The sequence below is a fragment of the Lactuca virosa genome, chromosome 7 (assembly GCF_052849685.1).
Source record: "Lactuca virosa cultivar CGN04683 chromosome 7, Lactuca_virosa_CGN04683_v6, whole genome shotgun sequence".
Taxonomy (NCBI): Eukaryota; Viridiplantae; Streptophyta; class Magnoliopsida; order Asterales; family Asteraceae; genus Lactuca; species Lactuca virosa.
In genome coordinates this window covers 20770360-20842448 of record NC_136432.1, presented here as the reverse complement: position 1 = coordinate 20842448, position 72089 = coordinate 20770360, and the positions used below count along the sequence as shown (strand labels likewise).

Genomic DNA, 72089 nt, shown 5'->3' with positions numbered 1-72089 from the left:
TGATTGCTAAACTTTGCGACTCCTGCATTGTCCAACTTTCAAAAATCTCTCAAATTCCCCTTTCTTCCAGTCATGTGACGTGAGCATCCACTATCAATGTACCAATTCTCATCATATTGCTCGTCACATTGTACCTGCGATCAATTAGAAGAATTTAGGTCCCCAAGACCTTTTGGGTCCTTGGACATCAGCTTGAAATACATTATGAAAGGATGAACCTATGACCCAACTTCAAACTTTAGATTTGAAAGTGTCAATTAAGTCGATTTCATTGGCTTTAGGCATCGAAATGTAATCATTCAATGGAAAAGGTTCAACTTTGATTTTCACTTTTTTGTCCTTTTTCTGAATTCCCTCATCTTTCTTCTTAGGAATTTCTTTCCACTTTTTCACAGCCGGATTAGACTCCTGTGACGAAGAACTTCCACACATCGAATCATTCAAGTATGTCTCGTAAGTAGATTTAATTTTCTCTTGACAGTACTTTCCAGATGGATATCTTTTTCCCTTTCCTTCTATCCAATGATTGATGTTCTTCACATCACTTTTCCCTTTAGCAAATGATGCTTTCACCTTCTGCTTTGAATCAGAGTTTCGAAAGTGTGGATTTTTGGGTTTAAAAGGTTCATTTTTCTTTTCTTAAACATCCAATTTCTCAAATTTTCGTTTGGAAAAGTCCTTTTTAGGTGAATTTTGAAAACGATTTTGGAATTGGTTACGATAAACTAACAACATTTCGATGAAAAACATGCTGAGTTTGTTAAAAATGTCTTTGATCATGAGTTGGACCAAATTTTTTTCGTTCATTATTTTGCACAATATTCCTTTTATTCTTGTTTCGAACAAAACTTCCATTTTCATGATTTGAATCATAATTTCTTTGACGTTGATTTTGAACAAAGTGTCCAGTTCTTTCAGTTTGAACATTATGAGATCGAACTTGATTTTGAACATTAGTTCGACGTTTTGGAAAATTATTTTGCTTTTGAGATGGCTTGTTTTGAACAGACGTCCTAGTTTGACAAAATGTCTGAACATGGTCAGTTGAGTTTTGCTTAAAAACTTTTTGTTTTTGAAAGGCTTTTACATTTTTCCAATAAACTTTGTTTCAAGCTTTTGTATTCGAAACATCTTCCTCACAAACCAATTTTTCAACATTTTCCTTGAAAACTTGTGCTTTTGTCTTTTGAGATTTCAAAACATTTTCTTTGTTTTGATTAACAACACTTGATTTTTCCGTTTTTACTTCCCAAACACATTTTGGTTTTCGTCGTTGAAAAGTTGTTGAGTTTTTGTTGAAACCATTTTCGACTGTGCTTTGATTCGAATAACAACGATCATTTGGAAATACAACATCATCTGTACACTTGAGTCTTTGATAGACTACTGAGTTTGATTCCAGATAATGTTGTCCTTTGTCTTTCAACACCTTTGAGTATTCCTTTGATTCTTCATAGATTTGTTCGACTACAACTCTAGGAATAGGTGTTTCATTTGAAACATCATCCTCATCGCTTACATAGTCTTATACCACAACATGGTTTAAAGGATCACAAGCTTTGGACATAGAAGGTTGATCACTGTTAAACTTCGCCATTGAATCATGACATATTTCTTTGCCTTTTGCCATCGAACTGACATTAATAAAAGATAATTGAGAACAATTTACACTTTCCTCAGCTTCAATTTCACTGATATTATCATAATCATCTTCAATATTAGCATAAATTTGTTGAGAATAAAATGTCGACTTCTCAGTCATGTTCAAAATTTTAACTTGTTCATTTTTAATGACAGTTTCATTAACAATATGCACAAGATCATAAACATTTAAGCATTCATCAATCTTAACTATTCCATATTCATATGAATCATTAGGTACTTTATCATACTCATATATTTTCTTTTCACAATCATATGAAGTTACATCTACCTTTTCTCTCTCATAGGCTAATAAAGGAATTAACTTTCGATGATGTTCTTTGCAAATGTCAGATGATTGATGCAATTCAGTTAGTTTAGCAAAGAAACGTTTGGCAGAATTACAGTAAATATTCCTCTGTTTAACTAACAACATGTTATCAGTTCTAACATAATCTCTATCTACTGTAACGTTCCTTAATTGAAGCTCTAAACTCTCAATCACACTCTTCTTAACTTCCATTTTGTTTCGAACATCATATAGTAACGATTTCGATTGTTCAGCTTCTCTACTCATGGAAATCAACATATCATTAAGATAAGAAAGGGTATCATCAAATCTATTAAAACTGCATGATAAGTATTCGAAGGAATATTAAGAGATTTAATAAGATTACGTACCTCCGGTGTCGTTGGAGATTTGTCAGCACCTGTTGAGATAAAGCATCTTCCTAAGATCTTCTCATCATCCGAACCACCTTCTTCGTACTGAGCATTCATAGCTCCATGTGTGGGATTCCTCATCTCCTCATCATCGCACCCTGAAGACCAGATCTGATATGTCTCATCATTCTCATCTCCTCCTTTAGCTATAAAGGAGAGTCCTTTGGTTCGAGCCTTTAACTCCTCAATCTTTCCTGCGTAGTATGCTTCATATTTCACTTTAAATCAAAATCTATTTGGAAAAATCAATAACATTAATCTGTTTATTGAGTGTAATCATCAATGATTAAAGGACCATATTTGAAAGAAAAGCCATTTTCCAATCTGATTTGTAGGTTGTTACAGTAGGGAAAAAATTATGCCATAGCTCTCCTTCAATCGATTACCAGTAGGTGTATACTCATTTTTTATGGCCTAGATCATCGGAAATCAGAAGGGACCGCAAGACTACTCATGACTGAAAAAAAAAGAGGGAAAGATTTAAAAAATATGGAATTTAGCTTGCTCGAATCCAAGAACACAGAATCAGGAAGAACTATTGGAACCCTTGTAGTCGGCTCCGAAACTCTCTCGCTCACACACACACACACACACACACATCTCCCTGATTTCTCGTGCACTTAGTGAAGCCCTAGTTTTATGAAAAAAGTAGAAGTTCTAATCGTCACCTGCCATCATCATCATGACATGTTGACAACCTCAACCCTTAATCACCAGGTGATATGTGCATATGTACATATATATTTTACATCATATCTTAATATTTTATGCTATATTTATGCTTATTATAGAACAAAAGGTACTTATTATGCTTAATATCTGTTATTTAGGACAAAAACATTCTCAGGAGCAATATGGAAGCTGCAAGCAGGAAAATACGAGCTTAGACAAGAAGAAGACACAAGAAAGATGTTGTTGGACAGCTTGACCCCTCGTTAGTATTTTGACCATATCTCATGACTCGTAACTCCGATTAAGATGATTAAAATGATCTGAAAACTAAACACAATTTCAGACGACTTTCATGTTTTGAGAAAAGTAGGATTTCCAACCACCACGACGTGGTGAATGGAATCTTCACGATTTTTGACGCTGGCTTGGAGAATACGGGATAAACACGAGGAGCACGACGTGGTGGCCAGATTTTAGGAAAGTATATATATCCGAACATAGGGTCAAAATAAGGGACATGGAGGTGACTTTCTGGAGAAGCATTACGAAAAATAACCTCTGGAAAACCCTTAGAAGAGGAGGAAACGATTGGAGCTCAAGATTTGAAGAGATCTAGACGAAAACATCAATTTATTCGGTTTGATCATGTTTAGATTTTTTTTATATTGAGTTTTTGTGTTTGATTTCTACCATGAGTAGCTAAATTTAGCTACTCCTGTTTAGCTAGATGAAGCTTCAACTTATGGATTAGTTTAATTAAATATGGATTTGACTTGTTGGTATTGTGCTTGTGTTTGATTGTTAATACCTAGCATGCTAATATTTGGTTGTTTAGTTGCTTGAATTCATATTCTGTGTAGCTTAGTGATTATTAAATTACATGAACTTGACACCTAGTGATTCAGTGAATATTGAATTGCTAGAGCTAGGATTGACCCAATCATAGATAAGTGATTGAAGTAATTGAATTTAGCTGTGCTGGAGAACATAAATTATAACCATAATTATGTTTGCATAATAAATCTTACATAGCCTATTCATAATCCATAACTGATTTTGTGTTTAATTGTGTGTGACAATGCATAGTTTTACATGAATTAGTTAAATATTAGTAAATTTGGATTTAAATTACTAATAATATAATATTAGGTAACCAACTTTGATAAACCATAATTGTTAGCTAACCATAAAGAATAAGTGGATTCGAACTAAACGGGAGTGTTTTTAGTAATTGATTGAACCTTTGTTTAGTAATTAAGTTTATCTAGACTTGCAAACTTAGATAAAAACCTTTTTAATTATTGTTTGATTTTAGATTAATTTAGAGTAATTATTTTAGCTAATTAAATTCGTTCCCTGTGTTCGACCCCAACTAACTTAAACTACACTACAATCCGACTAGGTACACTGCCTAGATGCATATTAGTTAGCTAAGTTAGTTAGGATATAAATTTAAAACTAGTAGGTACTTTTGTGCACATCACCAGGTAACCACCATCGACATAGTACCCATCATCGACCTTTATCTTCAAAGTAACGCATTCAAGAAAAATCGATAAACAAAGAAAGAGTTGTAGGAGTTCGAATGAAGATCGATTTGGAGGTCTTAAAACCGAGTTGCAGGTTTTGTAGATTTGCTGAACGAAAAAAGATGAAGGCTTTCATGATGGTGTTGGTAGCATATGGTGGTGGCGACTGGTAGATATTAGGGTTCAAAGCTTTGAAATTGGTGTGTGTGTGTGTGTGTGTATATATATATATATATATATATATATATATATATATATATATATATATATATTGATAGCTTATTTTATTTCCTTATTTTTATTAGTTTATTTTAGTATTTTTAGCTCTTTTTATTAGTATTGCATTGTATATTCTTTATTTTCTTTATCATTGATCGTATCGGGGACTTTCTATTTTGCATGAGGTATTTTGTAGGGTTTTGGAGCTTGTTACGGTTATGGATTAGCTTGGAAATGGGATTTGTGGGCTTTCGGGGCATTATTGGGCTTTGCGGATCCATAAAAGGAGATTTGGGCTTGAAAATCTAAAGACTTGGATGAAGTGGGCTTGTGAAGATGGATCATGGATTGTTATTTTGGGCTTGGAGCATCCATATTTGAAGCTAGAAGATGATTGGTTAATTTGAATCATGTCGGATATGGAGGGGACCAAGGGAATCTTTGGTAGTGGAATGGTTAGTGGAGGAAAAATAAGCCAATAACATTCCAACAATATTTGCGAGGGTAGATTTTCACGCGCGCGGCTACCTGCGCAACTGCCCATTTTTGGGCATTTTGGTCATTTGGCTTACCATTTACTTTGGGGGTGAGATCTTTCAGCTATCACTTCGATTTTCCACCATTAGAGACCAGAGGAGGCGATTTTTGGAGCTTGGATACACATTCTTCTTATCTTCCAAAGTAATTGTTAGTTTCTGGATGCAATTAGACTTTTGTGATTGTTATTCTATTGCCATGAGTGGCTAAATTCACTATTTTGGTTAACTTTGGCTAAAACCTTTGAATGTTTGTGGGTTTTTGAAGGATTCATTCTTATTTATCATTTATCTTATGTTTATGATTCTAGTTCATATTTCTTATGCTTGTTTAATACTTTGATCATGAGCTTGGTACTTGAATGAGCAATTGTTGGTTTATTTCTTTGGTTTAGCATTGAATCATTGAATTTACTTAGAACAAGAGCTTTATGATGGTATAAATCATCTCTAGCTTATGAATCATAGCTCCTTTATGGATGTGTAAGCATTGACATCCTCTAGGAATTGAGGATTCCTTCATTCTTAAGGCTAACCAACTTCTTGGGTTCAATTGCTTCTATTGGATCTTTGGTTTTGATTAAGAAGGTGTGTTGTGGGCTTTCCCAACCTCCATACTACCTATGAGGAATCTTGACATATCATGCTTCATGATTGCTATAACCAATCTGGGATGAATGATAAGCTTCATGTTGAATCCTAATGATAAACACACAAATCTTCATTGTGTTGAATTGCCTTGGTTAACCAATTTTCTCAAATATTTGAGAATCTCACTATCTTGTTTAATTGCAAGCTTTTTAGTTATTCAAGTCTTTTAGTTTTCAAGCAATCACAACACCCCCCTTTTAGTTTAAATGTAGTTAGTTAGTTTATTTACACCAGTTCTATTGGATTGCATTGGTTATTGAATACAACCATTTTCCCGAGGATCGATACCCCTTTTTACCATTATATTACGTTTTATTTGCAAACAAAGGGTGTAATTTGCTTGGTAGACTTAACATCCAACCAAGTTTTGGCGCTGTTGCAGGGGAAATTGGTTACTGTTATATGATTGTTTATGCCTAGGTCTACAAGAACCAGAGAACTACTCTACAATCCGAAAATTGAAAAAAAAGCAAAAAGGTTGAAAAAGTTAGCCAAACAAGCAAAGCAACAACTCATTCAAGCTTCTTCATCTTCTCCACTAATCAACATAGAAGACCAAGTTCATACTTCAAGTGATACCGACACCGAACCGAGTTCTCCAATTGTTGGTCATTCCTTTTAAGAGATTCCGTTAGAAAACTACATAGCCACGAATCACACTCCACCACACAATCCCAACCCAAACCCAAACAATCAAGATGCCAATACCCCATCCTAACAACCAAGACAACAACAACACCACCAAGAACCTCTCATTGATATGCCACCTTGGAATCAACCCCCTCATTAACCAAATCAACCCAATTATCAACAACCACAACCACAAAACCAAAACTTCCATCAAAACAACCAACCTCAAAACAATGCTTTTCAAGTTCAACAACCACAAGCTCATCAACCAAATCAACCTCATTACCCACAACCTCTAATGTACCAACAACCAATGTACCCCCAACAACAACCTCCCTACAACCAATACCCTAACTACCAACCTTATCTACCACAAATGTACAATCACCAACAATACCCATACCCACCTTACCAGCAACATCCCAATTACATGCAACAATATCCCAATAACCCCAATTCACCCAATCCCCCTCAAGAGTTGAAACTTAGACAAATGATGGAGACGGATGTTACTCACACGCCTCTTGGTATTGTTTATCCCGCAAACCGCCGAGGAATTGAATTGAAGTCAAGTTTCATACATCAACTAACCAAGTTCATGGTTTGGATAGAGAAGATCCTCAAAGGAATTTGAAGTCCTTTCATATGATATGTGTTAGCATGTTGCCCGAACATGTGACATTCGATGATTTCAAGTTAACCGCCTTCCTTCTCACCTTGGAAGATAAATCTAGAGAGTGGTTATTCAACTTACTACCGAGATCTATTCACACATGGGAAGAGTTAGTCAAAGCCTTTAATAGCAAGTTCTATCCCACCTCCCGGATATCAAGTCAAAGAAGTAACATTTTGGGGATTCATCAAGGGGGGGAATGAGACTTTTCATGATTTTTGGGAGCGATTCAACAACTTGTGTACAAGTTTTCCTCAACACAACATTCCCGAACAATTAATTCTTCAACAATTTTATGAGGATATGAATGAAAAAGATCGGAGGATGATTGATGCTTCAAGCGGTGGTGACATATTCAACAAGACACCTCACGAGATACGCTCACTTTTTGGTACCATTTCTCAAAATCAAAGAAACTTCGGGAGTCAAAATGAAATGAAGAGAAATTCCCCACAAGTGGTAGGTGAAGTTAGCAACACCCAACACTTGGAATCAAAGCTCTTGGATTTGACTAATGTGTTAAGTCAAATGGTGGTGGGAAGTGGTCAACAATTAATGGTGTGCGGTATTTGTGCAATGACAGGGCATTATACGGATAAGTGTTCCTCACTTGGTAGTGAACTGGAGGATGTTAATGCAATGGGAGGATATCAAGGTCAACCAAGACCTATGGGCTTTCAAAACACTTACAACCCAAATTGGAGGAACAACCCAACCAACCCGTACCCATCAAAGCAAAACCCACCACATGTTATGATGAGACCCCAATTTTCTCAATACCCATCACAAAAACCTCCATATCCCCAAACATCTCATCCCACTCCAAATTTCCAACAACCTCCACAACAAGGCCAATCAAGTGGTAACCACCAAATGAGCCTTCAAGAACTTGTCACTTCTCTTGCTCAAATCCAAACCCAATTTCAACAAGAGACCAAGAACACTTTCTCCAACATTCAAGCACAAATTGGAGACTTGGCCACCGTTCTCAACAAGATGGAACAAAGGGGTAAACTTCCTTCTCAAACCGAGAAGAACCCTAATGTGAGTGCAATAACCTTGAGAAGTTGGAAAACACTTGGAGAAAGCAATCCTAAAAGAGTTTCAAGAGAAGAAGAAGATGAAGTTATTATTGTTGAACCTCCGAAAGTTGTAGCTACTCCAAAGGACCCGATTGTGCCAAACATTGATCAACCCGAATCTTCCAACAAGAACATCAAACCATTGGTCATACCACCACCTTTCCCTCCCGGTTGGCTCCCTCAAAGAAACAAGAGGAAGAGAAAGAGTTTCTTGAGACTTTCTGCAAGGTCCAAATCAACATTCCACTATTGGATGCCATAAAGCAAATTCCGCGCTATGCCAAGTTTCTTAAGGATTTGTGCACCAATAAGAGGAAATTTAAGGCGAATGAAAAGATTCAAGTCAATGCAAATGTGTCTGCGGTCATCCAAAAGAAGTTACCACCCAAATTCAAGGACCCGAGAATGTTTGCTATCCCTTGCACTATTAGTGATTTGCATGTTGAAAGTGTCATGCTAGATCTTGGAGCCTCGATCAATGTGATGCCATACTCGGTTTTTCAATCTCTCAATGTTGGACCTTTGGAAGAAACCGGAGTAATCTTTCAATTAGCAGACAAGTCAAATGTATTTCTAAGAGGCGTGTTGGAGGATGTACTAGTGCAAGTCAATCAACTAGTATTTATCGCGGACTTCTATGTCATTGACCTTGAAGAGAAGACTCCTTCCAAGTCATCTATGATCCTTCTTGGAAGACCCTTCATGAATACCACTCACAAGATTATTGATGTTCATAATTGGAAGATCACCATGGAGTTTGATGGAGAGACCATTCACTTCAACATCTTTGAAGCAATGAGATACCCTAGCAACATTTCTCCATTGTATTGGGTTGATGTGATTGAGCCAATCACCCAAGAACTATTCGAGTTATCACATGGTGACATTTTGAAAATGGTGCTCAACATGAGTCTTGATTGTGAGAGTTTGAAGAAAACATTGGATATGTATACATTGGACTCCGAAGTTGAAGAGATTGTGAAGACGTTAGAAGTTAACAATTCAACAAAGAAGGATGTTTCTCAAGTTTCCTTATCTTATTCTCCAAACAAGATGCCCCCTTCCATAATCCAACCACCCACACTTGAATTAAAAGTCTTACCTAGCCATTTGAAGTATGCTTATCAAGGTAAAGACGAAACTCTCCCAGTGATCTCTCCTCTCAAATGAAAGACTTTGAAGAAAACCAATTGGTTGAAGTTTTGAAAGATCATAAAGAGGCCATGGGGTGGATGTAACGTCCATAAAATTTAAGCCAATTTAAAACATTTTAATCCATTCAAAAACCATTAAGTTAATACAACTTGTTTTCAAAACAGTTTCAAACATCAGAGTATCCCCAGAACCCAATCACAAAATCATGAAATATGAGGAGCGGTACGATCACTCCTTTGCCTTGCCACGATCACCTGATGTACCTGAAACAATAAACTGAAACCGTAAGCTCGAAAGCTTAGTGAGTTCCTCCAAAATACTCATACACACATAACCATACACATACAACAATAAACAGCATACAATGGGTCCGGTCAACCATCAGGTTGGAATACCCCTGGCCCTCAACCGTCGGGTTGGAATACCAACATACCACGAGTCCAATCATCCTACCAGGATGGCATACTCTCGGCCCACAACCATCGGGTTGGAATGCCCATACTCCTACACATACAACAATCACTACTATGGGTCCAATCATCCCTCGGGATGGAATACCTCAGGCCCTCAACCATCGGGTTGGAATGCCAACCTACTATGAGTCCAATCATCCTACCGGGATGGAATACTCCTGGCCCACAACCATCGAGTTGGAATGCCAACATACTATGAGTCCAATCATCCTACCTGGATGGAATACTCCTGGCCTACAACCATCGGGTTGGAATGCCCACATACTAACAAACATGTGCACTTACCAGATAATCACATAATAGTCCACATAAACTACGTACTAGGGCCCTATCATCCTACCGGGATGGAATGCCCTCTACAACTACTCAAAATATGCGCACATATCACAAGTAATCTCCTACCAGCATACAGACAGTCCGACCAACTATAGGTCACTAAGCATAGCCACATCCAGTCTACCAGGATGCCGATCTAACCAACCATACTAGCATATAATCATCCATTCTAGCAGAATACCAAACTAACATATCACAACAGCAATTACTCAAATAACCATTCAAAGGGCCGGCCTTGGTGCCTTAGACCCTTGGTATAGTGAGGATAACTCACCTTGCAACTGCCGAAATCCTGCAAATCTCTAACCGCTGACTTACCGGAACTCCCAACTATCACATGATAATCACCAAGTTAGAATCCAAAATGACTTTCTAGGCCAAGTGCCCACACCACTCCTTAAATCCATTTTCCTTTTATTGAGCCAAGTCCCAAAACCAAGTCCTTATGCAAAGCCCAATATTGGCCCAATTAACTAAATTGGGCCCATCTTTCTAATCGGGCCTAGATCCAAGGTCCATAATAATTATTGGGCCCAAATCACTCCATCTATACTGTTCAGTCACGGCCCAAGCCCAGCTAGCCCATAAACAGCCCAATACTTCACGGCCCAAATTCGAAAACCCAACAGAGGGCGTACGCTGGGCGTACTCCTCTGGTACGCGGGGCGTACGCGCGTCTGTACGAAAATCTTTCCATGTGCTTAATGGCTTAAGCACTTAAGCCCATATGCCAGATCTAGTGACAAAAATGGCCTAGAACTCATAAAGTCTCAAACTTTATCCTGTTTGATGTCCATAAAGCTCTTAACTCAAGGTCTTAACCCATTAAGACCTTCCTACTTCATACATGGGACAACCAAAGCCATTGGGACCTCATTTTTCTCACTCAAGACCTCTCCTATGGTCTGAAAGGACAGCTTAACTTAACCAAAACACATCATGCATCATATTGGGGATTTTTGGGACAAGAATGATGTCAAAACTTCACAACACTTAGATCTACACAAAATAGATGTCAAGCAAGAAGCTTTATACCTTTAAATAGTTGCAAAAGGTGATGCTATCTCAAATCTACAAGCTCCAGCCACCAAGGTTCCTTCTTTGCCAACCTCTTCTTTCTTCCTCTAAGCTTTTCTTTGCCAAACTAAGCTCCACAAAGCCAAACACACTCAAAAATGGAGGTGGAACGGCTACCTAGGGTTTTTCTGAGGATAAGGGAACAGATAAGGAGGCTGGGGTTGATCCTTTATGTTCTTTATATAGTGGCTGGCCCTAAAATTAGGGTTTAATAACTCTGAGCGTACGCTGGGAATACCTCTAGTACGCTGGGCGTACGCGTCCTTGCACCCGCGATCATTTACTCTATTACGCTGGGCGTAACCCAGCCTACGTTGGGCGTACCCACGCGTGTCCCAATTGTTGGGTTTTGAGCATTCTAACACTCTTATGGTGTACATGCGACCCTATAAACCTTGGATCTCTGTTTTCTCTATTATACATGCAAATATTAACTATTCCAAGGTTTCATCCTAACTAGCATATTATGAAGCACCTATACTACAAAGTTCTAGTTAGATGACATACCTTTTGATGTAGCTTGATGTTTTCAAGCTTTAAGAGCTTAGCCCCAATAGTGTGGAAGCCTCAAATGGAATCACAAATCACCAAAACACCTTGGAAGAACTTGAAAGAATATGTATGCACACTAAAATCGGCCCACTCTTATTTTCACACACTTGTCTCAATTTTGTGAGCCAAGGACCCCTTTATATATTATGGAGGATTAGGGTTACATCCATGTAAACCCTAATACCCATGACCTTTCATTTACATAGGATTCATGGGTTAAAAGCTCCATGGATCATCCATGAAAGCTTAGCCCAACCTAAATGAACTTGGCCCATTCCATATATATAAGAGTCCATATTTAATTAGTCCTTTTTGATCACTTAATTAATTCTAAATTAATTCTTGATCAATACTAATTAAATAATATGATTCCATATTAATATATTAGAACTTATAATATATTAATATAAATCATAAATATACTATTCTCAAAAGACTATCCATATAAATTGTGCCGGTGAAGTGCAACCCAAATGGACCATGCCGGGTCGGGTCAAGTACATACCAAATATAGTTATGGACTTAGACATTAATCCAACACCAATCGCATGCATGGCCTACCTCGACAACTTTTTCCATTAAGGGCCATAAATGTCACTTTCTTTAAAATGTCATAACTCCTTTATTCTAAATCCGTTCCCGACGAACTTTATATCCACGCAAAGGTGGCGAGAAGCCCTACGCTTCTAGCAACTCACCCCGGTCCAAAACCTTCTCGAATGAAACCCATTGCCCACAAAAGACCGAAACGCCCTTACTCTTGATCTCGGAAATCCATAAATAAATACTTTTAGAACGGGGCGTTACAACTCTCCCCCACTTAGATCTGATTTCGCCCTCGAAATCGCCAATTGTCAATTCTGGCTACTCAAAATCCCGAAAGGCACATTCACGCCCCTAACGCGTGACGACCACCAAGGGAGGCTGACCCCACTGGAACTCCAACTCGAAGAGATACAAACTCATTCTCATGCAGTATCAAATACCTACTTCTCCGGAATGCCCTTTACTTGGAAAGTTAGATTGGATCTGTCTCCCTGACAGTCCGCCCAAACTAACTATCACCTGACCTCTTCCCATTGCTATAAAATGACTACTCAACCCTGGGAACCTGAGTTTCCGACCCGAAAACAGAACCACGGGTCATAATCTGTTGCCGACAACACTTCCTCTCTTTCAAATCATACCCAAACGTACATACAACAATACCCTCACATAAACCAACACTCACACCTGGCCCAACCAGCCTCGGGCTGGAATACCAGGCATGCCTACGACGGGTCCGCTCATCCCTAGGATGGAATACCCTCGTATCCCTACACATGTTTGGCCCAATCAACCCTCGGGTTGGAATACCAAACACACCAGGTCCAATCACTCGTAGGGTCATGTCATCCTCATGATGGAATACCCTAGATTTGCATACCACTACACACATACCCCAAGTCTACAATCATACTTGAAGCCCAAGGATCCAACCTTGCAGCTTCCTCAAAACTACTCTGATTCGACTCAACCGAGTGCAACTCACCCAAATCTCGTCATCACGTTTACTCCAAACGTACCACGACAGGGAACATTACTATCGCGATCTCTAGGTCCACAACCTACGACTGAAATATCCTCACACGGTCCTCCGCACCGGTCTAGACTGCTCCCGAGTCTATCAACTTCGCTATCTCTAGTTCTTCTGTCCAAATCTCCAATCTGGAGCTACTCACCTTCTCCTCCTCCAAGGAGACCTAAACCATGACTTCGCATCATCAGTCGGTGCCGAAATGTCGGAACCTCACTCTACATCATCCACTTGTGGAGCACGTCGCTATCCCATAACACGTATATATACTCAGAAACTGATTACATAACTTACAATCCATAAAGAGTCTTCTGCATGCCCCTCATCATTTTCGACACTTGGGAACAATCCCACTGATTGCTATAACATAGCAGTATCCCCACTGCTCGCTCAAAGATCCATAACTGGACCGCCTCATCGCACCACTCCCGAACCGACATCCAAACTGCGTCAGGCGACATCCTTCAAAACAACGCCCCATCCGAGAATTTCCAATTCTCCCCCACTTAGAGCACTAACTACTGTCTACCGTCGGCGAAGCTGGTACGCGACTCAATCGCCCCAATCCGAGACAACGAACTTCAAGGAATCCGAGTTCCTGCTGATGATCCCAGATCCCTGAATCATGACCTCTTCTTCTCCGGAGTGCATCACCGGATACTACCCCTCTATAATCTCTCAATAATAACTTTTCACAAGCATCTACTATACTCTAATAACTAATGCAGGGAACAAACAATCCCATAATAATAACATGATCAAGATATAAAAGAAAAGACATACCGGCTGTCATCTCTGGCGCTGTCCCGACCTCCTCGGTCACAAGCTGATAGGTACGCCCTGGAGCCTTTGGAGGCTCTGCTCGACCCTGACCCCCGTCAGTAAGTCTCAAAGTGGCTGGTGATGGGACCTGCACTGGCCTGGCAGCCAGTAGAGGACACTGGGCCTTCATATGGCCCACCTGATCACAATGATAACAAAGTCGAACTCCGGCAACTGGAGCCTGCTGCCTGCAATCCCTGGCTATGTGGCCCTCCTTGCCACACTTGTGGCACCCAGAAGAAGAACGACAACTTCCCTAATGCACCTTGCCGCACTTCCCATAAGTGCGACTCCTCTGACCTCCCTGTCGATAATCAGCGGCCCTCAACCGTTTCGGCACAGGCTGCGACTGCACCGGGGCCTGTCTCTGCTCTCTCAACTGGAGCTCAATCTCTAACTCGCGCCGCCTGGCGGCCTCCTGCAACTCCAACAAAGTATCACATCTCTGCGTAGACACGAACTGTCAAATATCTGTCTTGAGCATGCTCATATACCGGTTCATCTGAGCCTTCTCCGAAGCAAACTCGGGGCAAAACATCGCCCTTTCCATAAACATCCTGGTGATCTCCGTCACCGACTCAGAATCCTGCTTCAACTCCAGAAACTCCTGAGTCAATCTCTCCCGCTCAACCCGCGGAACATAACGAGTACTGAACATGTCTCGGAACTGATCCCAAGTAACCGCAGCCCGCTGTGCATCTGAATATGATCCCGTAGTCAACCTCCACCAATCCTTTGCCCGGAGCCTCAACAGGTTCAGAGCACACCTCACCCTCTGATCAGTTGGGCATGAACACGTGAAGAAATATCCCTCCACGTCTGACAACCATCTCATAGCAACGATCGGATCCTGAACCCCATCGAAAGTAGGGGGCTTCGTATTATCGAAGTCCCGATACTGAAAGCCCCGACCGGCTCCTCCTCCTGTCGCTGCTACAGCCGCTGCGTCTGCTGCGGCAGCCGTCTCTGCAAGAGCTGTATAGCGCTCATCGAAGTACTCAACCATGGCGGTCTTGATCGACCCAAACAACTCTGGCAACTCAGCTCGGAACATAGCAGCAACCTCATCATGCAGGATATCACGAATCCTAGCATCCAAATCATCCGTCCTCATCTGACCAATGACCTCGGGTGGTACAGATCCATCCTGATCACCCTCTCCTGATCCTGATCCTGGACCGGATCCTGCCCCGAAGCGTCTCGTAATCGCCATACTGCAGCACACCAATAAGATCCCCAGATACACCTCCTAACAGCCTGGGAACTAACTGCTAATCAACACCCCAGGGGGTTGTGACTTCCTTGATACGCGTATGGGTCCTGTGCTTTCAGTAGTACGGGCCCATACTACCTTCCACACCTACCCATATTTGTCTCAAGTATCACCACAACGCCCTAAACATATACACACATAGCAAGCGCTCAATCCTCACTCCTAGAGGAATACTGAGTATCTCACATAAGGAAACCCTAGGCTAGCAGGCATCACATAATCAGGCAATTCTATCATACAATTCCTGAAGATCCCTAGCCTAGTACTAGCATGCTGTTCTAACATATCACATAATCAAATAACTTGTATGGTATTTTGGGGTCTACTTACTGGCTCCGGCTGATCGTACCCTCTGCATCCTCCTTTACTTATTTTGAAAACCATTTTAAAAATCTTTCCTTGATTTGAGACTGGAGTCACACGAATGTTCCTCCAATTCACTCAAACCAAGGCTCTGATACCAACTTGTAACATCCATAAAATTTAAGCCAATTTAAAACATTTTAATCCATTCAAAAACCATTAAGTTAATACAACTTGTTTTCAAAACAGTTTCAAACATCAGAGTATCCCCAGAACCCAATCACAAAATCATGAAATATGAGGAGCGGTACGATCACTCCTTTGCCTTGCCACGATCACCTGATGTACCTGAAACAATAAACTGAAACCGTAAGCTCGAAAGCTTAGTGAGTTCCCCCAAAATACCCATACACACATAACCATACACATACAACAATAAACAGCATACAATGGGTCCGGTCAACCATCAAGTTGGAATACCCCTGGCCGTCAACCGTCGGGTTGGAATACCAACATACCACGAGTCCAATCATCCTACCAGGATGGCATACTCTCGGCCCACAACCATCGGGTTGGAATGCCCATACTCCTACACATACAACAATCACTACTATGGGTCCAATCATCCCTCGGGATGGAATACCTCAGGCCCTCAACCATCGGGTTGGAATGCCAACCTACTATGAGTCCAATCATCCTACCGGGATGGAATACTCCTGGCCCACAACCATCGAGTTGGAATGCCAACATACTATGAGTCCAATCATCCTACCTGGATGGAATACTCCTGGCCTACAACCATCGGGTTGGAATGCCCACATACTAACAAACATGTGCACTTACCAGATAATCACATAATAGTCCACATAAACTACGTACTAGGGCCCTATCATCCTACCGGGATGGAATGCCCTCTACAACTACTCAAAATATGAGCACATATCACAGGTAATCTCCAACCAGCATACAGACAGTCCGACCAACTATAGGTCACTAAGCATAGCCACATCCAGTTTACCAGGATGCCGATCTAACCAACCATACTAGCATATAATCATCCATTCTAGCAGAATACCAAACTAACATATCACAACAGCAATTACTCAAATAACCATTCAAAGGGCCGCCCTTGGTGCCTTAGACCCTTGGTATAGTGAGGATAACTCACCTTGCAACTGCCGAAATCCTGCAAATCTCTGACCGCTGACTCACCGGAACTCCCAACTATCACATGATAATCATCCAGTTAGAATCCAACATGACTTTCTAGGCCAAGTGCCCACACCACTCCTTAAATCCATTTTCCTTTTATTGAGCCAAGTCCCAAAACCAAGTCCTTATGCAAAGCCCAATATTGGCCCAATTTACTAAATTGGGCCCATCTTTCTAATCGGGCCTAGATCCAAGGTCCATAATAATTATTGGGCCCAAATCACTCCATCTATAATGTTCAGTCACGGCCCAAGCCCAGCTATCCCATAAACAGCCCAATACTTCACGGCCCAAATTCGAAAACCCAACAGAGGGCGTATGTTGGGCGTACTCCTCTGGTACGCGGGGCGTACGCACGTCTGTACGAAAATCCTTCCATGTGCTTAATGGCTTAAGCACTTAAGCCCATATGCCAGATCTAGTGACAAAAAGGGCCTAGGACTCATAAGGTCTCAAACTTTATCATGTTTGACGTCCATAAAGCTCTTAATTCAAGGTCTTAACCCATTAAGACCTTCCTATTTCACACATGGGACAACCAAAGCCATTGGGACCTCATTTTTCTCACTCAAGACCTCTCCTATGGTCTGAAAGGACAGCTTAACTTAACCAAAACACATCATGCATCATATTGGGGATTTTTGGGACAAGAATGGTGTCAAAACTTCACAACACTTAGATCTACACAAAATAGATGTCAAGCAAGAAGCTTTATACCTTTAAATAGTTGCAAAAGGTGATGCTATATCAGATCTACAAGCTCCAGCCACCAAGGTTCCTTCATTGCCAACCTCTTCTTTCTTCCTCTAAGCTTTTCTTTGCCAAACTAAGCTCCACAAAGCCAAACACACTCAACAATGGAGGTGGAACGGCTACCTAGGGTTTTTCTGAGGATAAGGGAACAGATAAGGAGGCTGGGGTTGATCCTTTATGTTCTTTATATAGTGGCTGGCCCTAAAATTAGGGTTTAATAACTCTGAGCGTACGCTGGGCGTACGCGTCCTTGCACCCGCGATCATTTACTCTATTACGTTGGGCGTAACCCAGCCTACGCTGGGGGTACCCACGCGTGTCCCAATTGCATGCATGGCCTACCTCGACAACTTTTTCCATTAAGGGCCATAAATGTCACTTTCTTTAAAATGTCATAACTCCTTTATTCTAAATCCGTTCCCGACGAACTTTATATCCATGCAAAGGTGGCGAGAAGCCCTACGCTTCTAGCAACACACCCCGGTCCGAAACCTTCTCGAATGAAACCCATTGCCCATAAAAGACCGAAACGCCCTTACTCTTGATCTCGGAAATCCATAAATAAATACTTTTAGAATGGGGCGTTACAGTGGACAATAGCGGACATCAAGGGGATAATTCCTAATGTATGGACTCACAAAATCCTCATGGAAGACGATTGTAAGCCTAGGTGGGAAGCTCAAAGACGATTAAGTCCCCCTATGATGGACGTTGTCAAGAAAGAGATAATCAAGCTCCTTGATGCGGACATGATTTACCCCATTTCGACTCGAAATGGGTTAGTCTGGTTCAAGTGGTTCCCAAGAAAATGGGAATCACGGTTATTGAGAATAACAAAGGCATCATGGTTCCCACTCGAGTTCAAAATGGATGGAGGGTGTGCATTCATTATCGAAAGTTGAATTCAAGCACACGAAAAGACCATTTTCCTCTTCCTTTCATCGACCAAATGCTCGAAAGATTGGCGGGCAAATCGCATTATTGTTGCCTCGATGGATACTCGGGTTTTCACCAAATACCCGTTGCCCCCGAAGATCAAGACAAGACGACTTTTACATGCCCTTTAGGCACGTTTGCCTACAAGCGGATGCCATTTGGATTATGCAATGCCCTCGCCACATTCCAACGATGAATGGTGAGCATCTTCTCCGAGTATGTTGAGAATATAATTGAAGTGTTCATGGATTACTTCACCGTGTATGGCAATTCGTTTGATGAATGCTTGGATAAACTTAAGAAGATTTTGAAACGGTGCATTGAGAAGAAGTCGGTGTTAAACTTTGAGAAGTGCCACTTCATGGTCAATCAAGGCATCATCTTGGGACACATCATCTCCAAAAAGGGAATTGAAGTTGATAAAGCCAAAATCGATGTCATACAAACCCTTCCTTACCCAACATGTGTTAGAGAAATGAGATATTTCCTGGGCCATGCGGGATTCTATAGGAGATTTATCAAAGATTTCTCGAAGATCACGAGACCGATGTGCATCCTTCTCCAAAAAGATGTTGACTTTGACTTCAATATAGCATGTCAAGAGGCCTTTTACAAACTTAAAGACTTGCACACCTCCGCTCCAATAATCCAACCTCCAAATTGGGAGCTTCCTTTTGAAATTATGTGTGATGCAAGCAATTTTGCCATTGGAGCGGTTTTAGGTCAAAAGGAAGGCAAAGCATCACATGTCATCTATTATGCCTCCAAAACCTTGGACAATGCTCAAGCCAAATTATTCCACCACCAAGAAGGAACTTCTAGCTATTATCTTCGCCTTGGAGAAATTTCGGCAATACCTTCTCGGGACAAAAGTGATTGTATACTTCGACCATGCGGCTTTGAAGTATCTAATGACCAATAAAGATGTCAAGCCATGGTTAATTCGGTGGATTCTTCTTTTACAGGAATTCGATCTTGAGATAAAGGACAAAAGTGGTGCCGAAAACCTAGTTAGCCGGTTGAATATTGGTGGTTCTTCTTCTTCCATTCTTGATGAATTTCCGGATGAACACCTCTTCTACATTTCAAACACCATTCCTTAGTATGCAGATATTGTAAATTACTTGGTTACTAAAGAAATTCCACACGCATTTACCAAGTACCAAAAGGCCAAGTTGAAGAGTGATTCCAAATACTACGTGTGGGACGACCCTTATCTTTGGAAACATTGTCCGGATCAACTAATACGGCGGTGTGTTCATCAAAATGAGGTCGAATCAATTCTGAAGTTTTGTCATGAGTATGCATGCGGAGGACATTTTGGTCAAAACAAAACCATGCAAAAGGTGCTCGAATGTGGACTATATTGGCCAACAATGTCAAGAGATACATATCTATTTTGCAAGAATTGTGATAGATGTCAAAGAATGGGAACCGTATCCATGAAGAACAAAATGATTCAAAGCCCTATCCTCATTTGTGAGATCTTTGATGTATGGGGAATCGATTTCATGGGCCCATTCCCCGTTTCTTTCAGTTATACTTATATACTCTTGGCGGTTGACTACGTCTCAAAGTGGGTGGAAGCAAAAGCTACAAGGCATGATGATTCTAAAACTGTAATTGACTTCTTGAAGTCAAACATTTTTGCAAGATAGGGGCACTCATTTTTGCAACAAAATGATGGAAGCCATGATGAAAAGATATGGTGTCACACACCGGATTTTGACCCCCTACCATCCACAAACAAACGACCAGGCCGAAGCGTCAAATCGAGAAGTCAAACAAATTCTTGAAAAGACGGTCAACACTACACGAAAAGAATGGAGCTTGAAGTTAGAAGATGCATTGTTGGCGTACCGGACCGCCTACAAAACTCCAATTGGCATGTCTCCATTCCGCCTCGTATATGGAAAGTCTTGTAATTTACCGGTGGAATTGGAACACAAGGCATATTGGGCGGTTAAAAAGTGTAATTTCAAAAAAAAAAAAAGTGTAATTTCAATATTGAAGAAATCGGGAAGCACCGAAAGATGCAACTTCAAGAAATCGAAGAGTTGAGGAACGAGTCTTATGAAAACGCAAGCATCTACAAAAACAAGACAAAAGTGTTTCACGACAAGCACATGACTCGAAAACATTTTATTCCGGGCCAAAAAGTTCTTCTTTATCATTCACGCTTAAAACTATTATCGGGAAAGTTGCGATCTCGATGGCACAGACCTTTTATCGTTATAAAAGTGTTTGATCACGGTGCGGTTGAAATTAAGAGTTTGGAAACGAATCAAATATTCAAAGTGAATGGGCACCGTTTGAAACCATTTTATGAAGGCTTTGACACGGGAGAATTCGATAACGTAACATTGGAAACTCCGATTTACGAAGGTTGACGGAGGCGGGGCTATGTCTTGGCAAAGATGTTAAATAAATGCATAATAATAATAAAAAAAAAAGTTGTGTGGGTGCCCGCGCAAGCATTGCGCGACCCAGACCCAACCGCGCAACTTCCAAGCTCCAAATTACCCCCACATGGGGTTCCATCTGATTAGTGTGCGCGGCCATCCTCCACCCTCGCAGACTCTTACGCGGCCAACAGCAAATTGCTAACTCCTTTGCGCGACTAACAACACTAACCATATCTACTACCCATCAGCCCTATCACCCCAACCATATCCGAATATGACCCACCCGATTAGCTGCCCCATATCCGCTTCCACTTACCCTTTTCGACCCGTACCCGACCCACCCTTACAACCCCTTCCACCCATCGGATCCACCTTCTAACCCTTGTGCCTTCCGTCAACAGCCCCCCCCCCCCCTTATTCCTCCCGAAGAAATAACGCTCCCACCATTACGATCGCTGCTACCGCCGATCTTCCTCTAGCCTCCATCGGTCGGCGCTGACGATCCCACTGCTGCCCCTCGCCATCGATTGCTGCCTTCGTCGGTAGCTCCATCCTTCCCCCTTTCCATTTCAGCCGCCAGCAGCTCCAATTTCAACCCTCCCTTCGTCGCCGAAAATCACCCAGCCCACTCCTCCTCTGCTGTTGTCACCGGCACATCCCACCAACCTCCCCCCCCCCCTCATCTAATTCCGACCACCAGCACCCCCTTTTCCCACCGAGAACAACTCAATTCCGCCACCACCTCTCGCTCGCCGGAAAATCGTAAAAACCCCATACCGCCGCCACCTTCCATCAAATTCCAAATTTTCTTGGGGCATTCTTCACCAAATACTCCCGAACACGCCGATCTACACTTAATTTGGACAAATCAGCTAGCCGGAAAACCTAACTCTGCCACCGGCCACCGCCTGCCGCCGCCACTAATTTTGACCAAAATTTTCAAAATTTTTGTTTCTCACCGGAGATTCAAAAGACTTAATTTTACGGGTCCAATTCAAGCTTGGGGTGCGGTTTTTGTGGATTTCTTTTCGGTTTTCGACACTCGAATTTGGTACATTCCTTTTAATTTTATTGTATTCAATTTCTAATTGGAATATCCTTATGTTATGCATTAGGTTAATTAGAATTGATTTGCTTTGATTTGATTGGATTACATTGTATTGAATTGTGCCAAATTGCAAGTTTGGAGTATTTGCCCGGTTTTTATTTTTATTTTTGGTGGATTGATTGGATTGGTGTGAGGCGAGTGAAAGGGATAATTTTGGCCAAGTTTTTTTCTTTGCTAGGTTCTATTAACAGGTACAATGGGAAAGAACAAAACCATTCATGCGTCTCATGGTTCTTCCCGTGAAGGTCAATCATCGCAATCAACCAAAAAAATGTCCACCGACCATGTCAACCGTGATGGTAACCTTACTCTCACTAGTGAACAAATCAAACAATTCAAGTCCAACCTCCAAAAACGTGCGATCCAAGCCACAAAATTTTACCACCTGGAGTCGATGATCCACCTTGGCCTTGACGATTGCTTGCAACAACTATTCTTCAACATACGTTGGCAAGATTTCCTAGATCTCTCTGCACACATACACGCAACCCACACTTGAGTTCCTCTCCACTTATGCACAAAATGACACGGAAGAGGTGCTCACATTTAGACTCCAGGGTCGGCAACACCGAATCTCATACACCACCCTCAACACTATCATGGGCACATACGATGACCACAACACCGACATCTATAGTTATCAATGGACTCAATTCAAGAGCAGGCCCAAAGTAGAGTTTTGGACTCAGATCACCAGTCTTCCAAACTTCAATCCAAGTCGCCAAAAAGATCCTTACATCATCCATCCTTATTGGAGAATCGCTCACCGGATCCTTTCCACTTCAATCTTTGGTCGTGACCAGTCGGGACAAATAAACACAGTCAAGCTATATTTCCTCTATTGCATGACTAGCCGCCGTTGGTCTTGCCCCGATTTCGCTACCTTTTTCTTGGATAAATGTGACAGCATACGCACGAAGACCACTGGCGATATTTGCATTGGAGGTCTCATTACCTTAATTGGTTTGGGTATAGGCCTCCAATTTCCCGAGTCTGAGTATGTGCCAGTGGATGACCCAACTCGCTACCTCCTCGACTGCTTCGCTCTCACCCGGATGGAATTATTGGTACATATCAACAATCGACAGTACTCTTGGCTCAATCATGCCAAGGAACCAGTTTCCATCTTACCAAATATCAGCATATCCGCCTTTACCACCAACGACCCTGAAACTTGGTTCTTGCCTGAAGAGTTACATGATGATGATGCAGGAGATGACGATGACATGCAGGTACACACTGGCCATGCTGGTAGCCCATTTGAGGCCGAAGACCATTATGACCTCCCAATCTGACAATTGTCGCCACCCTCTTATGCTTAGCCTTCGGGAGCACACTTCGAGCCACAACATGAGTACCAGTCCTATCAACAACACAACGAGCCCGAGCACGAACCCGAGTATCCTCTTGATATATACAGTCAGCTTGCTGCCTTACGCCTCCAGGGCAACCGGAACACAGTAGCCATTCGGCGCATCGAGGAGAAGGAAGCTCGCACCAACAACTACATGGAGGATCTTTGGCATCATTTTCAGCCCGAAGGCGGTTACCGTCCTCGCGCGCCTCCTCCACCTTGATCCCGGTATGATCCTTCCTTACTCTCATCCTAAGCATTGAGGACAATGCTTAATTTTAAGCTTGGGGTGAGGTATTCTTATATTTTATTTTGATTGCATTTAGGTTGTATATTGTTGCATTTAGAGTAAGTCATTTAGGTCATTCATAAAAATTGCATAAAATTTTCAAAAATATTGCATATTTTGTTTCTTTCTTTTCTAATTTTCATACTTTTTAGATGCATTCTAGTTTAAGTTCATGCATTTTTGTTCTCTATTGTCTTCTCATCCCTACAGGTACCATAGCGCCGAGTCATAAGTATTGAATCATATATTGGTCCCGAGTCTTGATATGGAATTCCTTGTATTTGATAAATGGGACACATTTTGAGCCTCACAGACCACTTTGATACCACTTGTGTGGGGGTCAGATGCAGGTAGCTTGATTGGGTCTAGGTGCGGAGGGATGTGGTTGGTCAAACCGATGTGTGCAAGCAAAGATTAGCCCGGTAAGGTATTTTGAAGACATTGAAGACTCGCATCTTGGTTTTGGGGGGAATACCCCTTAGTACTCCCGAGTCTCGTCCGAGCCTTGCTTAGTTAGATTCTCACCACCTTTTTAAGATAGGTCATCATTTTTCTAGGGATCTAGAGTAGATAGTTAGATAGATTTTGTTTATCACGCCTTGCATTGAGGTGCTTGATTAACTTTGAAGTGGGTCCCCTAATTCACATCTTTTGGGATCAAGTTTTTTCGGTAACACCCATTTTTGAGTCATATCCTACCATTTTTAGTTGATCTTGGTACATTGTAATGATCATTAGGTGTTCATGTTAGCCTCCATCCTATGTTACATGGTGAAATTCCTTAGACCTCCAAGAAGAAAACACAAAAAAATGAAGAAATTGGAAAAGTGAAGAAAAAAAAGGAAACAATGAAGAAGATTAAAGAAAAGCAACAATAACAAAAAAGAAAAATGAAGAAAAAGAGCAACACAAAAAGAATAACAAGAATCCAAGTTCAAGACTTTCTTTCAAAAAAAAATCAAGCAGTAAGAAGACTGCAAGCCAAATAACAGAAGATCAAGATTGAAGACTTAAGTTGTTAGGTTTAGATTTAGGATAAGTAGATTTTTATTATTTTATTTTTATTTTTGATTTTTGGTGAGAAAAGGAAATGAAGATGAGACAGTAAACTGTAAAGGACAGTACAAGGGAGAAGCCTCTGAAACCGCATGTTTGCCCGGAGGCCGCGCTGCAAAACCCTATTTCGTACTATACACTTTAGCCTAACAAATGTAGGAATCATAGTGTATGAAGAGGCGCCTTTCCTTCATGCACTATGGTCTACATTGGTGATTTAAAGTGCCCCCACTAGGCGCATCCTCTGTTTCCTTTGTCTTGCACACCGCGACTACATCCAGTCGTGATCAATTCGCCCATCAAGTGGATGAGAATGTGGTTTATGGTTCTAGAGCGGGGAACATTTTGAAGATGCGTAGGGTCCATGAAAGACTAATTCTGACCATGTTGACTGATGTTGACAAAGTTCTATGGTATCTTTCTTTTTCCTTTTTAGTTTAACTCATCCCGAGCTCATTTTAGTCTTGTTCTAACTTGAGGACAAGTTAGGTTTAAGCTTGGGATGATTTGATAGCTTATTTTATTTCCTTATTTTTATTAGTTTATTTTAGTATTTTTAGCTCTTTTTATTAGTATTGCATTGTATATTCTTTATTTTCTTTATCATGGATCGTATCAGACACTTTCTATTTTGCATAAGATATTTTGTAGGGTTTTAGAGCTTGTTGCGGTTATGGATTAGCTTGGAAATGGGCTTTGTGGGCTTTCGAGACATTATTGGGCTTTGCAGATCCATAAAAGGAGATTTAGGCTTGAAAAGCTAAAGACTTGGATGAAGTGGGCTTATGAAGATGGATCATGGATTGTTATTTTGGGCTTGGAGCATCCATATTTGAGGCTAGAAGATGAGTAGTTAATTTGAATCATGTGGGATATGGAGGGGACCAAGGGAATCTTTGGTAGTGGAATGGTTAGTGGAGGAAAATAAGCCAATAGCATTCCAGCAATATTTGTGAGGGTAGATTTTCACGCGCGCGGGTACCCGCGCAACTATCCAGTTTTGGGCATTTTGGTCATTTGGCTTACCATTTACTTTGGGGGTGGGATCTTTCAGCTATCACTTCGATTTTCCACCATTAGAGACCAGAGGAGGCGATTTTTGGAGCTTGGATACACATTCTTCTTATCTTCCTAAGTAATTGTTAGTTTCTGGATGCAATTAGACTTTTGTGATTGTTATTCTATTGCCATGAGTGGCTAAATTCACTATTTTTGTTAACTTTGGCTAAAACCTTTGAATGCTTGTGGGTTTTTGAAGGATTCATGCTTATTTATCATTTATCTTATGTTTATGATTTTAGTTCATATTTCTTATGCTTGTTTAATACTTTGATCATGAGCTTGGTACTTGAATGAGCAATTGTTAGTTTATTTCTTTGGTTTAGCATTGAATCATTGAATTTACTTAGAACAAGAGCTTTATGATGGTAGAAATCATCTCTAGCTTATGAATCATAGCTTCTTTATGGATGTGTAAGCATTGACATCCTCTAGGAATTGGGGATTCCTTCATTCTTAAGGCTAATCAACTTCTTGGGTTCAATTGCTTCAATTGGATCTTTGATTTTGATTAAGAATGTGTGTTGTGGGCTTCCCCAACCTCCATACTACCTATGAAAAATCTTGGCATATCATGCTTCATGATTGCTATAACCAATTTGGGATGAATGATAAGCTTTGTATTGAATCCTAATGATAAACACACAAATGTTCATTGTGTTGAATTGCCTTGGTTAACCAATTATTCTCAACATTTGAGCATCTCGCCATCTTGCTTAATTGCAAGTTTTTTAGTTATTCAAGTCTTTTAGTTTTCAAGCAATCACAACACCCCCCTTTTAGTTTAATTGTAGTTAGTTAGTTTATTTACACTAGTTCTATTGGATTGCATTGGTGATTGAATACAACCATTTCCCCAAGGATCGATACCCCTTTTTACCATTATATTACGTTTTATTTGCAAACAAATGATGTAACTTGCTTGGTGGACTTGATATCCCACCATATATATATAGACACACACACACACACACACACACACACACATACACACACACACTAGATGTGTGCTCGAGCAAGGGAGCGACGACAAATAGTTATTTTGGTGAAGAGTTTCTTACGGGGAAATAATAATTGAACTTTATTATTTGTCATTAAGTAATAAAAAAATTACCACTTTTAAATAAAATACTTATTTGTAGACATTATATTTATATTACTTGTTTATACTATTGATATAAATTAATTAATAACGATGTGCTAAAAAACCATCCGTTTTTAAATAAAAGTTCTATCACGACCACTATGACATGCATTTGTGCTAAAATAAAAACCACCAATTTTCATTTGGTGCTAAAATACCACCCATAAATTGGTGGTTAAACCGAAATTTTTGGAAAATATAGTGTTTTTTTTCATAATTAAAATCGGTTTTAATAGGTAACAATGGCCGCACCGAAACATTTTACCAAAAATGATGGTTTTTTTGGAACTAATTAAAAATTGGTAATTAAACCATATTTTTGGTAAAATATAGTGTTTTTTTCCTTAATTACTTTAAATATTAACTAAAAATTTAATGATAATATGAACTTCGTTAAAAGATTTTCACTATTTGGATATAATAGAATAAAACGATTAGATTGATTATATGGTTTATATATTTAGATTTCTAAATCGGTTTCCAGATAAACAAAATTATTATTTTTGTTTCAGATTTATTGTGGCTTATAAAATAAGAATAGAATAACAAATTATTATTTAGTTTTTATTTTTTAATATATATTTTTAATTATTTTTTAATATCTAAATTTATTTTTCAAATAGATTAAAAAGTCTCACTAATTAAAAGTCCTTAACGTGTATATTTATTCTTAAAAGTTTTTGTATATATAATACTAGATTAAAATATATTTATGAGTTTTAACTCACACCCAAATAATTTATGTTTTACAGAGTTAACTAATATTTCAAGTTATTTATTTTTTAAAATGTCCATGCTCTCGTAAAACAAATTTTTAAAACTGATCCAACAGAATAACAGTTTGGTTGTTTCATCTCGCATTGAATTAATTAAAAAAATTTGAATCCAAGTATTGAGAATTGAAATTAAATTGAATTTATTTAAATGGATCAAATCGAACCGATCTATTTAAAAAACATTCAAAAATTCTATAATTTAAGGGCCTCGATTCTACTTTTGCCCCAGGCCCCAAGCATCCTCGGACCGGCCCCGGTTGAATCATGTTCCTCATCACCCTTCTTTTACAGATGGAACAAAATATGGGCTTTGATACTACTTGTTAGGCTGAATGGTATGATAAAGGGGACACCGGCGGTGTCCGACGTGGCCCCCTTTCACTGCCAGTGAACACCGCGCCGTGAAGGGGATTTCACCACCGGTGATCCTTTATTGATGACAAATATGTGATTTTTGTGGGGATTTTAATAATGGAACGTTGTCAAATGGCCGGCAACGGCTAGTTTTGGCCTATTTCATTTTTTTCTGTTTTTAATCTACTATATATACAAATCAAATTTTCAAAAAATCACTACACTATACACTCTCAATAACAATTTTTTCTTTGAAAATGTCTTCTTCCAACAATCCAAACTCTTCCAAACAAAATGTTTCATACCAAAATGTTAACAACGCCACCTTACCGGCCACAAATGGATGGTGTTTCTAGCAATTATTCACAATTTCAAATACCCCAACAATTCCATTTCCAATCTCAACCTCAAACCCAACCATCTCAAACCCAATTTCCATCCCAACCGCCATTCACACCTTCAACTGAACATGAAGAACAGCAACAACAACAACCTCAACAACAAAAGAAATTGAAGGCTGATCCGAGAAGATGGACACAAAAAGAAGAAGTTGAGTTAACAAGGGCATGGGTCGACATATCTGAAGATGGTGGCACGGGAAAGGGTCAAAATCGTGATCAGTTTTGGTTACGTATCACGGAGCGCTTTTGTAAGGGAATGAGTTGAAATCCAGATTATCGGGCCTCCGGCCAATGTAACTCCAAATGGAATCTTATGAACAAAGTCGTCACACATTGGAATGGAATTTACACAAACTTTGAGAAGCAATGGGCTAGCGGAGAAAGTGAAACGAGTTTGTTGAAAAAAACGCACGCTGCATTCCAATATGATATGCAAAAGTCTTTTAAGTTTATTCATGCGTGGGAAGTTGTCAAAAGAAGCATTAGGTGGAGGGAACTTGCAACAGATGAAGAAATTGCAAATCCGCCAAAAAGAAGTCGGACATCTTCATATTCGAGCTCGCAACAAGTCTCATCGAATGATCACGTAGGCGTTAATCTTAATGATGATAATGACGACATTGAAGAAATACGTCCGCCTCCTCGTCCAATGGGAAGGGACAAAACAAAAGCTCGAGCAAAAGGAAAAGGGAAAGCGACTTCTTCAAATTCTTTGGTCGGAACCGAGCGGTCAGCCAGATCGAAAGAAATGATGACACAAATGGCACAATTGAACTCAACTTTGGAGAAGCATATGGGTGAAACCGTCTGACTCACCGAGTATACGTTGTTAATGCAAGACGTGAGGCACCTCGACCCCGAAGATCAAGAAGAGGCAAGAATTATGAAAACATCGATTCGGGAAAAATATAATCTGAAACACAACTGAAAATTCGATGCTTTGTTTTTTTTCTAGGTTTTTAAATTTTAACGTCATGTTTTACTTTTAATTTTTAGGTTTTCAATGTAATTTTAATTTTCATGTTTTTTTTTTAATTTTTAGGATTTCGAAATTGTAATTTTTAAGTTTATGTTATTTTAAATTTTAGTATGGTTTTAAAAAAAATTAATATTTTGCTAAAATGAAATTAAAAGAAAAAACTCATAGGCACGACACCACACTTCGTAGGTAAAAAATGTAAAAAATGTAAAAGTCTAGGTGGGGCCATTTACCATTGGTAAAAAAAACATGAAACCCTTTAGCCTTAGTTAAATATAGTGGCTGAAATTCAAAATTAATTACAAATACACAAACCACAAAACAGTGGCTGAACACACAGACTATAGACTTTAATACTTCATACAAACAAAAGTTGCTACTTGTTTTCAGAAGAGACTTATTGCTCTGTTTTCTTCATTGATACACCCTCATTTCTACAAGATACTATATCTATTATATATGGGTATGGGTATTAAATGATTTATTTGGCCACCATTGTTGACTTTTATCTTCAGTTTCTTTTTCGTTGACTTTTATTTGGATTTAATGACTAATAACAGCTTATAAATGAAGGCAGCTTTAGAACACAGGCAAAGGAAAAATGGTCATGGAAGTAGAAAACACACTTCACATGAAAGTCGGCGATGGAGAATCAAGCTACGCAAGTAACTCATTTCTTCAGGTTTTCGTAGCTTTCTCCTTACATGCACATATTGGGAAACCGGTTGTTCCCCGACCCACCCACCCACACACACATCACCACCAAATTAACCTCTATGTATATGTGAACGAGTGTTTCCAGTGATAATAAATTTTCATGGTCAAAGTATACGAAAGTCTCTCAAAAGTATCGAAACTTTTTAACAAGTGCGTCTTAAAACGTTCTGTTTTTCAGGAAATTGCCGTACGGAAAACACTGCACGTTTTAAAGCATACAATCAAGGGAATGGTTAATTTTGAAAGGGCCTTCAGCAAAGTTTTCGTATTAGCAGATTTAGGATGTGGCACCGGCACAAATACACTATTGCTTGCATCTATGGTTATTGATTTAGTCCTTGAGCTCTGTAAAGAAAATAATCTTACAGCACCACAATTTCAAGTCTTCATAAATGATCTTTTTGGAAATGATTTCAATACCATTTTCCAATTGATACCGAAGTTTAGAGCAAACCTTAAGAAGGAGAAGGGAGAGAATTTTGGGTCTTGTTTTGTTTCAGCTATTCCAGGCTCCTTTTATGGCAGGCTCTTTCCAGATGAAAGCTTACACCTTGTTCACTCCTCTTATTCTGTTCATTGGCTTTCTCAGGTTTGAACATAAAGAACTCCAAGTAATTGTTAATACAAACTGTTTTTAGTACAAACTTACGATGATCTGATAGGTACCTGAAGGCATTGAAAACAACAAAACAAATATATACATGGCAAAAACAAGTCCTCCCAATGTGTTTGAAGCATATGGAAAGCAATTTCATACTGACTTTATAAAGTTTTTAGAACTTCGTGCCAAAGAAGTAGTACGTGGTGGGTGCATGGTTTTGACATTTCTTGGTCGCAGCAGTGCTGATCCAACCACTGATGATGGTTGCCGTCATTTGAAGCTATTATCACAATCACTTCTCGATATGGTCAAAGAGGTATGCAGTTCATCATTATTATATCCACACGTACATAAGATAATTACAAACTAACCACCGATATTTTTATTCAGTGTTAATTACGATCTAGCCATTTATGCTTTTTAAAACTATATATAGGGGCTGGTCGAAGAATCATATATTAACTCATTCAATGTCCCATATTATACTCCATGCGAGGATGAAGTCAGGAAAGCTATTCACAAAGAGGGATCCTTTTTTCTTGATACCTTTAATGCTTTTCAAGGTAACTGGGATCCATATGACACGGATTACACAAATATGGTAGATTTGAATGAGCAGATCAGCCACATCCATGGGAAAAACTGTGCTAAAGTTGTGAGAGCTGTTTCAGAACCGATGTTGACATCTCATTTCGGGAATTCAATAAATATTGATGTGCTATTTCAAAAGTTTCAAATGCGAGTGGCCGAAGATCTAGCAAAGAAGAAAACCAGATACTTTAATATAGTCATTTCATTGACTAGAAACTGAGCTATGTATGTTAAATCAGTCGATTTTTTCTTTCTTTCTGAAAAACGTCAATTGGTTGTTTTAAGCTTTTTGATAGATCCAAGTTCGAGATTGGTTATTCTCCAAAAAAACTACTAGGTTGTAGCAATTTTCTTCTTAATTCCCATAAGAAACAATTACAGTATTTAAAAGAAAAATGACATGAATGCAAGCTAAAAAAAGGAAATCATGGCCACGTAGTGGCAACAACCGAACTGGAATCCAATGGAAAGTTGAGATAACACTGACTAAGTAAACTCTCTATGGTCATTAAAAAAAGAAGAAGCAAACTCTGTATGCAACATGGAGCGCTGACCAATTCTACTTCGCCGTCGGTTATTGATGAGCTGTTAATCCCGTAAACGACCTGGCGCCGCGGCGGTCTAAGTTTTTTGGGCCTGCTAATAGATATATTGCTGGGCTGTTCATATGTGTTTGTTTGAGTAGGCCTGAGGAGTCGTGCTTAACTGCTATCACTTTTCGTTATTGAGATAATTCAATTGATGAAACAATACTTCATCGATCATGGACGGTCTGTATAACGACATGAATTTTTAAAAAACACAATTGTGACGAGGTTTAAACATCAATCATATAAGACATCCGTAGACAAAAATTGATAAATGACTACTAATTAATAAGAACATATCAAATGATCGATTGTTTATGATTGTGGTTGTTATGTTGAGTCTATCTAATTTTTATCTTCTTGGAAATCAAATGCATTATCTTTTGGGGGTCGTCTTACCCTTATTAGATATGTGTTGAGTAGCCTTCCGCTTTACTACGTCTCGCTTTTCAAGGCTCCGAAGAAGATTATTGATTGTTTGGAGGGTATTAGGAGGAAGTTCCTTTGGAATGGCAAAGCGGATATAGTTGGAAGATCCATTTGATTTCTTGGAAAACCGTGGTCACACCAAAATAAAAAAGAGGTCTCGATGTTGGGTGCCTTAGGTCGTTAAACTTGGTCCTCTTAGCTAAATGGATATGGCGGTTTAAAATGGAATGTAAAAATCTTTGGTTAAATTGCATAAAGGCATGGCATAATATTAGCGGAATTGATGGTAAAGCAATTGCCAAGACTTGTCTTCCGGGCACATGGTTAAATATAAGCCAATTTATATAATGAGTTGGATGAGTGGAAAATTGATCTGGAGTTGCTGTTGGAGAGAAAACTGGGGGCTAGAAACGAAACCTATTTTTGGAAAGATAAGTGGCTAGATGGCATGTCTCTCAAAGATGTTTTCCCATAATTGTATAAGCTTTAGGTCCATAAAAACTGCAAAGTGACTGAGAGGCTATCCAGAGACACTGCAGAGGGCGAAAATAGAAAGTTTTGGTGCTGGAAACGGGCCATTAGAAGGGGTAGAGAGGCAAATTCTCTGGTGGAGCTGAACAGGAAGATGGGTGGGGTTGTTCTTTCTGCTACAGGAGATTCATGGAGGTGGAAAGGAAACGGAAATGGTATTTTCTTGGTTCATTCTTTAAGGCAGCATGTGGCTGATGCAGTTTTTGATGCTGTTGCAGTTGTTTTTAAAGGGGTTAGTTGGATTCCCTTGAAGGTCAATTGCTTTGTGTGGCTGCTCATGCTAAACAAGATTCCAGTAGCTCGCAACCTTGCTACTATTGACTCTTTTTCATGCAAATTCTGTCGGCCAGAGGATGAAGAGACTGTACATGTTTTTTTCGATTGTGATTATGCTACAAAGGTGTGGAAACGGTTCTTCTCATGGGCTGGTAGTCAATTGGAGATCCCTCACAATTTCTTTTCTCGGAAGTCGTTGATTAGCTCCATGGGAGCGGACAAGATGAAATGCAATTTACTCACTGCCTTATCTTATTCGGTGTTGTGGTTTCTGTGGAAAGTCAAAAATGATATTCGCTTCAAAAAACAAAAACGCAATCCAATGCGGACGGCGGATGATATTCAAGTCGCATCCTTTAACTGGATCAAGTATCGAGCTAGATTTGAGTCGTTATGTTGGTTTGATTGGTGCAATTCTCATATTTTTAGTTGTAACTTGTAATTTCTTCTAGCGTCTTGTGTAACGCCCGTGTTTCTACGATTGGCATTAATGATTATGTAATATTCTAGGTCAACCTTTGTAACTCATTTTGAAAAAATAAAGAGGAATTATGTGATTATTATGTGAATTATGCGTTTTATGCTTAATTATTAAGATTTAATTAATTAAGAATAAAAATAAGCGTCGAAAATAAATATTAGATAAACCCAATATCTATGAAGGAAGTTGTAGTGGTCGTGACAAGGATTCCAGATATATGAAGAATACCGAAATCCGAGTTATAACGAAGAAGTTATGACCTGTCGAAGTTTCGCGACAAAAACCAGCATGACGCTGTGTGACGTAAAAAGTGAATTTACGATAAAGTGTTTTTTAGCCTTAGAAATCTAAACAAAAGTCGTAGTGTTCGTTAAACCGAAAGTATGCATAAAAAAACGCCCAAATCTGACTTCGTATGAGGAAGTTATGATTTTTCTAAGTTTCAGCTTAGCAGTAGACAGCTAAAAACTCGAATTTTACATCAAGTGATTTTTAGCCGACACAACCTAAACGATAATCTAAGGTCTCGTCAATAGTAGTACAACGGCAAAAAGACAGACGAAAACGGACGTCGGATGAAGTTATGAATTTTTAACGAATTTTCCTTTCCCGATCTGTTAAAAATAATAATATTAAAATTAAAGTCAAAACTAGCCGACGGAGTCTAAACGAAAGTTGTAGAGCATAATTTTACCTATGCGTGCATATAAAGAACGTCAAAAACGGAGCTCGTATGCGAAAGTTATGGATTTTAGAAGTTTGGGACACAAAAATCGAGAAAAATGCTAAAACCGAGGAATTTCGCATGGCTCAACTTCGGCCACGTCACCCTCGCTAGCAGCATGCCGCGTGTCCAAATTGCTGAGTCATCCGAGGCCAGCTGGCGACGCATGGCGCACCCTCCTCGCACCGAAGGCTCGGCCAATCAGAAGCCGCCTCCTGCCTTCCCCGTGTCTCGGTCTCGCATCACCCGCGTGTGCAGCCTCGCATCCGACGCCTGGCACCCTCGCATGCGAGCCACGTGCCCCCCTCGGTCCGAAGTTCGCCCTATAAAAGGGAGGTGCGAACCCTCCAGGGTATATTTTAGAAAATTGCCCTTTTTCACCCTAAATTCCATATTTCTTTCATTTCGACTTCCCCCAAAGCCCCGGTATTATACCCAACACCCAAAACACGTTCCGGAGTGCCCGAAGAGCCCGAGAAATTTATCTTTTCGGTTTTGAAGCTCCACCCTTGCAGAGCCCGGTTTTTCATTAAAGCTCCCGGTTTTATCAGAAACGATTGTTTTAGGAAACGAAGTGCTGCCCAATTATCGTTAAATCATGTGAGTGTATAGTCACTTTCATCTTACACATAGATATGAAGTATTTTCTATAAAATACGTGCTATGTGTAATTATATTGATTGTTTATTTGAGATGACTGTTGAATATATGTTTTATACAAGTTTTAAACTGTATATGTATTTTTATCTACAAATATGTTGGGTAAAACATGGGTAGACGAAATAGTTGATGTGTGTTAAAATGATGAGAGGCCTCGATGTTGTTGTTGTGTTGTTGTTGTAGTCATCTAGTGGAGTATAGATGACGACCACAGACCTTTCTAGACAATCCAGTGGAACGCTAGCAGGTTCGCAACTTGTAAGTGTTGGTGAACTATATGTTCATTGTTGTACTCCATCCCCCTCATGGTTGCCTTAAGGACATGTATGGCTGAGGAGTCCCCTTAGCAGTAGTGTTCATCCCGATGATAATCCTTAGGCTAGGTCCCTTGTGATAGGTGTTTAAGGACGTAAAGTGAGGATAACGGGAATGGGTAATCAGGGTTATTGTTGGTTGATGAATTTAATAAATTTATTATTATTTGTGGGTTGAAAACTCTATATGCTCACCAGGCTCCCAAGTCTGACCCACTCAGCTTTTTATATTACAGGCAGTGGACCCCGAGCATAGTCGGATGATGATGAGAGATTTTTGGATTATAGGACAGTAATTGTAAATAACTGTTGTAAGGCTTATAATGTACTGTTTATGCTTTTGATATGTATCGAAACATGACATCCCGAGGTTTTGATATAAAATGAAAATATATATTTCTTTAAGAAATGTTTTGATAAATTTTTATCATGTTTTGTTTTGGGGACAAATTCCGCAACATCTTTTAAAAAGATTACTCTGATTTTATTTCAAAAGCATAAATTAAATCGGTCTTTTCTGGCCGAGAAATTGGGGATGTCACATCTTGCTAGCCTCTTTAATGAATTTATGTCGTTCAAAAAAATCTAATTTTTATGGTTGATAGTAAGATCTCCAACTAAAATATCAGTTTACAATCTAAATATTATTTGGTTTTTGATTTATTGGACTTTATCTATAACTATAGATTTCAATTTTGTTGTATATTATTATGTATTATTTTTGGTATTTTAAGTTCTCTACATATGGTATAACCTAGGGGTGTGCGCGGTGCGGTTTGGTGCGGTTTAGAGTCAAAACCGCAAACCGCACCGCATATGCGGTTTGATTATTTTAGAAACCGCAAACCGCACCACAGATGTTCAAAACCGCGTTATGCGGTGCGGTTTAATGCGGACGGTTTATGCGGTTTGTGCGGTTTAATGAGTTGTTCAACATTAAATCTATCAAAAAACCAAAAAACTGACCCGATTATAAAAATTGATTGTTTTCATTTTATAAAAACAAATACAATTTTCAAGTTAAATCGTTTTTAATAAATTGTGATTCATGCTACTATAGTTTTGTAAGTGTCATTGTTATTGTTTTATATTGCCGTTATAGTTGTTATATTCTTGTAAACCGTGGGATCTTCATCTAATAGTGATTTAATGTTACGTTATAGATATTTGGTTATTGTAAGAAATATATTTAAATACATCGTTTCTAAATCGTGATTTGAAATTATAACAAAGTAAAGAAAATATATATATATATATATATATATATATATATATATATATATATATATATATATATATATAACATGCGGTACGGTGCGGTTTGAACCGAGGTTTTATAAATACAAACCGTAAACCACACCGCATAGTGCGGTTTGATAAAATGATGAACCGCAAACCGCACCACGAAAATCTAAACCGCATTATGCAGTGCGGTTTGGTGCGGTGCGGGCGGTTTGTGCGGTTTTTTGCACACCACTATAACCTAGTAATAAATAAAATAAAAAACAAAAAGACAAAAAGACAAAAATATGGATAAAGTTGTCATTTCATATATGCTTTTAACGGAGTTTTATTTACCACAGTTGGATGGAAGGACTCTCGGTATGGAAGCCAAGAAATACAATTTGTTAAATTTTCAAATGTTAAGCAGAGGATGCAACTTTGACCAAATTATAATGACCATTTCTGTAAATTACTATATTTTTAATTACATTGTTTTTTTAAAGAATTAATTTCTAACAAATGCAACTAGGCTTTGGCATTTGGGCTTGGGATAATTGGGTGGTAGGTATCAAATCCATTCTTATATCTATATCCTCACGTACTAGAGATAAGGCCAAAGGGTATCAAATCCATTCTTATATCTATATCCTCACGCACCCCGGAACACCATACCGGCATTGGACCGTCCCCATATATCGGCAAGTTGCCAAGTTGGCAACTAAAAGATTGGACCACTTTAGTTTATATAAGGACCTCACCTAAGCAATGGCTGTGGTTTCTCTTGGCCTTAATTATTATGTGAGCACCCTTGTCAATAAAAACGGCAGCCTTAATTATTATGTGAGCACCCTTGTCAACAAAAACGCCACCAAGAAGAAGCGTCCGTTGGGGTTTACTTATGTGGTCACCATCATTCCACAGCCCACCGTGGCTTCTGTTTCATTGCCAGAAAGAACACATGGAACACTAGCTATATGCCCACTACAAACACATGCAACACCTAAACACCCCCAAACACCCTTAATCGTGAAGTGCACAAAAAGATAAAGTTTAAGGGACCGTTCAAGTAAAAAAAAGGGAATTAAGGACCAGACATGCAAATTACCCCAAAGCACATTGACCATTCGTGTAATTTACTCTAAAATAGAAAGTATCATTATCTAAAAATAGTAATTAATTAAGATTTAATTTCATACTTTATCACTATAAACTATAAAAATCTAAAAATAGTAATAATTTAAACGAAAATGAAAAGAATTTGAAATGAACAGTTCACTCGTGGAAGGTTATAAATGAAGGCAGCTTTACAACAAAGGCAAAGGAAACATAGTCATGGAAGTAGAAAACACACTACACATGAAGGTTGGCGATGGAGAATCAAGCTACGCGAGTAACTCATTTCTTCAGGTCTCTTTAGCTTTCTCATGAAATACACATTGGGAAACTAACTGATTGTTTACACCCCCACCACCATCAAACACCACCAAGTGCGTCTTAAGTATCATAACTCATTAACAAATGCGTCTTAAAATGTTATGTTTTTCAGGAAATTGCCATACGGAAAACACTGCATGTTTTAAAGCATACAATAAAGGGTATGGTTGATCTTGAAGCTTCCTTAAGCAACGTTTTTGTACTAGCAGATTTAGGATGTGGCACCGGCACAAATACACTATTGCTTGCATCTATGGTTATTGATTTAGTCCTTGAGCTCTGTAAAGAAAATAATCTTAAAGCACCACAATTTCAAGTCTTCTTAAATGATCTTTTTGGAAATGATTACAATACCATTTTCCAATTGTTACCGAAGTTTACTGCAAACCTTAAGAAGGAGAAGGGAGAAAATTTTGGGTCTTGTTTTGTTTCAGCTATTCCAGGTTCCTTTTATGGCAGGCTCTTTCCAGATGAAAGCTTACACCTTGTTCACTCCTCTTATGCTCTTCACTGGCTTTCTAAGGTTTGCACATAATGAACTCTATGGTTGTAAGTAATTGTAATAAATATATACAAACTGTTTTTAATACAAATTCATAGTGCTAACGGTATGTGATTGCTAGGTACCTGAAGGCATTGAAAACAACAAAGCAAATATATACATGGCAAAAACAAGTCCTCCCAATGTGTTTGAAGCATATGGAAACCAATTTTATACTGACTTTATAATTTTTTTACAACTGCGCTCTAAGGAAGTAGTACGTGGTGGGTGCATGGTTTTAACATTTCTTGGTCGGAGTAGTGCTGATCCAACCACTGATGATGGTTGCCGTCTTATGGAGCTATTAGCACAATCACTTCTAGATATGGTCAAAGAGGTATGATGTTCTTCGTTACTATGTCCACATATGATAACAAACTAACCAACAACATTTTATTCAGTGTTAAGATCTAGCCATTTATGATTTTTAAAACTATAAATAGCAGGGGCTGGTCGAAGAATCATTTATCAACTCATTCAATCTCCCCCATTATTCCCCATGCGAGGATGAAGTCAGGAAAGCTATTCACAATGAAGGGTCCTTTTGTCTTAATACCTTTAATGTTTTTCAAGGTAACTGGGATCCATATGACACTGACTACACAAATTTGGTAGATTTGAATGAGCAGATCAGCCACATCCATGCCAAAAACTGTGCTAAAGCTCTCAGAGCTGTTATGGAACCGTTGTTGACATCTCATTTCGGAAATTCGATAAATATTGATGTGTTATTTCAGAAGTTGCAAATGCATGTGGCCGAAGATCTAACAAACAAGAAAACTAGATACTTTAATATAGCCATTTCATTGTCTAAAAAATGAGCTATCATGTTAGATTAGTCACTTTGGCTGTTTTAAATCACTCAACTGATTTTGTTTTTTTTATTATTTTTTTTCTTTGTCATTTTTGTATTTTGTTGTTTATTCCTTATTTGTATTTTTCCCATTTTGTTGTTTTTGTATTATAAATTTAATAGAAAACATATAAAACTATAGTAAATGAATTATAACTTTTTTATTAATTATCTGGTATTACAACTACTATGTGGTCTATTTGGTGGAATATATGCATTCAGTCATACAATATACAAAGTTTTCCATCCGGCAGAATATGGTGGTCTTTGGATACGCCACAATGACAAAACAGTAGGCATTTGATGCCTTTATTCTAAATCAACATTCATATAATGAGAACCTTAAACAATGGTGATATCAATAGATGTATGATTTGAGAAGTATTATGGAATCCCCAAAACCAGGAAGCATGTCGAAGATTATGTTCATTTCAACTCTTCAACGTTAATAGAATATCACGTCATTTCTGCCACCATAAAGGACTCTTTTTCTTTCAACTAATTTGCAAATCAGTGTCTATCAATATAACATTGCAGGGTCATGATTATGTTCATCATTTATAACATTCAAGGTCCACAAGGCATAAGTGTTATAACAAATTGCAACCAATTCAAATGGACGCTTATTTTTTTTTGTCCACATATTTCTCTCACATTTCTTTATACTTCTATTCACACAGCTTCGATCACAAAAGAGGGATATTGTGTTGTGTTGTATTCATATTAAATAAAAATTTGTTGTGTTGTATTATGTCAAACAAAAACTACAATGCGATTATCCAATTTACCTTTTGTAATTTAAATGGATTAATGGGGTTCAACATATTTATTAAACATATTACATTAAGAAAATAAAATAAATAGGTCAATCTCATTTCAATCTAATTGTTAAACATGATGTAGGTTGGATTGTGAATGTGAATATGTTCAATTAAGCATGTCAATCCGAAAATAACCCACCCTTTTCCACCGTGTGTTAAATATGAGAATAAAATAAAGAACACAAGGATTTACTGTGGTTCACTCGATCAGCTTTATCGAGTTGTGTCGACCACGGATGAACCAAAGAGATTTTATTTAATAATCGTCAACATTTTTTTTGTATAGGGTTACAAATATACAACAAGATGTATTATCGTGACAAGTTGACCTAAAATTTGTTGTCGGCCAAGCCCAAAAAACATTATCATCACACTTTCTGGTCCTTGGCTTAACGTGGACCTTGGCTCGAGCATTACAACTTGTGGATTTTGATGTCATAATTTATCAAACTCTACAACTCAACTTTGTGACCTCTACAAACACCCCCTTAATTGGGATCCAAGTTTGTGACTTTGGGATTATTGCTTGGTTTTCCCTCATTTATTAAAAGGGATAGTGATATTAATTTATTGTTACATAATTTGAGTCTTATCATAGGTTTCGATTTGATTAGCATGTCGAACTCGTAAGGGTGTTCGTATTCGGATTCAGATATCTGGAAAATGCCTTTATCTACTTCACATTTTACCCATCCAAACAAGTTATTCCATTAGTTCATATACATTCATACATGATACAAGTTAAATATTTTAAAATGAGATAGTGATATAAATGGATTATCAATACATGGGTCGATGTATCCACACCATCATACTATTTTCATATAACATTGGCTTTAGAGGAAATGAAAATAGTTAAGTTTAAACAAAAAAAAGTCAGGCACACAGGAGATATACAAAAAATGGTAGCATCTTTACGTCAATTTTCCATAGCTATTCCGTAGGTAATTACCTACAAAAATTTTCCATGGCTATTTTTTGTAGCTAAATCCCATGTTTTCTAGTAGTGTCAAAAGATTGATGTAAATTCCATAAGGGTTGGAGACAAAGAACATCACTAAAAAGTATAAAAGTTTGGTAGTTTTTCTAAAAATCGAGTGGTTTAGGTTTAAGAGGTTCCGGAAGGTTGAACATGGCTGCTACACCAAAAATATCGACTATTTGATGACATGCTTCTTTGTATTCGTCGCGTGTTGGGCCACATAGAGTTTGGTAGGGCAGGTGAGTAGTCGGGCAGATATTCCTTTTTCTTGGATGTGGGAGTGATCTCAGAGAATTTAACCTCGTTTGGGTGATAGCTATAAAGTATGGCAGGTTTCCTATCACATTAGGGACAGGTGGCAGGCTATTAGGCTCGACATCTAAAGTGGGTTTTTTAGGAAATTTTCGTATGGAAAAGTCTGCAGGTTTTAAAGCATACAATCAAGGTAATAGTTAATCTTGAAGCGGCCTTCAGCATATGTTCCGTATTAGCATATTTAGGATGTGGCACCCGCACAAATACATTATTGCTTTCGTTTATAGTTATTGATATAGTCCTTGAGTTGTGTAAACAACATTAAATTAAGGCACCATCATTTCAGGTGTGCTTAAATGATCTTTTTGGAAATGATTTCAATTCCATTTTCCGATTGTTGCCCAACTTTAGTGCAAACCTTAAAAAGGAGAATGGATAAATTTTTGGCTCTTGTTTTGTTTCTGTTATTCCTGGTTCCTTTTATGGTAGGCTTTCTCCAGATGAAAGCTTACACCTTATTCACTCCTCTTATTCTATTCATTGGCTCTCAGGTTTACACATAATATACAGATTGCTTCAAATACAAATTCACAATGACTACAATATATGATAGGTACCTGAAGGCATTGAAAACAACATAGCAAATATATACATCGCAAAAACATTTAGTCCTCCCAATGTGTTTGAAACATATGGAAAGCAATTTCATACCGACTTTATAAAGTTTTTAGAACTTCGTTCCAAGGAACTAGTATGTGGTGGGTACATGGTTTTAACATTTCTTGGTCGAAGTAGTGATGATCCAACCACTGATGATGGTTGTCGTCTTTTGGGGCTATTAGGACAATCACTTCTCGATATGGTGAAAGAGGTATATGTCGTTCTTCATTATTAGGTCCACATACGATAACAAACTAACCTAACAACATTTTATTCAACACTACAGATCTAGCCATTTATGCTATTTAAAACTATATATAGGGGCTGGTGGAAGAATCGAATATTAACTCATTCAATCTAGTTCCCCCATTATGCTCCATGTGAGTATAAAGTTAAGAATGTTATTCACAATGAGCGATCCTTTTGTCTTGATACCTTTTATGTTTTTCAAATTAATTGGGATCCATATGACACGGACTACACAAATTTGAAAGATTTGAAATGAGCAGATTAGTCACATCCATGGGAAAAACTCTTCTAAAGTTGTGAGAGCTATTTCAGAAGCGTTGTCGACATCTCATTTCGAAAATTCAGTAGATATTAATGTGTTATTGTCACACCCCCAAACCAAGGATGGCGGAAACGTCCGGGGGTGGAGGACTTCATGTATAGTATCACAACAACGAGTATAATAGTGCTCAAAGTAAATACAACCATCATAAATATAATTGAAAAAGTTATACCATAGTATGTGTTTACATGTTTCCAATCAATTACACTTATGATGACAAAAAAAATGAAATGTTTGACGTTTTAACGTCCCATCCTCAAAAGCTGTTGATTTCCTGTTTCACTGATTTCCTGAGAATACAAGTAGTTTTGGAAAGAGTGTCAACAATTAAGTTGGTGAGTTCATAAGAGTTTTATTTGAGAAAGAAATCGTTTTCCTTGTTAAAAGCGATAGAGTATGATTCCAGAAAAATCCAATATTTTCTTTAGTAAGTGTGACATGAATGCTCCTATGTTATGCAATAATGTACCCTAGAAAGATCTGTAGATTCCTTCTATAATCACCCAGTGTATATAAGTTATATAAAATTTTAGTTAAATAAATCGTCGAATATAGTGGGTCTGCCCTAGATCCACAACCAAACAAGGAACAGGAAGTAAGGCGGGCCCACCAATTCTAAGTCGATTGCGACTAAATTCATATATAACTCTAACATGTACACTTTGCCATTATAGTTGAAGTCTAACAATTCTAGATGAAACAAAGTTTTGATATCATGAAAGCCATTTAGTGTAAACCTGGTACTTTATAATGTATACTTCAAGAAAAATCCCTTATTTTCCTTATAAAAAGTTATGTAGTCTTAAATCCCAAGACCGAGAATATGAGTGTGTTTTATACTTATAATGTTCAAGTAGTTTTAAATAGATAAAACTCCTTTTCAAAATAGAATTTTCCCTGTAAACTGGAAAGATTGTTAACTCCCTATGTGAGTCGTTATAACCATACTATGACGAGAAATAACCTGCAACAACGTTTTTCAGATGTCAGGATCTTATGACTCTTGTCACCCGCAGACCTGCCGGTCCGGCTTTAGCTAGCAGCGAGGTGTGGGGTGTCATCCCAATATAGATCTATACACAATTATCACGCTCTCCCTACACGAGACTCTGGTTATAACTTACAGGATTTTCGAACCCGTACCCTAAGAGTACGATAGAGAATGTCTCACAACTTACGTTAACTAGTTTACATATAGTTTGAGTATAAAACCTCTTCCGTGGTGGAAGTGAAATCACCTTCTATGAAATAAATTAGTGATATGAAATCCATAAACTATTACTATTATAGTTTATCATGTAGTATATGAAAAACCCATTTGTTTTGAGAGTAAAACCTTTTCCATGTAGTATGCTTTTATCGGAAATTTCATAAACCATACTTATTATAGTTTATTATATGTGACATCCCCAAATTTCTCGGCCAGAAAAGACCGATTTAATTTATGCTTTTAAAATAAAATCAGAGTAATCCTTTTAAAAGATGTTGCGGAATTTGTTCCAAAAAACAAAACATGATAAAATTTATCAAAACCTTTCTTTAAGAAATATATGTTTTCATTTTATATCAAAACCTCGGGATGTCATGTTCCGATACAGATCAAAAGCATAAACAAGACATTATAAGCCTTACAACAGTTATTTACAACTACTAGCCTATAATTCATAAATCACTCATCATCATCCGACTATGTTCGGGGTCCACTACCTGTAATATAAAAAGCTGAGTGGGTCAGGCTTGGGAGCCTGGTGAGCATATAGGGTTTTCAACCCACAATAAACAAATTTATTATGCTTAAACATCAAACAATCAACCAAATTACCCCAACCCCATTATCTTATTTATTTCTTAACGATTTACCCTAAGAATCAACTATCACTCATTCCTAAGGATTCATCCTAAGGAATAGGCACGAAGTCACATCGTCGACGGGGTTTATACAACAGGCACTAAGTCCATAGCTGCCAGGGTTTATACAACATGTGCTAAGTCAATAGCTCTTATTTATCGACAATATTATTCTCAAGAATCTCCTTGCAATACATGTCAATGGGTTTTTAGAGTACGACTGATCAACATATAGTTCACACACTTACAGGTTGCGATCCTGCTAGTGTTCCACAGATCATCTAGAATAGTCCATGGTTGTCATCCATACTCTGCTGAATGACGGGGGCCAACGTTTGGGTAAGTGTTTTTCTCATATTTCACCACTCACCCTCATCTCATGATCTATATCACCGATCATTTCATCTATCCAACTCATCTTTCATCACATACCAACTATTTCATCTACCCATGTTTTACCCAACATTTTTGTAGATAAAAATTATGTATACAGTTTAAATTATTTAAAAACCTGTATAAATCATTCCTTCAACATCCATCTCAATTAAACAAACAATATATATTCACATAGCGCGTATTTTATATAAAATACTTCATATCTATGTGTAAGATGAAAGTGACTACACACTCACATGATTTAATGATAATCGGGCAGCACTTTGTTTCCTAAAACGATCGTTTCTAATAAAACCGAGAGTTTTATTGAGAAACCGGACTCTGCGAGGGTCGGGCTTCAAAACCGAAAAGATAAATTTCTGGGGCACTTCGGGACGTATTTTGGGTGTTTGGTATAATACCGGGGCTTTGGGGGAAGTTGGAATGAAAGAAATATTGGTTTAGGGGTGTAAAATGTCACTTTTCCAAAATATACCCGGGAGGTCTCGCACCCTTCTATTTATAGGGGCGAGGCTTCTGATCGGACGGCTGAGAGGACTCCACGCGGCAGCAGATCCGAAGAGAAAGCACATGGCTCGCACGTGCGAGGGTCCAGGTGTGCGCTTCTGACTGGACCGAAGTCTATGGTCCGAGGGATGGGAGGTGGCGCCTGCGAAGCTCGGACAGCTGGTGCGACACGCATGAGTGCGAGGTGAGGCGGCTTCGGATGCTAGGAGTCACCTAGGCACGCGTCGGACCTCGGTTGGACCAACACTTCGGATGCGAGGGTTGCGACACGCCTCGCCAGCTGGCCTCGATGACTCAGCAGTTCGAACACGTGGCGCGCATAGAGCGAAGGTGACGTGGCCGAAGTATGACTATGCGAATTTTCTCGATTTTTGTGCAAAAACTTCTAAAATCCATAACTTTCGCATACGAGCTCCGTTTTTGACGTTCTTTATATGCACGCGTAGGTAAAATTACGCTCTACAACTTTCGTTTAGACTTCGTCGGCTAATTTTGACTTTAATTTTTATATTATTATTTTTAACAGACCGGGACAGGAAATCCGTTAAAAATTCATAACTTCTTCATCCGACGTCCGTTTTCGTCTGTCTTTTTACCGTTGTACTACTATTGACGAGACCTTCGATTCTCGTTTAGGTCGTGTCGGCTAAAAATCACTCGATCTAAAATTCGAGTTTTTTTGCTGTCTACTGCTAAGCTGAAACTTAGAAAAATCATAACTTTCTCATACGAAGTCAGATTTGGACGTTCTTTTTATACATACTCTCGGTTTAACGAGCACTACGAATTTCGTTTAGATCACTAAGGCTAAAAAGTAGTTTATCAAAAACTCACTTTTTACGTCATTCGGCACCGTGCCGGTTTTGTCGCGAAACTTCGACAGGTCATAACTTCTTCGTTATAACTCGGATTTCGGCACTCTTTATACATCCGTAATCCTTGTCACGACCACTACAACTTTCTTAATAGATATCGGCTTTATCTAATATTTATTTTCGACGTTCATTTTTATTCTTAATTAATTAAATCCTAATAATTAAGCATAAAACACATAATTCACATAATATTCACATAATTTCTTTTTATTTCTTCAAAATGAGTTACAAAGGTTAACCTGGACTATTATGTCAATATTAATGCCTAACCTAGAAACACGGGTGTTACATTATATGTATTTGAAATGAATGGAAAAACCTTAACATGAATGACTAATTTCTGTTTATGATGGTAAACTAACAAGAATGCATCCAAACATTTAGAAACTTATTGTTATGCACTTTGCTCAACATACTACAAAGTGTTGTTAATATGGTAAGCTATGTAACTAGTTTTTACTCTTTCTGCACTGTTTTGAAATCATCATAGAAAAATCATACGAAGTCGAAAACTAACTCCGTAAACTCTGAGAGTTTAGAAAATATGTCTGGTTTATTCATAATTTTTATTATGATTTTTAGAATTCTCTAACTTATGTTAAAGTGTTCATAATCACAGACTGGTCCGAATTCGTTTCTGAAATGATAGGCAGTTTTGTAAAAATCACCCTAAATCGTAGAAAAATCATATGGAGATGTGCAAGTAGTCATTTTAAAGGTATAAACCTGAACTATTTTCATATTAAACAGTTTTGAAAAATATTAAGTTTAAGTTGGGTAAAACAGTTCGTGAATAGGTCACAACTTTTCTGTTGTAAGATGTCAAGTTAAGTTTTAAATATGTTTTGGTGTTTTAACTTGTATTCCCCCCTGAAAACTAAAGAAAACTGGAAAATGTAGGGGTATGAACTCACCTTATGTGATTCCTTGAAGGATGGAAGGTTGAAGATGATGAGTTTCAAGTCTAAATCACTTGATGAACACACGAAGTTTTTGGATGATCCTAAGAACGATTTCGTGTTAATATGTGTGTAGATGATCCAAGAGTGTTATGAAAACATGTAATAGCACTTGAGTTAGAAGTAAATACTTACCAATAAGTGAATAAATGACTCAAGAACATATCAAAAGTGTGGCTGAAAGATGAGAGAAAAAAGGCCCTCTTGATGGTTTAAGAAGTGTATAAGTGTTTGATGGTGAAGCAAATGATCAAGGAAATCCCAGGCATTTCTTTATATGGAGGGTTGTTGGAGCAAGTGGCTAGGGTGAAGGGATGTTTGCCTTGGTTTGTGTGATGTGGATAAGGTTGGACCAATGAGAAAGTGACACATAGGAGGCAAGTGGGCACACTTGACCTACTTGTGGGGTAGAATACTCCTCTTATTATAAAATAATGATTTTTAATTAAAAATCCTTGAAAAATAATTAAAATATGAGTTTTGGGGGTTAAAAATGGTAAAAATGTGAATTTGGTGAAAAAATCTCGTCAAAACGTCAAAAACGGGCTTAGGAAGCGAAAGTAGTCGAAAACTGGGCAATATGGACCGAACCTGCAAGGTTCGGCTCTTAGAGGGTGAGAATCGAGAAGGGAGAAGGAAGGGACCGAAGGGAGGCTCGGGTCCGAAGGGTAGATCTCGGTCCGAAAGTGGGAAGAGGCGAAATAGACCGAAGGCTCGGTCCATTTCGGTTGCTGCTGAGCTTCGGTCCGAGAGGTGCTTCTGACAAGTTCGGTTCTGAGGAGGCTCTCATGCGAAATAGACCGAACCCGAAGGTGACTTCGGTCCTTTAAGAAGCTTCGGCTCTAAGAGGGCAGTTCAGTTCTAAGAGGTTCCCTCTAAGAGGGTTCGGTTCCTGAAAAGGGTTTCGGTCCTATATGACTATTTTTCGAGAAATCTTTCCGTTTTGCGTGATTTTTGACCAAGTTAAGGGTCGGGATGACCCGGATGACTATAAAAAGTTTGAGAGAGATTTTGGGAGAGATTTGGGAGAGATTTCACATACTTGGAGAGATTTCACATATTTGGAGAGATTTCACATATTTGGAGAGATTTGGGAGAGTTTTCACATACTTGGAGAGATTTGGGAGAGATTTCACATACTTGGAGAGATTTCACATATTTGGAGAGAATTGGGAGAGATTTCACATACTTGGAGAGATTTGGGAGAGATTTCACATACTTGGAGAGATTTCACATATTTGGAGAGATTTGGGAGAGTTTTCACATACTTGGAGAGATTTGGGAGAGATTTCACATACTTGGAGAGATTTCACATATTTGGAGAGATTTGGGAGAGATTTCACGTACTTGGAGAGATTTGGGAGAGATTTAATCTTAGCCATTATTATCGCATAATCTCGTAATGCAAGGTTCGTGAACTCCGTTATACTTCGCTTATGATTGTTTTAAGTCCCTGAGAGGGTCCTTAGTCGTGTTTTGAAGTGTTTAACTCCCTTTTTAGGGTTTTACATTGCTATTCACATAGAATATTTGAAACACTTGAATTCTTGGCATGCCAACACACATTTTTTACAAAATATATTTTCTTATACAAGTATTGGTTAAGCTTGACCGGTTTGACATTGTTGACTTTGACTTGAATTTGACGGTTGTCACAGTTATTTCATAAATGGTCCCTACGGAGAAAACCTTGCACACAAATGGTCCTTACCGTGGATGTCCGTTAGATGGATCCGTTAAGTTGAAAGAATTTTGGATAAGGATTATTTCTGCCATTTTTTGAAACTTGTTTAAGGACCATTTGTGAAATTTTACACAAGAGCAATTTGAAATATTACAATTTAGTCTCTCACTTTTTTTCTTTTTACTGTAACGTCCCTAAATTTCTAAGTAAAAGTTTTTGTTTTACGTCAATCAAAACAACCATTCAATCATTCCAAAATCCCATCAAAGTATAGAAAAATATCAAATAGTTATTAGAGTACAAAACAAGTTATAAAATGCGGAACACCGATGGATGCGGTGCAATCACGTCGAGCTCTCCCCTTTGGAACCGAAAGTATCGAAAACATAAAATTAAACTGTAAGCACAAAGCTTAGTGAGTTCCCCAAAATACCACATACCATACATACGTTCTCATGGGCTACCCCCATAGTCTTTACCCTGGAGTTTCATGGGCTACCCCTAGGGTCTTACAACCAAGTGTCATGGGCTACCCCCATGGTCTAGCATCCAAGTGTCATGGGCTACCCTCATGATCTTTTATGCAATTTCCATGGGCTACCCTCATGGTCTTTCATTCAAATGTCACGGGCTTCCCCCGGGGTCTTACATGCAAGTATCACAAAAACAACTAGCATCCTACACAATCCAGTGGGCCGACATTGGTGCCTTCGACCCAAAAGTATAGTGAGAAGACTCACCTCTCAGTCGATACTCACCTACTACTGTTGTTCCTGCCATAAACATCGATGTTACACACTACCTATATAGTTATACTAGGTAAGCCCTTACCACTTCCTCCAAAACTAGGAATTTGACCAAAAGTCAACTCAAGTCAAAATTCAACTGTCAAAGTCACCGGTCAATGCTGACTTTAGTCAACCTCCATATCGTGGCCATCTATGAAAACGCCATGGACCTCATGAAACAAAACATTCGGGCATTTCCCATTCGGCACGTCGTGGCAACCTAAGGCTACGCCGGGGCGCTAGGTTTCTAACAGCTTAATGGGTTAAGCCGTTATCTTCGATGTTTAGAGTTCCAAAGCTCAGATCTGGTCCATTTTATGGTCTAAATGGATAAAGTTTCCAAATTTATCCATTAAGACACCTAAAGAGATCGAGATCTCAAACCCTAGGTCCAAATAAGGAAAAATACAACAAGGACTTAACCATTAATGTAACACCCCGACTCCCAGGTATAAATTTTAAAGCTTTATATTCATATTCTTAGACCTACTCGACGAGTTGGATGCCCCAACTCATCGTGTAGAAGTTGATCAGGCCGCGTGATTTATGGGGCCTACTCGACGATTTGGTGGACCCCAACTCGACGAGTAGGAACTGAATGGGAAAACCCTAATTTTTAGGGTTCGCACCCTATTTAAAGGACTTAACCTGCATCCTTTGGCCTCCCTTATCACCTCATTACCCAAAGAAGGAAACCCTAGTCGTTCTTTACTACTTCCTTGTGTGTGTGAGGTTAAAAGTGTGTGTTTGATGCATTTCTTGAAGAGGCTTAAAGACTCAAGAGCTTGTATCAAGGAGAAGCTTGTAGATCCAGTACCTACTTCGTCTTGGCTTCCATTTGAAGGTAACAAGTTCTTACCTTGATCATTCTAGTGTTAGATCTCCTCATTCAAGGGTTTTAGGCCAATTCTAGCATATTTGTGGGTTATTCCTGGTATTGAGCATGATCTGAAGTTGTAACTTCAGATCTGGACTCCTCTAAGCCCTCATAGTCATAAAGTTATCAAATTTATCAAGCTTTGGCCCTTTTTTTTGGCTTAAACCTCTTCCTTAGCTTGGTTTTGGTGTTTAAGGCCTTGCATGCACGTAAAGTTTGCAACTTGACATGGTAACTATGCCCAAAGAGGCTATATCTCCAATTTGGAGCTTTGGGGTAGCTTAAAAACGTCTGAATGAGGAATGGTTGAAGGAACTCGACGAGTTGGAAAGCCAACTCGACGAGTTAAGACGGGTTTTCCCGTTTTCTAAAATTCTACATGAACTCGGTGAGTTTCTAGTTAACTCGAAGATTTGGTTAGGATTTTCACGACATTTTGGACATTGCATGGACTCGACGAGTTGTCTGGAAACTCGGCGACTCAACTGAGGTTTTCACGATTCTTTGAGTTTCGAAGGAACTCGATGAGTCAGTAAGCTGCACTCGACGAGTTGGGTCAACATGGACTGTTGACCTTAACTATTGACTTTGACTTTGACTAAGGGTTGACCAGTTGGACTTTTGAGGGTATTATGGTAATTTGGGAATTTATGGAAGTGGATCATTTGTGGTTATAGGTGTTGGTGTTTGGAGCCGTGTTTCGGGAGTTTGATATTTCAGTTCCGATCGACATTGTAAGGTGAGTTTTCCTCACTATACTCAAGGTTCGAAGGAACCAAGGGCTGCCCTTTGGATTATTATCCTGCTTTATTGTTAGTGTGATCTGTTAGATCGGTATCCTGGTAGATAGGATGTTCTATGTGGTTATGATGAGTTAGATCAGTATCCTGGTAGATAGGATGTTGCCATGCTTAGTGATCTGTAGATTGGTTTGTCTGTCTGTGGACGGTTATGTGATTATCAGATATATATATACACATGATTGATTGATGGTTGAGGCTTATCTACTTTGTGTGAGAGCCAACAGACCAGGGCATTCCAACCCGATGGTTGTGGGCCAAGAGTATTCCATCCTGAGGATGATTGGACTCATAGTATGCGGGCATTCCAACCCGATGGTTGTAGGCCGAGGGTATACCATCCCGAGGATGATTGGACCCATAGTATGTTGGCATTCCAACCCAATGGTTGAGGGCATGGGGCATTCCAACCTGACGGTTGATTGGGCCCATAGTATGCTGTTATTATATGTGTGTTATTTGTTGTGCGAGTATTTCGGGGGAACTCGCTAAGCTTCGGGCTTACAGTTTTGGATTTTGTTTCAGGTACTTCGGATGATCGCGGGAAGGCGAAGGCGTGATCGTGCACCTCCTCATATTTTTATGATCTTGATTTCTGGGATACTCTGATATGAAACTATTTTGAAAACATTTTGTAATAATTAAAGGTTTTTTAATGCTTGAAAAAGTTTTAAATTGGCTTGAATTTTATCGATGTTAAAATTAATCCCTTAATCCGAAAATTCCTTAACCCAACCACTCAAGAAGAGTTTCCAATACCATATCTAGCATAAAGGTGGGTGCTTTATAGACATGCATGTCCAATGCATGTCTAGAATCCATTTTATGTCAAAATGAGTTAAAAGTGACCAAAAGCTCATGCAAGGTCAAGAACCCCAACCAAAGTCTAGATCTACAAGGTATATTGTTCATGGGACTCAAGAGATTCATAAAGTTGCAACCTTTATCACTTCAAACCAACCAACCATTTCTTATGGACCAAAATATGCTAAGAAGCTAGATCTACAACCAAAGTTTATCAAGATAAAAACTTGAGGACTTACAAATGGTCTAGAGAGTGATTCGAAAGATGAAAAGGAGTTGTTTCCTGATCCTTGGGATAACACCTTCTTCTTATTCCTTCAAAATGCAACAAAACAACACTAAGAGCTCGACACTCAACAAGGGAGGCTAGGGTTAGGCTTTCTAATCTTGAGAGGGTGATGGAGGCTGATAAGGAACCCTAGGTTCAAGGTAGTAAGGTTTAAATATGGAAGAAACCCTAAAAGATCTTAGACTTGGGTCAGAACAGTTGTCACGCCGTAGCGATCCAATAAAACATGCGTTCATTTATTCGATGTCACGTCGTAGCATCCTTGCACCAAGTCGTGGCACAGAGTTTTTCCAAAATTCCATCCTTTGTCCTTGCTAAAAGAGAAAGCTAAACATATATGGAACACGGGTGTTACATTTACATTTTCGACCCTCTTTTTTCACAACTTTGTTATTATATATTTTTAAGTATATAAATAATTTTTGTTGTCTATACTTTATCTAAAATATTCAAACTATAATACATAATTAAATATTTTCATTTTCTATTGTTTATCTAAAAACATTTGAAGCATAACAACATTTTTTATTACATTTTAATTTTTACATGATGTAATTTTTAAGATTTATCTTCATTATCTTATACAAATATATTTATTTTTATGAAAAAAAATATGATGTGTTATTATAAAAAAAATATGTTATTATAGAAATAATAGTATGTTGCTATTTTATTTTAATAATATAAGTATGTGGTTTTGAGTTAAAGGTAAAAATCTGTTTCAGTTTTAAAAAATATATTTATCTTTAAAAATACATTAAATTTTATATTGCTTCAATATAAAATTTTGATATTTAATTTTAAATAATTATGTAGTTTTATCAAATGTTAAATATAGTCCTTAATAAGACATAAACTTTTCGAGTAGTGGTCAGGGTAGGCAACTTGGCATGCCGATTGGATCTGTCTGAGGAGCTTAGTCAGATTCATAGCACCTTCCATGTTAGATTCATAGCACCTTCCATGTTTCTCAGCTTTGAAAGTGTGTGGTTTATGATTCGGCGGTGGTTTCGATAGATGACATCCAGGTCGATGGGCGCCGGAATTATGTGGAGAGGTCAGTGGCTATTCTAGATTGGAAGACGAAGGAATTGTTCAACAAGGTGGTGCCCTTAGTCAAGGTTCAGTGGCAGCATTGGAAGGGTTCCGGGTGGACCTAGGAGCCCGAGGCGGAGATGCGTGAGCACTATCCATATCTATTTGCAGCTGAGTATTTCGAGGACGGAATCTAGTTCAAGTAAGGGAGAATTGTAACACCCGATCTTGGAAGGTATCATTATTTTATTTAAAGTTTAATTTCAAGAATTTTTACCATACGTTGAGCATAGGATAGCCCTCTACACTGAGCGTAGGAGGAAGATTGGAGGCGGGGGTTTAGTGACCTATGTTTTGAGCGTATGTTAAGCTACGCCGAGCGTAGGTGCGAAGTACCAAAACCCTAATCCTTGGGGTATTGAGTTGTAACACTCGGTTTCGAATCGTTTCATTATTCGGGGCCGTGGCCCGATATCCGTTATAATAAGTCTTAGGGCCTTGGGGAAGAAGGGAATTGGCCCTTTTTGGATGTGGGCGTTATAGATTAAGTAATCTGAGTGTTCGTTTGTGTTTCGTAGCCCAAGGGTATAATAGTAATTTGGTAGCTCAGTCCTTTATGAATTTTTGGTTTTAGTTCGGGAAGTTTTAAGGCAAGGGTGAGTTGATAGAAGTGTAGGGCTTCTCGTCACCTTTCTGTGGATATAAAGTTCGATGGAAACGGACTTAGGACGAAGGAGTTATGGCCAAATAAAGTTCTTGTGTTTTGGAGCTTGGTGGAGTACGCGGGATGTACTACCCAAGTACGTTGGGCGTAATGGCTTAATGTATCGTGAGTTCTTTTTTAGTACGCCGAGCGTACTAAGGGGTACGCGGGGCGTACTCTCTTCAGCTAGAAACCCTCATTTTTAGGGTTTTACCCCTATTTAAGCATCTTTTCTTCGTGAGTCTTGACCCTTATCAGCCTCCAAGCCTCCTAAACCCTAATATTCGACCCTTAGCCACCATTTTGGAATTCTTAAGCCTTTGTGAGGAATCTTGGAGTGTTTTTCTGCATCTTGAAGAGTTTAGAGCTTGTTGAAGAATCATCCTTTGGAGTCGGGCTTGTAGATCCAGAAGTTTTTCATCTTTTGCAACCTATTGAAGGTAAAAAGCTCTCATCTTGGCATATTTTTGGTTAGATCTTGCTTGGGGTGGTTTATGGCGCATTTTGGTCCCTTTTGGTTTGTATTTATGAATTTGAGCTTTCCCCAAGAGTTGGACACTAGATTTGGACGTTTTAAGTGTCCCAAATGCATAAAAATGTGATCTTGATAGTTGATATCAACCCATGCATGTGTATTAGCCTCTTTTATGAAGTTGTAAAGTAAGAACTTGGATTTGGGACCCATTGATCCATGCAAAAGCTCAAAGTTATCGAGTTTATTGCTTAAGGCATGATTTGGGATCTAGATCTGAGCATTAGACGTTTTGGCTTAAGGGATTAAGACATTTCTAAGTTAGTTATGGGCTGAGCAAGTACGTGGGGAGTACCTCCTTATACGCGGCACGTACTGGGTCTTTTGGGCGTACGCTAAGCGTACCAACTGAGTACGCGGGGCGTACTTAGTGTGTTGGGTTTTTCTTGATCCGTTGACCTTTTGACCATGGACTATTGACCTGAAGTTTGACCAGGGTTGACCATTAGATATTTTGGGCCTTTTAGGATATTGGGCCTTCTCGAGATAGGCCCATGATGGAGTTGGGCCCAATTTGGATATTTGGGCCTTATTGGGCCTTGTGGTACCATTTATGGAATTTTGGGCTTTTGGACGTTTGGTTTGGGCTTTGGCCTTGGGCCAAGTTAAAGGAAGGGTAAAAAGGTCTTTTAGCCTACTTTGGACTCTTTGTGTGAGTCAGGATCTAGTTATTAATGGGTTGTCATTTTGGTATTTGATAGCGCGTGGATTTTTGGCGGATTTGCAGTCAAATTTTTATCCGTGGGTTTCAGCTGTCTGAGGTGAGTCTCATCACTGTACTATAGGTCGAAGGCACCAATGTCGGTCCATTGGATTATGTTATTGGAAGAACCGGGGGTGATCCTTAGCATTTTTATGAAAGACCTGGAGGTAGCTCCTGGAAAATCAGTATGCAAGACCAGGGTTCGGACCCTGGCAGTTAAGTAGATAGTTAGTTGTAGATTGTATGCTAGTTGTCTCTGTGATGCTTGCATGTAGGGATGAGCATATGGACCGGGGAACCGGCCGGAACAGGTCCCGGAACCGGAACCCGATGGAACCGGTCGGGCCGGGAACGGTACTATAATTTCGTCAATTTTTGGAATCGGGACCCGGTAAGAACCGGTCGTTGGAACCGGCCCCAAACCGGGAACCGAACCGGATAACTCACTCAAATTTTGAAAGTTGCATAACTCACTCAATTTAACTTTTTTGACCTGAATCTTTTTCCTACATGTATATTATGATTTGTAGTTAAGTTTAGACTATAAAAACGCTTGATTTGGTTAAAAATTGAATGAGTTATAAGCCCTGCAAAGAAGGATGTCAAATCAGAATTTTTTTTATGTTTCAGCTATTAAATGTAATCTGACTTTGTTGTTCAAATGTACATAACTCACTCAAGTTAACTTTTTTTTTACCTGAATCTTTTTCCTATATGTAGATTAGGATTTTTAGTTAAGTTTAGACTATAAAAACGCTTGATTTGGTTAAAAATTGAATGAGTTACAAGCCCCGCAAAGAAGTGTGTCAAATAAGAATTTTTTTTTATGTTTCAGCAATTAAATGTAATCTGAATTTGCCGTTCAAATGTGCATAACTCACTCAATTTAACTTTTTTTGACCTGAATATTTTTCCTACATGTATATTAGGATTTGTAGTTAAGTTTAGACTATAAAAACGTTTGATTTGGTTAGAAATTGAATGAGTTACATGCCCTGCAAGGAAGGGTGTCAAATCAGAATTTTTTTATGTTACAGCAATTAAACGTAATCTGACTTTGTTGTTCAAATGTGTATAACTCACTCAATTTAAGTTTTTTTGACCTGAATCTTTTTCCTACACGTATTTTAGGTTTTGTAGTTAATTTTAGACTATAAAAAGGCTTGATTTGGTTAAAAATTGAATGAGTTACAAGCCCCTCAAGGAAGCGTGTCAAATCATACCAGTTCCAAAATTGAAAACCGGCAAAAACCGGACCGGGAACCAGAACCGGTAGAACCGCCGGGCCGGTTCGGTTCTTGATTTTGGCCGAAGTCGGTTCCCGGTTCGGGTCTGGGTCGGGACGGTTCCGGCCGGTTCGATCTGTTTTCTCATGCCTACTTGCATGGAAGACCAGGAGGCGGCTCCTCGCACTTGTCTGTAAGACCCATGGTTTTGGCCCCGGCCTGGCAAGGAAAGACCATGATACGGCTCGTGGCATAATGGAAAGACTATGGTTGACACATAACACCTGCTATTGCATATTTGATATGTATGACTCGTATGTTATGTATGGTATATGGTATTTGGGGAAATCACTAAGCTTTGTGCTTACAGTTGTTGTTTATGGTTTCAGGTACTTCCAGTTCGAAATGGAAGGGCCCGGCTTGATCGCAGCACATACACCCATATTTTCCGTAGTCTTAAGATTTTGGGATTGTACTCTGATAACTGTTTTTATTATAAAATATCTTTAAGGATTTGAGTAAATGATAAATGGGTGTTTTGGTCGTTTTAAAAATGAAATTTTTACCTTCATATTTTGGGGTGTTACAAGTTGGTATCAGAGTCTTGGTTTGAGGGATTCAAACGTACTCTCGGGTGTGCCTGAACTTAAACTGAGGGTTTGGTGAAAATTTTCATAAAATAAATGTTTTATTAAGGGGGTTTCTAATCAAAGAAACGGGTGTGATGCGTGCAATCGGCCGAGCTCAATTAAGTGGTTCCCAGAATACCAATACATGTTTATTATGATATATGATATGATTATGATAATTGCATGCTAGATTAGGGCTAAGGATCTGCTTAGGATTTTATGATAGTAGAGATGTATTTATATGCTTGATTGTATGAGCTTTTAGGATTGCATGCTAGTATGGTTTTCAGATAACTGGATAAAATGGCTTGATTAGTGTATGTTGGTTAGATTTTTCGTTGCCTGAATGTTGCTTGATTTGTGCTTTGTGGGACTCTTAGCTATGTGGATCAACTACTAAGTAAATATGCTAAATCACATGTGGCACAGGTTAAATAATCTCAAAGTGATAGATCTAACCCTATTGCACAGCTCTTGTCTGAGTCCAACCGTTTTAGGGTTGAGTATTTTACTCGAAGGATTATCTGATCTCTGTTGCATGTGACTATATTCATGAGGTAGTTAGTTGACATTGGTGGGAGCCTTTCAGCAGCTAAGGGCTGGGTGAGGTCGGGAACCTAGGAGAGCCTAGGAAATGCTCCAGTGGGTTTAGTTGTGCTGTTTAGCGATAAATGGGCGCATCAGTTTGAGGAGGTGACTTAGAGGATTTAGGATGATTCCTGAGGAAAGTATGGATAGGTGTGGAAGGTACTATTGAGCCCGTACTACTGAAAGCACATGATCCATACTTGAATCGGGGAGACTCTTGGAGAATCTAGGAAGCTTGTGGGATGAGGATTCTTGAGTATGTTCTGATTATTTTCATGATTGTATTTCAGTTTGGTGATGAGCACTCAGGGAGGAGGTTCAGTTCTGGTTCCGGCTCAGGTGCAGGTACTGAGCCGATTAACGACCAGATGCGGGAGTTCATCTCGTCTGAGATTACCCGCGGTATTTTGGAGCAGACTCTTATGATATTTGGTACAGTCAAGGATAGGATTCTGGAGATTTTGGATGAGCGCTTGGGCGCGTTCCGTGCTGAGGTTATGGCTATTGTTAGAGCTCGTACTCTTTCTTTCCGTGAGTTCTGTGCGTATGGAGCTCCCGCATTCTATGGGGAGAAGGACCCCATTGACAGTAGGAGGTAGTTAGTGGATATGGCTAACGTGTTCAAGACGAGTTTCTGCCCCGAGGAGTCGAAGGTCAGATTTGCTTCCTGCCTTTTGAAGGAAAGGGTACAGGACTGGTGGGAGGAGGTAAGGTGTGAGGTGGGTGGTGATGTTGTTGATGTGATGACATGGGATGATTTTTCGACCAGGTTCAGAGTTGAGTTTGCACCGGTGATTGAGGTGCAGCGATTGGCAAGGGAGGTTTCAGGACTTTCGTCAGACTATAGAGACTATGGTAGAGATCACTGCCAAGTTCCGGGAGAGGTCTTTATTGGTTCCGCAGTATGCATCAAATAAGGAGATAAAGAAGGTAAGGTATCATGATATGCTGAGGGATGACATCAGGGAGTTTGTGAATAAAAGGGTGCAAGACCCTGAATGATATGATTTATAGAGCCTGAGAGCGGGAGATCGATTTAGAGCACCTGGGGAAGAGGGGGCTAGATCAGGTGCAGACAGTGGAGGGTCCCGGGAAGAGACCCAAAACTTCAGATCAACGATTAAGGGGCCAACAGGTTCGGGGTCAGTGCAGCACGTGCGGGAAATTGCACGATGGAGTTTGTCGTTCTAGGGATATGGGCTGCTACAAGTATAGCGGGGTTGGTCATGTCAACATGGATTGTCCTCAGGGGGCAAACCCATTATGTTTTCATTGCAATCAAGTGGGCCACAAGAAGGTCGACTGTCCGATGATGAGGGGAGGAGCAGTGAGTGCACCTGCTCCGGTTACTTTGAGGATCACTAATGATCGAGAGAGTAGGGTAGGAGCCCCAACAAAGAGGAGCCGAGCATTGTAGTGTCAGACATGGGAGGCCAGGGTTCCATCAGGTGCTATTGCAGGTATGATATCTTTTGCTTTCTCCTTGGTTGTTATTAGTATTTATATTTCTTGGGAAGTTGAATCGGTTTGGGTAAGCATTATATTTGGTATAATTCTCTATTATTGTTTGGGTTATATCGTCAAGAATTGTTATACGCCATTTGCATGCCATGAATCATTAGTGGGTTAGTAAGGGGTTGTATCTTGTTGAGCAGATTTAAGTGTGTTTGGTTGTTGTTCCGATTCTTGGTCAGGATTAGCGGGTTAGTCTTCCAGTAAAGTCAGGGTTTAGTGGTTTTAGCTTTCACTCCGGTGAGATCGGCAGTTGTCTATGGAAGAATTTTTGGGTTCACTCACTACCGTTGCTAGGAAGGAGCGGTAGCATGAAGATGGTGGTGTCAGTCACATGAGTTTGGTTGGTGACTGGAGGTGCCAAGGAGATATATTCATCGTGAGGGTTATGATCTTTGACACCAGCATAAAGGACTTTAGAATTTTGGTGTTGTATCATTGAAAGCATCTGGGGTTGTCGGATTTGTTGAGATTTCGGGGAGTGTTTATATGGATTTCGAGAGTTGTGCGGACATTGGGATGGGCTAGTGACGGAACACTAGCTTTGGTAAGCGCAGGTTGTCGGCGGTTCGACCATAAAGAGAAAAGATGGATTGGTAATCCATCAGACCTTATGGGCTGGTAGAATTTCTTCGAATCGAAGTAGGGGAGAATCATTCAGATTTCTGGGAGCGGAATCAGTCGTGAAACTAGGATGAGTTCACATCCCCGTCGGGAAGAAAAGCGGCCCAAGTGGCCGTCTGGATTGAGGATTGCGTAGGTTGGGAGTTCTAGAAACTTCCAACAGTTGGTTAGCGTCTTCTTGGTGATGGATAGCATGGATCCAAGTTGTGGTTCCAAGCATGACCCGAGTCCCAGATTAGGCGCTTTGTTTGATGTGTGTTCGACTTAGGAGGAGTATGGTTGGGTTGATAGATGAGCGGTAAGACCATGGGCGGTGACCATGGAAAGATAGCAGTGATGTAAGACTGCGGGGTGGCTCGTAGCATTCACTAGATTGGCTGATAGTGTGGGGGTGTTGTGAGACTGTTGTAACATCCCAAAAATACAACCCAAAATTTTTTGTTTGAAAACATTACTAAACCATAATATCAAATATGAAAAGGTAGAACCCATGAATCGTGCATCTCAAATGTCATAATAAATTATCAAATCAAAACTAGTATCAAGATCATATCAAAATATCATAGTTAATCTCCCAGGCTAAACTATGGTGTGTGCCATGCCATCATCCCGAGCCCTTCCCTTTGCTAGCTGAAGTAACTGAAACCAAAACTGAAACTGTAAGCACGAAGCTTAGTGAGCTCCCCTAAACTACCACATACCATACAATAACATATAAAACACATACTGGGCCCTGCCCACTGCATCGGACCGAAGTCCGGAACTGCATCGGACCGAAGTCCGGAACTGACTGAACATAGCATAACATAATCAAAGCATATAATATGAACACATATACTGCATACTGCATCGGACCATAATCTGGAACATATAACACATACCATGCATGTATCACAAAGACACCAAGCACACTGAACTACTGTATCGGACTGTAGTCCGGAACTACTACTAACTAAACGGGTCGGCATTGTGGTCGTAGACCCGTTCCTACTTGAAGGAAAACTCACCTCGTGAGGCTGGCTGCTGAAATGCTGCTCGGGAACTGTCTGACTGCTGCTCCGGTAACTCCCCGGCTACAATTCCCAAAAGACACTTAATCAAACACTGATAACTAATCTTAGGGTGAAATGACTATTTTAGCCCCTGGACAAAGTCAACAATCCGTTGACCTAACTCGCCGAGTTGGGCCGCCAACTCGTCGAGTCCCTATCTTTCCTTCTACTCCCCTTCCCGACTCTACTCGTCGAGTTTAACTAGAACTCGATGAGTTCTCCTTCTTTACTGATATCTTGCCAACCTTCATCCGACTCGCCGAGTTGTATGCTCAACTCGTCGAGTTCACCTTCGACATAAGAACACGTCCAGTCTGTGACTCGCCGAGTTGTATGAACAACTCGTCGAGTTTGTTCTTACGGGTAAGGAGATGGCCTTGGACTCGCCGAGTCAGGGCGTAGACTCGCCGAGCCCCTCTACACTCAGATCCATGTCTTAACTCACTGGGTCTTTCCTCTACTCACTAAACAGACTTGCTACTACGGAACAGGGAATCTAAGACTCGCGACCCGACTCGCCGAGTCAGAAGAACGACTCGCCAAGTCCTTTGCATGCAGTTTCTATTCAGTCGATTCTAATCAGTTTTAGTGCATCCAATTCATAGATCTGGGTTTCTGGGACTGTCTGAACACGTAAAGTTGCTAACTTTACGTGTATCTATGATGAAATGAAGCAATAACACTCAAACTTGGCTATTATATGGGTTACTTGACTAGAACAAAGCCATGGCTGCCAAAAGGTGGCCTTCTTGAGCTCCTAGGACTCTAGAGAGGCTAGATCCGAGGTATGGCTTGATTACAAAGCTTCATCAATAGGTATTTGGGGTTTTTGAGCTCAAAACCATCAATTTGGGGACAAACTAGATCTAGCAATACAATAACCAAGATGAAAGCTTTATTACCAGAAAGGATGGCCAAAGAGGAGTATAATCTGGATCTACTTCTTCTTCCTTGAGTTCTTCTACCTTCTCCTTCTTCTTCTTGCTCAACAATGCACCAAGATTCCTTCACAAAGGCAAAGATCCCTCACACATACTTCAAGGGGGCTAGGGTTTCGGAAGTAAGTTACTGAGAGGTGAAGGAGGCTGGTTTGGGGCTATAATGGTGTTTAAATAGGATGCAAACCCTTTAATTAGGGTTTCATCCAGACTGGCCTACTCGTCGAGTCCAAGCATGGACTCGGCGAGTAGATTACTTAAATCCGCGTCCCAACCTCGCATCTACTCGACAAGTTAGGGCTGCCACTCGTCGAGTCACTAATACAAATGGCATAAAAAAGAGATCAGATACGTACCAGAACCGGGGCGTGACAACTCTCCCCCACTTATCTTAGACTTCGTCCTCGAAGTCTGCTGTTGCTAGATCTGAAAATAACTTCGGGTAATGCTACCTCATCTCCTCCTCGGTCTCCCATGTCCACTCCGAACCCTTTCGGTGCTGCTACCGCACCTTCACTAGCTGAACCACCTTGTTCCTCAAGGTCTTCGCCTTCCGATCTAAGATCGCAACGGGTCTCTCGATGTAATTCAGGCTGTTGTCAACTTGAATATCCTCCAACGGTACAACTGTTGACTCATCCACCAAACACTTCCGCAACTGAGACACATGGAAAGTGTTGTGGATCTGGCTAAGCTCTGCTGGAAGATCTAACCGGTACGCAACCCGACCTACCCGGGCCAAAACCCTAAAATGTCCAATGAACTTGGGGCCTAGCTTGCCCCTCTTCCGGAATCTGATGACACCCTTCTAGGGTGACACTTTCAGGAGGACCATATCGCCTACGTGAAACTCCAAGTCAGAACGCCTCCTATAGGCGTAACTCTTCTGCCGGCTCTGAGCAGTCTGGAGCCGGCTACGAACCTGTTGTATCAACTCTGTGGTCTTAAGCACCACCTCTGTGCTCCCCATGACTCTCTGACCGACCTCGCCCCAACAGATTGGGGTTCTACACTTCCTCCCGTATAGCATCTCAAAGGGAGGTCGGTCTATACTAGAGTGGTAACTGTTGTTATACGAAAATTCCGCTAATGGAAGGTACGTATCCCAACAGCCACCAAAATCTAGGACACATGCCCGAAGCATTTCCTCGAGAGTCTAAATCGTCCTCTCGCTCTGCCCGTCCGTCTGAGGGTGGAAAGCGGTGCTGAAAAGGAGACGAGTCCCCATCTCGTCATGGAACCGCTTCCAAAACCTGGAAGTGAACCGGACGTCTCGATATGATACTACCGAAACAGGCACTCCATGACGTGCCACAACCTCTCACACATAAATATCGGCTAACTTCTCGGCCGATATACTCTCCTGGATCGGTACGAAATGTGCGCTCTTGGTCAACCGATCCACTATGACCCAAATTGTGTCAACTCCACGTGCAGTCCTGGGAAGCTTAGTAACGAAATCCATGGTGATATCCTCCCATTTCCACACGGGAATGTCTAATGGCTGCATCTTGCCGTGGGGTCTCTGGTGCTCTGCCTTGACCTTCCTGCAAGTCAGGCATCTCTCCACGTACCAAGCTACGTCCTGCTTCATGCAGGGCCACCAATAATCGGGTCGAAGATCTCTGTACATCTTCGTCGCCCCTGGGTGGATGGAGAACCGAGACTTGTGGGCCTCATCCATCAACACCTGCCGTACTCCTCCCCAGTACGGCACCCAAACTCTCCCATGAAGGGTCAACAATCCTCGACCGTCATAATAGAAAGAAGCTACCCGGCCCACGATCCTCTCACACTTCTGTCTCTCCTCCTTTAGGCCCTCAACATGTGCCTCTCTAATCTGCTCCAACAATGGAGTAATCACTATCATCCTCAGACATATATCTCTGATCGGGGCCGACATCGCCTTGTGGCTCAGGGCATCGGCCACTACGTTGGCCTTGCCCGGATGATAAAGGATCTCACAATCGTAGTCTTTTACCACATCTAACCACCGACGTTGCCTCATGTTTAGATTCGGCTGATCCGTGAGGTGCCTCAGGCTCTTGTGATCCGTGTAAATGGTACAACGGAGCCCATAGAGGTAATGTCTCCAAATCTTGAGGGCGAACACCACCGCCCCTAGCTCTAAATCGTGTGTCGGATAGTTAGCCTCGTGAGGCTTCAACTGTCTAGAGGCATAAGCTATCACATGCCCTCGCTGCATCAACATCGCTCCCATACCCATGATCGAAGCATCACAGTAGACTACGAAGTCATCCACTCCCTCTGGCAGGGTAAGAATCGGCGCCTCGCATAGTCGCTGCCTGAGCGTCTCAAAGGCTGTCTGCTGCTCAGGTCCCCAGCGAAACACTACTGACTTCTTGTTCAGTCGGGTCAATGGTACTGCTATCTGGGAGAAATCCTGGATGAATCTCCTGTAGTACCCTGCCAAACCCAGGAAGCTCCGAATCTCAGATGGAGACCTCGGGACCTCCCACTGCATCACGGCCTCTATCTTGGCCAGATCTACTAGTATACCCTTCTGGTTGACGAGGTGTCCAAGGAACTGCACCTCGCGCAACCAGAACTCACACTTGGAGAACTTTGCGAAAAGTTTCTCCCTCCTTAGTGTCTCTAGCACCTCCCTCAGGTGCTCCTCGTGCTGCTCCTGAGTCTTGGAATAGACCAAGATGTCGTCAATGAACACTATCACAGATCGATCTAACATTGGTCTGCATACGCGGTTCATGAGATCCATGAACGCGGCTGTAGCATTGGTGAGCCCAAACGGCATCACCACAAACTCATAATGACCATAGCGGGTCCTAAAAGCGATCTTCTGCACATCATCACCTCTGACCCGCATCTGATGATAACCGGAGCGCAAATCAATCTTGGAGAACCAAGATGCTCCCTGAAGTTGATCAAACAAGTCATCTATCCTCGGAAGTGGGTAACGGTTCTTCACCGTCACCTTGTTCAACTCCCGGTAATCTATACACATACGGTGTGACCCGTCCTTCTTCTTCACAAACAAGATCGGTGCTCCCCATGGTGAACTGCTCGGTCTGATAAAACCCTTGTCTAGCAGCTCCTGCAGCTGCGTAGACAACTCCTGCATCTCGGGAGGAGCCAACCGGTATGGTGCCTTGGCTATTGGAGCCGCACCAGGAACCAGGTCAATCCTGAACTCAACCTGTCTCTCAGGAGGTATCCCAGGCAAATCCTCTAGAAATACATCCGGGTACTCGCGTACTACCGGTACATCATCAACTGTCGCCTTGCCCTTCTCCCGAGCGTCTAAAACATAGGCGACGTACCCTGCGCAACCCTGCTGAAAGTAGCGCCTCGCTCTCGCTGCTGAACACAGAATCGGTCCGCGTTGTGGCCTCTCGCCCTGAATCACTAACTCTCCCCCACTAGGAGTGCGAACCCTCACTAACTGCAGCTCACAATCAATCACTGCCCCATTGGGGCTCAACCAATCCATACCCACTATGACCTTATTCCCTCGCAGGGGAATAGGAACCAGATCTACTGAAAACTGCTCATCAAATAACTGCAGCGAACACTCCCTATGTACCCTTGCGACCCTGACGGCCCTGTCATCAGCTTTCTCAACCTCAAGTGGACTGTCCAGCTCCCCTGGAGCTCTGCTAAACCGCTTGCTAAGCGTAAGCGAGAAAACGATCGGGTGGCCCCCGAATCAAACAATACTGTAGCTGAAATGCCGTTAACTAAGAACGACCCCGTCACCACATCAGGAGTCGCCCGCGCCTCCTCTGCTGTCATCTGGAAAGCTCTACTCTTCGCCACTGGCGCCTCAGCCCGACCCTTACGGCCGTCTGTAATCCTCAAGGTAGCAGGGGCAAGTGTTGCCACCTTCCCTGCTGCTGCTAAACTCGGACACTGGGACTTTTTATGTCCCCTCTGATTGCAATGGAAGCAAATCAGATCAGCTGCTGTGGTGGTGGTGGTGGTGGTTGTACAATCCCTACTCATATGCCCGGTCTGACTGCACTTGTAGCAGCCGGAGATCCCTGCCTTGCACGCCCCATCGTGCAATCTCCCACACTTGCCGCACCGACTGTGGCTCTGCTGTCCTCTAGATCTGTGATCTGATACCTTGGGCTTTTTGCCCGAACTCCCTGTGCCAGATGCCGCCTCTGGCTTCCTCTTTTTCTCCATCTCCAAATCTATCTCTCTCTCACGAGCCCTCGCAATCATGTCATCCAACGTTTTACAGCTGGACCGGCTCACAAACTGTCTGATATCACTCCTCAACATCTCATGATAACGGGCCTTCTTCATTTCCTCATCAGCCGCATACTGAGGAACGAGAAGAGCTCTCTCCCTGAAATTGGCGGTAATCTCCGCCACAGTCTCAGTAGTCTGAGTAAGATCCTGAAACTCCCTCGCTAACTGTTGCACCTCGATAACCGGTGCAAACTCGGCTCTGAACCTGGTAGTGAAATCGGTCCAGTTCATCGCATCGAGAGTTGCATCATCCCCAATGACATGTCCGATCTCCTCCAACCAATCTTGTGCCCTGTCCTTCAGGAGACAGGATGCTAGTCTGACCTTGTCCCCCTCGGTACATCTGCTGGTGCGGAATGCATTGGCGACATCCGCCAACCACCTGGTACTCGCAATAGGATCCCGCGCTCCATGGTAGTCAGGAGCTCCACATGCTCTGAACTCCCTGAAAGTGAGGGTGCGCGACCCCATCATGGCCACCACCTCAGTACGGAATGTGCTCAACCTCTCGTCCATCAGCTCCAAAATACCCTCCTTGATCGAACCGAAGATCACAGGAGTTTGCTCGAGTATGATGCGAGTAACCTCTGAGGAGAGAAACTCCCTAGTCTGCTCATCCAAATGCTCGGCCCCCGAGCCTGATCCCGATCCCTCACCGGCACCTGAACTGCCGACTGCTGGTCTAGGGCGTAAAACCACCATTCTGAAAACACATAATGACAACGTCAGGAATACAGATATATCTCGAGGGATCGCTACTACTACAAGTTTCCTGGTCTCATCTCAGCCTTCCTTGATTCGAGTACGGATCCTCTGCTTTCAGTAGTACGGGCCCATACTACCTTCCACATCTATCCGTACTTTCCTCAAGTACTGCCTCGACTCCACCAAGTCCCTTCTACTACTACTGCTGATATCATGTTAATGTCATTCTAGGCTTGCCCTAGGGTGATCACCAACCCACTCTCCGCCATCAGCTGCATAAGAAGTCCCTGATTTCTTCCCTTAACTAACTCGCGAATACTACCACGTATTACTCAGACTAGATAATTCTTCAAATGAGAGATCCTACCCTACAACGGTTGGACTCAAACAAGAGCTGCGAAATAGGGCTAGACCTAACCTTCTGAAATTATTTAGTCCTTGCAATATGTGACTTATCATATTCGTTTACTAGTTAGTGAAAGACAACTAGAACTCCTAAAAGCACAAAGCAAGCAGCATTCGGGCATGGAGTACACATAATCAAACATATACCACTCTGGCTATCATACTGACTAATCTGTACTAGCATGCAGTTCTCATAAAGCTGAAACACATAGCAAGCACATAAGGCATCCTTCCTAGATCATCAGTCCTAATCTAGCATGCTGTTCTACCAAAACTGATAATCATAACCTAAACTTGTATTGGTAATTTGGGAGAACTTACTTGAGCTCGGCTGATCGCATGCACCACACCCTTTTCTCTTTTCAAAACCCTTTTCTCTTTTTAAGTTTCTTTTCAAAAATTCTTTCTGAAAATGATTTCCTTTGAAAACCTTATACTATTTCCTTAGTTTGAGTTCAGACATACCCGAAAGTGTGTCCGAATCCCTCAAAACAAGGCTCTGATACCAACTTGTAACATCCCAAAAATACAACCCAAAAATTTTTGTTTGAAAACATTACTAAACCATAATATCAAATATCAAAAGGTAGAACCCATGAATCGTGCATCTCAAATGTCATAATAAATTATCAAATCAAAACTAGTATCAAGATCATATCAAAATATCAGAGTCAATCTCCCAGGCTAAACTATGGTGTGTGTCATGCCATCATCCCGAGCCCTTCCCTTTGCTAGCTGAAGTACCTGAAACCAAAACTGAAACTGTAAGCACGAAGCTTAGTAAGCTCCCCCAAACTACCACATACCATACAATAACATATAAAACACATACTGGGCCCTGCCCACTGCATGGACCGAAGTCCGGAACTGACTAGGGCCTTGCCCACTGCATCGGACCGAAGTCCGGAACTGACTAAGGCCTTGCCCACTACATCGGACCGAAGTCCGGAACTGACTAGGGCCTTGCCCACTGCATCGGACCGAAGTCCGGAACTGACTAGGGCCTTGCCCACTGCATCGGACCGAAGTCCGGAACTGACTAGGGCATTGCCCACTGCATCGGACCGAAGTCCGGAACTAACTGCACATAGCATAACATAATCAAAGCATATAATATGAACACATATACTGCATACTGCATCGGACCATAATCCGGAACATATAACACATACCATGGCAGTATCACAAAGACACCAAGCACACTGAACTACTGTATCGGACTGTAGTCCGTAATTACTACTAACTAAACGGGCCGGCATTGTGGCCGTAGACCCGTTCCTACTGGAAGGAAAACTCACCTCGTGAGGCTGGCTGCTGAAATGTTGCTCGGGAACTGTCTGACTGCTGCTCCGGTAACTCCCCGGCTACAATTCCCAAAAGACACTTAATCAGTGATAACTAATCTTAGGGTGAAATGACTATTTTACCCCTGGACAAAGTCAACAATCTGTTGACCTGACTCGCCGAGTTGGGCCGCCAACTCGTCGAGTCCCTATCTTTCCTTCTACTCCCCTTCCCGACTCTACTCGTCGAGTTTAACTAGAACTCGACGATTTCTCCTTCTTTACTGATATCTTGCCAACCTTCATCCGACTCGCCGAGTTGTATGCTCAACTCGTCGAGTTCACCTTCGACATAAGAACACGTCCAGTCTGTGACTCGCCGATTTGTATGAACAACTCGTCGAGTTTGTTCTTACGGGTAAGGAGATGGCCTTGGACTCGTCAAGTCAGGGCGTAGACTCGTCAAGCCCCTCTACACTCAGATCCATGTCTTAACTCACTGGGTCTTTCCTCCACTCACTAAACAGACTTGCTACTACAGAACAGGGAATCTAAGACTCGCGACCCGACTCGCCGAGTCAGAAGAACGACTCGCCGAGTCCTTTGCATGCAGTTTCTATTCATTCGATTCTAATCAGTTTTAGTACATCCAATTCATAGATCTGGGTTTCTGGGACTGTCTGAACACGTAAAGTTGCTAACTTTACGTGTATCTATGATGCAATGAAGCAATAACACTCAAACTTGGCTATTATAGGGGTTACTTGACTAGAACAAAGCCATGGCTGCCAAAAGGTGGCCTTCTTGAGCTCCTGGGACTCAAGAGAGGCTAGATCCGAGGTATGGCTTGATTACAAAGCTTCATCAATAGGTATTTGGGGTTTTTGAGCTCAAAACCATCAATTTGGGGACAAACTAGATCTAGCAATACAATAACCAAGATGAAAGCTTTATTACCAGAAAGGATGGCCAAAGAGGAGTATAATCTGGATCTACTTCTTCTTCCTTGAGTTCTTCTACCTTCTCCTTCTTCTTCTTGCTCAACAATGCACCAAGATTCCTTCACAAAGGCAAAGATCCCTCACACACACTTCAAGGGGGCTAGGGTTTCGGAAGTAAGTTACTGAGAGGTGAAGGAGGCTGGTTTGGGGCTATAATGGTGTTTAAATAGGGTGCAAACCCTTTAATTAGGGTTTCATCCAGACTGGCCTACTCGTCGAGTCCAAGCATGGACTCGGCGAGTAGATTACTTAAATTTGCATCCCAACCTGGCATCTACTCGACGAGTTAGGGCTGCCACTCGTCGAGTCACTAATACAAATGGCATAAAAAATGAGATCAGATACGTACCAGAATCGGGGCGTTACAATTGCAGGGTGGCCCGTAGCATTCACTAAGTAGGTAGTTACTGTGGGAGTGTTGTAAGACTGCAGGGTGGCTCGTAGCATTCACCGATTCCTGCGTAGTAGTGAGGGTGTGGCAAATCCATGATTGGTTATGGATTTCTTCAGATGGATTAGATCAGGGTGAGTCAGTTGGTAAGACTGTGGGAAGGCCACAACATGCATGGAATCAGGAAGTGGTGGGTCGTTGGAGGCCGATTGTGATATGTCACACCCCCAAACCAGACGGCGGAAACGTCCGGGGGTGGAGGACTTCATTTGTAGTATCACAACACATGCATTATAGTAATCAGAGTACAAACAACCATTGTATTTAAAAATTATAAGTATTTACATAAGTTTCATCATTGTATACTGAAACCAAATAGTTATACAAAAGAAGAAGACAATACATAAATAACTCCATATTCTCAAAAGCACGGAGCGTACCTGTCTACTGGTTCCTTGAGAATACAAGTAATTTGAAAAGAGAGTATCAACATAAAGTTGAGTGAGTGCATAAGTATTTATGTTTGAAAGAATGTTTTCTGTTTCTTGAATATGTAAATTGTTCCAGAAAATCCTATATTTTCTACTGTATATGAAAAGTAGTTTTATTTACATAAAACCGTTCTATTTGTAAACCAATGTTCTGTATTTGTATTCCTTTTGTAAACCTGTATCTGAGAGTGTACCTGATTTCACCAACTGTTATAGTAAACTGTAATGTAATAATGTAAATTGTATCTTGTAAACTAGTACTTTGAAAATGTACTTATGTTTAGTTAATTATACACTAACGTATTGTTAATATCTTTTATATGAGTTATTATAACCATACTGACTAGATGGCCTGACCCAACGCTATGAATGCATTGAAAGCTGTTGATAACAACTGTCACTCGTAGGCGTGTATACCTGACTGTAGCTAGCAGTCTGAGTGCGGGGTTGTCAATCCCAATATAGATCTATACACACATTGTTTCAATCCTCGGCTGGAGATTCTGGTTATAATGTCAGGACTTTAACTATATTGTTTAAATGAATTAAACAACCTGTATTAAATGACTCATAAAAAGCATATAAACCGTTACATGTATAATAGTTATGAAAACCCAATCATTCTGAAATAAATGATTGACAGTATGTTCTTGAATTAGTATTCTTAACATGTATCTGAAAGATGTATATCCTTTATTAGTTTTGAATCAAATCTTTGTTCTTGTAAAACAATGTACTTTAGTATACTTGAATCGTGAATTAATGTTCTATAAATCATAAATTATACCTATTATAATTTATATGTATTTTCTGAATTGATATCAAGTATTCATGAATGCAACCCCTTGCTCAACATGTTACAAAGGGTATTTGAACTTAATGAACTAAATTCTATACTTGTATACATATACAAATATATATAAGTAAAATTTAAATGACACTCGGAAAAATAATTGATACTTATAATCCCACATCCAAACAAGGAAAAGGAACCAAAGTGGGTTATCAGTCCTAAGCCTTTTAAATCTTATATATATATATATATATATATATATATATATATATATATATATATATATATATATATATATATATATACAAGTATGATTAAGTTTATAAAAACATTTAAAAGAAGTTTAATAATTTGAAATACATTTTGGTGACTTGATGTCATTTTGACACAATCATTGAAAACCATTTGATT

At 40.2% G+C, this 72089-nt stretch overlaps 2 protein-coding genes, 1 long non-coding RNA gene and 1 pseudogene across 4 annotated transcripts; 3 read left to right on the top strand and 1 right to left on the bottom strand.

Moving 5' to 3' along the window:
- The first annotated feature begins 30333 nt into the window (after nt 1–30333).
- Nucleotides 30334–32017, top strand: LOC145124962 (benzoate carboxyl methyltransferase-like). The gene is made up of 4 exons (XM_079060442.1): nt 30334–30431; nt 30645–31055; nt 31129–31383; nt 31504–32017. Exons 1-4 carry the CDS (start codon nt 30351–30353, stop codon nt 31876–31878), a joined length of 1122 nt encoding a protein of 373 aa, XP_078916568.1. The 5' UTR covers nt 30334–30350; the 3' UTR covers nt 31879–32017.
- On the bottom strand, nt 31997–33858 carry LOC145124963 (uncharacterized). Its single transcript, XR_013715748.1, has 2 exons — nt 32645–33858; nt 31997–32430 (listed from the first exon to the last, which is right to left on the bottom strand). It is a non-coding gene; the product is annotated as an uncharacterized LOC145124963 (long non-coding RNA).
- A 4303-nt stretch (nt 33859–38161) lies between these two features.
- LOC145123259 (S-adenosyl-L-methionine:benzoic acid/salicylic acid carboxyl methyltransferase 3-like) lies at nt 38162–39880 on the top strand. Of its 2 annotated transcripts, none has more exons than XM_079058480.1 (4): nt 38162–38291; nt 38431–38841; nt 38942–39196; nt 39306–39880. In XM_079058480.1, the coding sequence occupies exons 1-4, from the start codon at nt 38217–38219 to the stop codon at nt 39678–39680; spliced, it is 1116 nt and encodes a 371-aa protein (XP_078914606.1). In that variant the 5' UTR covers nt 38162–38216; the 3' UTR covers nt 39681–39880. The 2 variants fall into 2 exon arrangements, with proteins under 2 accessions (XP_078914606.1, XP_078914605.1); XM_079058479.1 differs by having other exon boundaries at nt 39303–39880.
- A 2043-nt stretch (nt 39881–41923) lies between these two features.
- LOC145126458 (putative methyltransferase TCM_000331) lies at nt 41924–58843 on the top strand (annotated as a pseudogene).
- Nucleotides 58844–72089: the final 13246 nt, after the last annotated feature.

Excerpts from the sequence above, each read along its gene's own strand:
- LOC145124962 (XM_079060442.1), top strand. The coding sequence starts at position 30,351 with ATGGTCATGGAAGTAGAAAACACACTTCACATGAAAGTCGGCGATGGA. Across the intron at positions 31,056-31,128 it reads CTGTTCATTGGCTTTCTCAG|GTACCTGAAGGCATTGAAAA; the intron begins GTTTGAACATAA and ends ATGATCTGATAG. Across the intron at positions 31,384-31,503 it reads TTCTCGATATGGTCAAAGAG|GGGCTGGTCGAAGAATCATA; the intron begins GTATGCAGTTCA and ends AACTATATATAG.
- LOC145123259 (XM_079058479.1), top strand. The coding sequence starts at position 38,217 with ATGGAAGTAGAAAACACACTACACATGAAGGTTGGCGATGGAGAATCA. Across the intron at positions 38,292-38,430 it reads CGAGTAACTCATTTCTTCAG|GAAATTGCCATACGGAAAAC; the intron begins GTCTCTTTAGCT and ends TATGTTTTTCAG. Across the intron at positions 38,842-38,941 it reads CTCTTCACTGGCTTTCTAAG|GTACCTGAAGGCATTGAAAA; the intron begins GTTTGCACATAA and ends TGTGATTGCTAG.